Source organism: Pleuronectes platessa, chromosome 13 (assembly GCF_947347685.1).
Source record: "Pleuronectes platessa chromosome 13, fPlePla1.1, whole genome shotgun sequence".
Taxonomy (NCBI): domain Eukaryota; kingdom Metazoa; phylum Chordata; class Actinopteri; order Pleuronectiformes; family Pleuronectidae; genus Pleuronectes; species Pleuronectes platessa.
In genome coordinates, this window is record NC_070638.1 from 7,535,425 (window position 1) to 7,596,372 (window position 60,948).

Genomic DNA, 60,948 nt, shown 5'->3' on the forward strand with positions numbered 1-60,948 from the left:
TTTTAAACACCGCTCTGAAGCAGACTTTCCACATGGCCGGCTGGCACTTCCAGTAACCGGATGGCACACTTCCCTTATTTCCACCGAGAGAGAAAATTCGAAAGAGGGTGTGGACGATTTAAATAGACTTCTAATGCCACGCTGGCAGTACAAATAAAGAAAGAAGATTGATTTGTTGCTTTTATTCAGTTGTGGTGAACAAAATGAAACTTATGATCATGAAATTGATAGTGTTCCAGGCCTTGTGCACGTTTTGTGGCAAATTGTAAAATGTACGACTGCATTTTGACGCCTCAATACAACAGGTTTATATTTGACCCTTTTGGTACTTCTTTGTTAGTGAGGCATTTTAGGATATATTCATTTACTTACCAACAGTTAGGAAACAAGTAGCCCGTCCAAAGAATAAAAAGATTCATGAACCGAGGTATTTTGGACATTTTATAGTATTGTTTAATCTATATAGTTTGTTCAATCTACCCATTTGGCTACGTTTACTGTGCAGACGCAAGATTGCATTGCTTTGTGTGAGAAAAAGTTTTTCTATCCGAAGTTGACACATGAAAATGAACAGAAAGTATTTTAAGGGGTGTGTGTTTGGGATTCATCTGCAGTAGCTTCTGCAGTTTACCACTGGAACACCTGACTGAGCCTCTCCAGCACGGCAGGGGTCCATAAAAGAAAACCTCCTCTTTATCAAGCAAAGCTAACTAGATACAACACACACCCACTGCCACAAAGTAAAATAATTGGAGGCTTACAGATATAAAAATATGTCAACCCCCGTATAGTGTAATGAAGGCAAACCCCAGGGGGTTGCACGAGGTTGAAATCTCAGTCGGCTCAAGGGTTGGATCTCGGATTGGATTGTAAAAGAGAGCGTGAGAAGAAAATGATATCCTCTTGTTCACAGCAAAATTGTGCAACATGATATGGCCTCATGTTTAAAAAAATGTTTGGGGGGAGGTGTAAAATAAGTGGAAAATATATCAAAAGAATGAAACATAGCAGGTAAGTATCCATATACAGGTTATAACTGGTTTCTTTTCTCCAGGTTCCTTTTGGTTTCGTGATGGTAAACAACACCAAAACAAAGGTAGTCTGTGCTACACAGCAATTTCAGCCGTAACAATATATGTCCCTGTCAGTACTAATGTTCCCACATCCAGGAATATGCAGACGACAGGGCTGCAAGCCGGGGCTCGGGCCTGCAGCATCTCTCCCCCGTTGCCTTATAATGAGGCCTGACTCAAGCAGAAATTAACAACGATCTGGCTTACATTAACCCCCTGCAACTTCACGTGCTCCAGATAAAGATTCAATATTTTGACATGGGACTAAAGGGAGGGTGGTTATTTGATTCGGCCGGTTTGTCAAGTCCGTTCGTGAAAAATACACCAATTAGGCAGAATTGAATGGACGGCCATGAAAACTACACCCAATTACAGGAGAATAGACGGATGTCTCCAGGAAGGAAACCTTATTAGTGTAAAAACGAGTTAGTGTGTCCAAGGCGTCTATAGTTCCGTGTGAGCAACAGCCCTGGATTTCGAGGTATAACAGTCTGACAGCTAATTTTCAGATGTCACCCAACGTGGCGTTGCAGTTTTACGCCGGGCCAGAAGCAAACAAAGCTAAATATGACGCTTAAATGCATAATGAGAAGCATTTTGCCACTTGTGGCTTGTAAACTCTACTTTAAAGTTCACCCTCAGCTCCGCAGCCCAACAAGACGTGAAGCACGAGGCCTGTAAATCTCACGGCCAGAACACCACAGTGCGCTGGCATCACGATCAGCAGGCGTCCAGAAACCACTCGGTCTGAACCCGAACCAGCGCGAGACACAAAGTGATGGATGCTTCTAACATGAAATTAATTTCTAAATAACTTGAGACTTACGTAATAGCTCAAACTCAGTGCACCAGCAAGCAGCCATAAAAAAAAGGACTGTTATTGGTGGTGTTCCCTCACCTCAACCCACTGCCGAAGGGTTAATGACAAGATCATTCAGGAACCATAAAAATGGTTGTTAAGTTTACTTAACTACCATACTATTTTCCAGAGCCAAAATCTGAGCGTGAGTGTTTGTGAAATCTCCATTATACTGCAAATATTCATTTTGTAGGAAAAACTATCAAATCAACAGATGTTTCCAGCTGTTCCTATAATAATTTTTACATTTGTGTTTGTTTTCTTTTCTAAGTAACTGTGCTAAAATTGGAGTTTAGTTGTGTTGTAGTGAGTCCTTCTCAAAGCTAAAGATTTATACCCAATTATAAAACAAACAAATAAACAAACAAAATAACACAAACAACAAATAAATGATAGTACAAGAAGAAGTGGGATTAAAATCTTAAACTTTGATATACACAGTATATATCATACACATTTTAACACACACCGATTGTAAGGCACAATAAGATGCAGGATTGTTGGATATAATTACTCTCATATAGACGTATTTTATGCCATAATCTAAAATGCAAAAGGTAGAAGGTAGAAGGACAATGACAGGGACACAATGATTGTAATAAAATCCAGAATGCATATATGTATATAGTGTACTGATAGGTAAATCTTTTTTGGGCTCTGAATCATTCAAATGTAATCAAGTCATCAGAAGATTCGTTCTCTTAGCAGTTGATTGGACTTTGGATTCAAAGATTCCAACTGAAACATGGTTGAACGTTTGGTTCAGTTCGCTACAAGTTGTGATTTTACATTTTTGAGCTGAGAACTTAGTCAATATAAAGAAATCATTTCCAAACCAAAACCCATCATAACAAGGCCCATTACGCAGAGCAGGTTTATTTATGCATCAACTAAATATTTAGTTTAACGTTTTAGCTCAAGACTAATCCACAGTGCATTTGGTTTTTCTTCATATTGCAGGTTTCAGCTCACATTGTAAACAATGACTCAAGTCACTCACATTTGTTCTTTTACTGCTCGTTTCTATACACTACTCATGATGAGTTGTGTATTTGTTGCTGCTGTGACAATAAGTACTTTTTCCCCCGGTGCGGTCGGACTTGATACCCACTCTGAACCTTGTTTTTCAGCACTAAACTGAAATAAAATATTCACTTTGCCTCTTTAATTCTGAGCCTCACATGGTAACCTCTTCTTTCAGGCTGGATGCACACGGCTGATGGATTTGGCTCCAAAAAGGAACGCCCCCCCCCCCTCCCTCCCTCCCTCTCACATTCAAAAATGATACATCCTGGTTTTTCACTTTCTCCTCAACCGCCGAATAAGAAATGACTGGACGGTAACTTTGGCACACGATTAAGACGAGGAACTTTGTCGCGGTTTGTATCCCAGGCTTCCCTCAAACCCTCCGGTCCAACTGCATTTCTGTTTCGTAGACACATTCATCCGTCTGCGCTCGCTTGATCCCCGGCCCAAACCACAGCGATGACTCACGGGTAAATGAGCAAGGGGGTGGGGTGGGGGTGGGGGTGCAGAGAACGGACAGATTAAGTCTCAGAGAACAGTTTGTGGCGGGGAATCAGAGAGACCCGTTCTGAAGCAGACTGCTTGTGGGCGCTGGAAGCCCACTGGCAGTGCAGTTGCCTGGAATAACAAACAGAGACTGTCAGGATGACGAGCACGGACGGTGGTCCCCACTGTGAAGCCCTTTTATAGAAGATCCTTCTCCAGAGACGACTGGGAGGAGATTTCATTTCACTTTAATTCAGCAAAGGTTTAGGAAAGACGTCCAGGGTGTGTCCAGAGGGGACAGTTAACCAGTAGTGAACTAAAGTGAACAATATGAAACACTGCTTTCATTCAGAGATATCAGAGGGACAGATATTCCCCCGGTTATACAGTGTTTTGTAAAACCAGGGGAATTCCAGTTTCAGTTATTATTTAAGAGGATTTTTGTAATCTGGATATAACGCTTTATTCCTCTGCATCATGTGCTGTCAAGAAACGATTAACAACACATCAATTATCCTCAGTGTTTCACAGGGGGACATGTTCCTTTATCGCAAAGGACGTGGGCACCGCACTTCATTTTGTGTCAGTCACAGACACACTGCTGTGCTTTTTAATCCAGACGAGAGAACTGAAAACAAACGCACCAGCTTGTCTGTTAAAGTGACGCTCGACTCAGGATACTTGATTCAGGGAACAGCTCATCTACATGTTTTTAATAAAGCTGTATATCTGTGACCCGTCTCCGTGTCAGTCGGTAGGAACATTTGTTTTGACACCATGACTAACACATCAGTGGTTTTGGGGCTTTCATGTCGTTTGTTGGCAGAAATCGACACAGTGGTTTATTATGAGTCAATCCCACATAATTGCACAGGTGCCGTCCCTACTCACTACCACATCAAATATGTATTAACCTGCAGATGAAAATATTCCCTACAGAAAACGCACCAGATAGGCCTGTTATCATGTTTGAGTAATGTAATGGGAAAATCCACAGTTAGCAGCGATTTCAATAAATAGATAGAGTAATTCCAATTATCTCTGTCTGTGGCTCACATCTCTCGACAACAACTCACCAACTTCACACTTGGCGTGCGTGTTTTTAAGGGCACATTGGATTTGGACCTTTGATACGTTTGATATTAATAAACTTGCTCTGTGGCAGCAGCGGCAGGGACTCATCCACGTCGTCGATCAACAACAGCACGTTTGTGACAACGGCAAATGCAATCCTCCGGTTCTGGGTTAGTCGAGCTTCACGGCAACAAACTGTCAAAGCAAAATCAAAAAAGATTGCTGCCAAGTAGAAGCAAGTGATCTGCACCTTTATTTAATGGACTTTCTGCCAAGTTTTGTGGAGTTTTTGCGTATTCTTGTCCACAAACTAACAAACCAACAAACACACACACAGGGCGAAACCATAACGTCCTTGGCAGAGGTAACAAAACAAAAGAAGGAACAGACTTTGGTCTCATGTCTCAGACAGGATCGGAAACCAGACAGTCTAAAGAGACCAGTTCTTGGCTTTTAATTTCATGGCCGTAATGATTCTTTTTTTTGCAATAACAAGAATATAATAATAACAATAATTGCTCACTAATTATTGTTACTTCATATTGTGATTTGAGCTTACGCAATTACCACAAAACCCCAGTGTTGTTACTGTTACTCCACAAAGCAGAGATATATAATTGTTCCATTATTCATGAAAAAAAGTCAGGTTTGTCTTGAGATTAATGTGACGTTCATCGTTAACTTATATCAACAAGAACCTAATGAAAGAAATGATGACGGGATGAAACCAGCTCCTCTTTCTCTCTGTTGGGGTTCGAGTCCCATGTGTCCGCCCCCCCCCCCCCCCCCCCCCCACACACACATCGTATGAGGAGGCAGAAACTGATCGCACATGTTTTTTTATCTTCTTTTATTTGCTGGAAAACAATTAAATATTGAGAGCGCACTCTGAAACACTTCCAGGGAGTTAGAAGCACGTAGTAGGGGAGATGTTTTAGATAGATAGAGAGATGGATACTTTATTAATCCCTGTGGGAAATTCATTATATATGTTTCGAGCCTCCTCCAGATGGTTGGAGATGAACACACCGCTCTCAGCCAGTCCACTTCACCGGAGGCTTCACCTTCCTCAGCAGAAGAAGAGAAGGTTCTGAGATTTTCATGTAGAAAATAAAAAACAACAACACAGTAAACAAAGAAACCCGATTTGATTCGAGTTCACGTTCTTTTAACTCACCACCCATCAGAATTTAAGACTATTTTTATGTCGTCCCCCCCGGTAGAACAAATGAGAATAACAGAATGCACCAAGAACAATTTGATCTTTTATTCTCATCCATACACGTGGTTCCTCTTTGAGGTTACAGCCGTTTGTTGGGGAACAAACGCAACGTTTCAGCTGCTCAAACATCCCAGTGAAAGGGAACTGTCTGAACCTCTTACTAACGTGACTAACGAAAAGTAAATATGAAGCGATGACAAAGAAAAGACAAACATGACTCACAGCCTGTCGGAGGTTTCAGACTTAACAGTGTAACATCTGAGCTGAATCAAACATCTGCTTAAAACTCGATCTGTGTGTTTCTAGTTCTTTTTCTTATTTGCAAATTTAGGTTCAACCATTTTAGACCAAAAGTGGATAAATTATCATCATAAGTTGTATTATGAGCAAATGCTACTTTTTTCAGGTGTTACTTTATGCTAGTTACTAAACTTTTTATTGCCATGTATATTTAAATAAACTATGTTGAAAAAACAAAACACAAAATGTAACTTTAAAACTTTTACAGAGGAGAAAATTAGTAACACACAACTACCAGTATTGTTTTGCTGCCATAGCCTCCACAATAATACTAGTCAGTTGGGTAAGAACATAAAATTAAAAAGTTGGTGTGATCTCGAGAAAGAGCTTGAATCCGAAATGAAAAAGTTGTGGTGACAGCTGCAAAGTTAATTCTTTGCTTTTTTTCTATATGTACTTAAAATAAGATGATATGTTTAATGATCAATCAGGTATATTACTAAATACCATTAAATGTGTGATTAATCAAGCAAAACACACAATAATGTAGATTGAATATCTGAAAAACTGAACCGGGCGATAACACGATAATGATTGTCACAATAAAAGTGCTCATCGATGGCAATATGACAAAAGTATATTGATGTATTGCTTGTACATTGTGCAAAGGGAGGATATGCAACACATAACATCAGATCTGTTAAATAATGTCTTTCAACTTAAAAAAACAATGTGACATTAATTGTGATAATTATCAGTATTTACTAATGTATGTATGTATTAGTTTTCATTCCATTTATATTTTCTATATTTTGTTATATTTCCTTACAGTTAAGTAGTGCATGTTACTAACTAGATCTTACTGAAGCCTATTTTAGACTCTTGCTGCTGTAATATTGGAAATGTTCCCATTGTGGGACTTATAAAAGATCATGCCATCCAGTTGATCTTTTATCATCAAAATAAAATGTTTGGCTCTCATCCCACATTGTCAGACCTTGAATTTGAATAAGGAAAATAAATACCTTTAAAAAAGATGACATGTGAGTTTGAGTTTTGCTGAGTGTAGAACTGCATTGACCTGTTTCATGAACGTGTTGCTGCTGTTGTGTCTTCTCCCTAATCTGGAACAGTGTTTTACTGACGCTATACATTACAGTAAACTTCTGAGCCACAGTTCATGTTGCTCCCTCTGAGCTCTTCCTCATGCCTGTGAAATAAAAGCAGCATGTAGCCGGGGTTCAAGTGAGGTAGCTGTGAGTCGTTCGCAGTGGAGGAGGTAATACTCACGCATCTTGTTTTGTGTGTGTGTGTGTGTGTGTGTGTGTGTGTGTGTTTCTGCATCTCACCATCTGGCTGCCATCAGCTGCTCCAGTCCAGGTCCTGCTGACAGTCGGGACCAGCTGGCTGACTGGACAACAGTACAGTTGTAGCAGAGCAGACAGAGGCAGGTTCCTGCTGCGTCTGACCCTCAGTGGGAGAAAACACTGTTTTCCTGTTTCTTTGGATTCAGTCATTCTGTGCATTTGTGTAGTGTGGGAAAAAATGGCAAATTTTTTCTACAATATACTTATAAAAATATTTTTTTTTTGTCAACTGAGGATGATTCATTCTTACTTTTAAAATAATTGTAATTGGGGGCGCCCTTAGCTCGGTTGGTAGGGCGTCCCCCCCATGGGCCTCGGCCAGCAGCGGACCCGGGTTCGATTCCAGCCCGCGGTCGTTCTCTGCATGTCACTCCCCTCTCTGCCCCATTTCAACTCTGTCTCTAAAAACTATCAATAAAAGCATAAAAATGCCAAAAATAATCTTTAAAAAAAAAATAATTGTAATTATTTCTCTTACTATTTTACAAAATATGTATATTGTCTATATTTTTGTATGTGCAAAACTTCAATAAGCATAATAAGTTTAACTGAAAATAGACCATAAATAAACTATGTTATATGTGAGTGCACTTTTCTTAATTTTCTTAATTTCTTCAATCAGATGTTGGATTTAAAAGTTCATGTCATGAGATTTTATTTAGAAAATTAAGATTTAAATAAAAAAATTGTGAAATATTGTCTTGTTGATCATAAAAACCCTCTTTTGATTACCTGATGGGTTAGAGATTTATAAAAAATGTAAAAAAATAATATACAGATGACCGCACTGTAAATTTAAATTAGCTCCACTTGTACCTGCTAAATAATTACCATTCTTCTTATGTGATGTAGTTGTTTTTAATAATATCCGACTGTTTTTCCCTGTGAAAACATAAATCTTTGAAAATAAATCACATTGTACAATTCATTTAAAACACAACCAGCGGTGGGATTCAACAGGTACATTTACACTATTACTGCACTTAAGTAAATTGTTATATATCGGCCATAATGATGTAGTATAGTGTTGCAAATGGGGAATAGGCTACACTCAGGACGTACTTTCACTTTTCATAATTCAAGTGCTTTTAAAAGCAAGTACTTACTTATACTAAAGTAGAAGAATTAATTTGGTACTTCTGCTTGTCCATTTATTTGTAATTTTACTTAAGTAAATGTTTCTGTACTTCCTCCACCAATGGACACAACAGACAGAAAGTTACTGTGTCTTCACATGAGTCTTTTGACTTTTGCAGCTCTCAGGTCTGTGGCTACATTTCCAGACCTGGATGAGATAAGAGCAGAGTCAGTGAACGACAGTGAACTCAAACATCCTCATCAACCCATCAACTCAGCACGCCTGCCAGCGCCACAGCCTCCGTGGCCTCTCTGCTATCTGCCATGCTTCAATCCTCGTCACGCTGCACATCTGAATACGTTGGGCTGATCGCCTGCATGCGCAACTCACAGTCGAGTCGGCGCTTCATTGTTTTGGCCACCTTCCTCAGAATGGTCCCTCCAGGCGGGACTGGACTGGAGCGGAGCAGCAGAACAAAGCATGGCCTCTGGCCCCGGTGTTGTTCCACCACTTCCACTGCTAATCACAGCGTCCAAAACACAGAGGCTCGCATGTCTGCATCAGAAAACAATATTTGTGGAAAAATCTGTTTGTAATAATGAGGAGTAATCCAAACAGTGAGATCAGGATAATTTTAGAGAACTGAGTAAAACTCAATGTGGGATGGCGTTAACACATCATATGAAGCACATTTGGAGCTTTTCAGATCTATTTCTATTCTCCCTGGAACATTAGATCCAGCGTTGTTTGGATCCCGACCCGTTATTCGTGCTAAGAGCTGCTTTTAAATTCTTTTGGATTCTGTTTATGCGTTTACTTTCCTGTGTTGCTGTTCACTGACATCTTGAGCAATCAGAGCAGATTCTGTGGGCCACAAAATAATAAAATAAAAAAAACAGCCTGCTCATCACGGCTGCGAGGCAGACACGAAATCCACAGTCAGGATCTGCTGGGGAGAGAAATACCTCACGGGGGGGGGGGGGGGGGGGGGGGGGGGGGGAATCATACAAATCGAAGCTGTAGAACAGAAGCAAAAAAGACAGAAGACAAGGAGGAATGTGTCAAATCTCGCTGCTACCATGTGGCGTGGGGGTAAATTAACCCACAGTGGCGTTTTGTGAGCGTAGAGTTGGAATTTGTGTTACTGAAGTCTGGCAAAATGGTGGTGACATTTTGTGTGATGGTGTATTGTGTCTTTAGCGGCGAGCCTGGATGCCCCGGAGGTCTGAGGGTTGTGACTCATGCTCAAAGCCTTTGCGCCTGTGACATGGAGGAAAGGAAATAGGAGCCAGATGCCAACAGATATCCACAAACACATGGCTCAATGCGACAGACCCCGCTCTGTTGGTGTGTGTGTGTGTGGGGGGGGGGGGGGGTGTGTGTGTGTGTTCCCAGAAGTCTACTCAAAGGATTCAGGTGTGATTTTCCAGTGGTGATTTTTACGTCAACGTCTCGGCGATGTGTTTACAATACTCAAGAACCAAAACAAGATCTACAAAACCCCCACACACTTCCAGACACCAGCCGTGTACAGTACTAGGAATCATGGCTTTTAATTGTTTACTCTGCAGCCTGTCATTTGGTCTCGGGATGTATTATGTTTTTTCCAGTGTTTTGGAGGGAAGGAAAAATGTTTGAAATTTGAGAACTGGCGCAGATGTTGGTTTCCATCAGAAATATCTTAATCTACTGTGATGTACTGCTAGTAAATTATTGTTAAAACAAAACAATAACAAACAAAACAAGATCCACCAAACTGGAACTTTCACAATCTGCTTATAAAAGTTGATTCAAAGAATGAAGATGAAGATCTGGTCTTTATGAAGTGCAGCCTTTCCAGGGTTTTTACTAATTTCTCTGCATTTTGACTCAAAAGCTACTTTTAGACATTCACTAGTATGTGAGAACGCAAATGAGTGAGATACTTCCTCCACCCGGCTGACCCCTCGTAAAGGAAACATCCGCAACTCGCCTGGAGGAATCACCTTGAGCCAGTTGATGATGCTTCTAACATCTCAAACTTAGAAGATACCAGCTAAGATGTCGAGGGAGTTAGTAGTGATGAGGGCCGCCGCCGGTGATGTGATGTGATATCCACCGCAGAATGAATACGTTACATCCTGGCTCTACCTGCTGCACCATTTAAAATGTAAGTGTCTGAACCGATAACCACCTGCTGCGTTGTTCATTCATGAAATAACTTTATTTTAGATTTGTTGCATGTAAAGTTTCCATCTATCACTTTGTGGCTGGGTGATATATAATATGCTGAGGTCGGCCAAAAAACACAGCATCTGTCAAAATCCATTTTAGTTATTAATGAGTTATGGTAGGTGAACAAGACGGAACATAAAACTGTCAGTGATTAAACAAAGTTGACACGGCAGACGTTCATTCAGTTATTCTGTTTGTTTAAACTGGAGTGGCAAGAGTTGTAGCCTGAGCAGGGAGGAGGTCACACACTATGCGGTGTGGCTTCATGAACAGGATGCAGATGTGAGGAATGTAGAGTGGTTACCAGAACAAAATATGAAAATAAAGACAAATCATGCAAACCAACAATTCTGGAGGAAAGATAATGGGTTATTTGTCAGTGTGGTTGTGTGGTAGACGGGTGATGACACATTATGCAAAGATCTGATTGGGCGTGTGGAAAGGAGAACTGATTGTAGTTTGGGGAAAGTAAGGGGCGCCACACATGGAACTGTATAAATGAGTATATAAAGATATACGACTGTGGGTGGGGCTTCACGTAATAGAATATCAAAGACACTTCCGTACATCTGGAGAACATGGACAAGGAAGGAGAGATAATCAGAAATGTGCACGGTCCTTCAAATGATTCATCATTTGTTATCAATCAGAACAGGGAAGAAATTAATCGTGCTTGAAGAGGTAATTACCATTTGAAAATGGATGACGCATTATCACACCATGGGTGGGGAAAGTAATCCTGAATCCCAATGTGCATTTTGTGTACACGAACCTCATGACCTGTTTTATCTCTAAAAGGACATGACTTCTCCTGAGTGATGGTTCTCCAGAGCGCAGCACTGGATGGCATTTCCTCAAGGATTGATCTGAACCCGCTGTGCTTCAGTTGAGGATTAGTCACCTGGACACCTGGGACCTGACACGCATCTGTCAGCGGGCAGCAGGCCGTACAATGTGGGCATTATAAACAAAAGTCGAGAGTAAATGGCTCCAATTTGTGAGTCACTGACCCATCATGCTGCCGCTGCTTGTTCCCATAAAGCTTTTCAGCTCGACATGAACCCTGATGTAGCTCACGCTGTTTATGTTTTCCACCACATTCTTGTCTGTACTTGAGCACAGAGTGAAAAGGACGAGTGAAAGTAGGCGTTGGGTGTGACTGGTCAGTTCACACAGACTCAGCACAGTCATCGGCTTATTGTTTGAACCTGTCAGATTGAGCCCACTTGGCTTAATTGCATAATTGTCTGTCTCCCTTGAAAAAAACAACAAAGTCCATTCACTGCAGCAAGAGAACGTCTGCAGCTACACATTTTGTTGCTCTCATGCACATGGAGATACACGTGACACCATCTTTCTGGAGCTGCTTTCAGACATGCACTGAACTCTGGGTAATCTCCGTACATCCGGTTAAATTGTTGCGTGAGAGCCTTGTAAAAACTCGAGTCGATGTGAGAACACGGCAGAAGATTATCTGGGAGATTCACCAGCGAGTGAATGGGCGTATTCATTTCTCACATGCAGTGGACGGTTTCCACCACGTTCTTGTCAGTACTGGAGCCCTCAGTGAAGAGGACGAGTGGAAGGAGGCGTCCTGTGTGACTGGCCAGCACAGACGCAGAGCGCACAGTCATCAGCATATTGGTTGAGCTTGTCCGATTCAGCCAATTGGCCTTATTTCTTTTTTTCCTGCAGTTGATATCTAATCTCTTTAGATTGCAAACACTGAGAACAAAAGAAGAAAGCGTGAGTAGATCAATAACTAATAAATAAATAAATATAATGAATAATTAAAACAGTGTCTGGAGAGTTTTGCTTAGAGAAAATACATGAAACATGAGCCTTGTTTTAGGCTCTACTGGTTAATATAAATGATTTTCTCCACTTGTCCAACCATGGTGTTGACTATTTTGGCCCATTTCTTTTGCTTTTAAAAGATTTAATCCAGTGAGGGTGTCAAAGATAATTTGCCTCCCTAGAATCTGATCAGTGAGACGACTGCTGCTTCGGCTCGGCGGCTGTACACACAGCGCAGGACTAATGGAGCGAACCCGCCCCCATTTAATTGTTTCCATATTTCCAGATTGCCTTTAAATTGTACATTTGACCTCTCTGCCTCGCAAGCTCACGTGCCATTAAATACTAGGAAAGCTTAATGTTCCCTGGCACTAGAACACAGATAAAATAACACAGCCCCATTCTTTTAGTGCACGTGCTGCCAGAATATTACTGTGCTTGTGAATTTCAATGGGCAGGTCTGATCTTGGTGATTTATTGACTTTTCTGTGCTTCCAGCTGTGTTGTTTATGGAGTCCTTTGAGGATTTCTCATATACATATTGTTTCAGTATCGTTGGAACGGTATCAACATGGTTTTGGGCCTTAAACCCAGACAAAAAGCAAGTTTGCCAATTAGAATGAGTGAATTAAATGGACAGAGGGGGTGAATATTAGGAATAAACAGCACATCTAAAAAAAAATTATGCAGTAGTTTCTGGTAGCTGCTCCAGTAAACATTTCACTTAAATGATGTTTGCCTCAGGGTAGCTGCAGGCATTACGCTCAAGGCTGAAACCTAACTGTGGGCATTAAAGGGACATTAAGAGGCCCACATGGCCGCACACTTACTTGATCTCGTTGCAGACCAGCAGCTCTGGGCTTCACCCTCTGTGCTCGCATGAAACTTCAAAGACGAGGATGTCAGAGCACGAGCAGCACACATTCATAACAGGGAGCAGGACGAGCTGGAGCCACGCGGCTCCCGCAGCAGCTTGTTGTGCGTCTGAGAATGTTTTCCCTGTGTTTCCTTACAGCGCTGGTAGTTTGATGCGCTGACACATTGAAAACGGCTCCTTCTCGAGAAACAGATGGTGCCGAGCTGAAGCGGGAGGATTTCAACAGACAAGGCCCTCATGCAGCAGAAAGTGCAGCTGCAGCGAACTGCTGAGCGCAAAGACGCCCGATGACGTGATGACGATTAGGCCGCGATACATTCACCCTGCAAACCACAAGCAGAGGGCGGCTCGGTCGAGTGGGGCTCGTGCACATGCTGAAATAACAAGGCCTGTTCACTGGTTGTCACAGCACGAAATACACTAAGTCATTTGTGATTGAAAACAATCCAGTAAAAGCTGCACTGAACAGTAGATCTGGACCAACATTGACAGATTCTCCGAGCAGAAGTCTGGGTTTTTCAGACGTTCACGGGTTAACACCTGCCTTGTTAACATGTCAGTGTAACAGGACACCGGCTTATGACCTGATGTTGACATGCATTGCTGTATTCCCTGTTAAATCTTAATTAAAAGGCATGATATGACATGAGCACAAGTGCAACTGGGGCAGCGCTTGACAGACAAAATGTAACTCTATCCGTCAGAGAAAAGAAAAAGAATTGCAAAACAGTTTTTCCTGATTTGAAATATGAAAAGTTTTAATCGGCAGATGCATTATTTTAATCATTGCCTTATCTTTCTTTTAACCAATTGCAAATGTGATCACTGTGCACACTCCCCTATCCAAAATACTGCTCAGTAACTTGTTATCTATAGTTTGGTTTTACTCCCCTGCATTTTTTTAGGGCTTTTTTACATTTTTACATTTTTACAAATTTCCCAGGAAAAACCCATGTGCTCTTCAGATCTTTACTGGGTTTCTTTTAAATTGTTGCTGCCCTACACACTCATCATTTGTTATTTCCTGGCACTATTTTTAAAACAGAAGCCCACCTTACTGCAGTTCTTTGAAGACGAATATACTTTGATTACATTTAGTTACTGATTTTTTCTTTTTCTTCAGTGACTTGTGAAACATCTTTCCAGCCTTCTTGATCATTTTGATTCTGAATCACTGCTTTGAAATATTGGATGATTATTCAGACGTTGATGGTCACACCTGTTCTGCAGCCTTGTTCTGGTTCATGGTGAAGAACAAGAACAATCAACTTAATCTTCATCTCTGTGTTACTGGGGCGTGCCTTTTGTGACTGAGGAGTTAGTCACCAAAGGCAGAACACTAATTCGTCTTTATGGTTTTGATAAGGACAGGAACCAAACCTTGTTCTAATCTGTTCAGCTGCAGTAAACCTCCTTCCTAAGAAGCTCTGACACAAACTTTACTTAAGTTATTGCCACAGAAATGAAAGGAAATAATTGACCCGATGCAGTAAATCGTCTTTAACTACACTGGAAAAAAGTGCAGCTGCTGTGGTGAGAGTCGGTGCAAAGTGGCCCCTGCTTCTGCTCGAGTGTGCTCAATTAGACCAGAAACACACAACAGACCGGAGTGTCACCTTTTCCTAATAAGCTGACTGTGCGGGATGGTGACGGCAGCATCTGCATCTGATCGAACCATTTGCCAAAACATTTTGTTCAGTCGAGCCACTAATAGCTTATATTAGTCGCAAGTATTAATGTGCTGATCTCTGCTTTTAATGGCCATTGCTGTTGAATAATTAAGAGACTGGATTTTCCATGTGCATCGCTCTGAAAACAATAAGCTTCAGAGACGTGAGTCGACTCAGGTCCCGCTCATTGACGCAGCATAGAACCACGTGGCATAGAGCTGACCTCTGACAAAGTTGAGCCGGGGAGAAAATAACATTTGAGAAAAACGTTCACATAAAAAGGTGTTTGTGTAAGTGACATAATAAACCGTCACCCACAAACTAAAGTAGGAGTCAGCAGAGCACACACCTCTGCCAAGGCCCAACAGTCCCATTAAATTCAATCAAGCTGAACAAGCTGAACAAACTTTTACACACTCACATCAGTTCCATGAAAGTGAATGTATCATTAAAGGACCATGACTCATTACCTGGGAAATCAATGAAAATATATTTTGCAATGTAAAATAAAGTGTAAAAAAATCCTGACCAGGACCACATGTTTTTTGCTTTATAACCAACAAACAAACAAACAAACTGGGTGGAAACACAGCCCTTTCATTAGCAGAGGCAAAGACAATGTATTACCATGATGAATTATTCTGATTTCATTATTTTGAATGGGAGAACATCATTACAATCATTATCGTCCATGACCAGCCACAAAGTATCTGAATCTGAGGACGCAATGTTCCTGTTACTGTTGCAAACGGGTCCTGATTGAAAAAGAAAATTCACTTGTTTTAGATGAGGTGGTGTAAATGAAGTGTAGCGTTCAACCACCTCTCCTTGGAACAGCCTGACCTTGAAAACACCCTCCCTCCGCTCCAGGCTGTTGCTAAAAACCTGTCAAACTGATCTCTGCTCTGTACGACCACCACAACGCTGCGCTCACTCTCTAACCTGGAGAGAACAAATTGTAAAGGCGGATCTGATGCTGCACAATGTGATGTTATAATCTGATGTCAAACCACATGAGGGTGCTTCCGAACCCATTTGACACCCTGAGCATTCGAGTAAAATAACCTGCTTCTCCTCAACTCGAGTACAACACTTGTGTTTCATTTGACATTTAAATAACTCGCCGCTAAAAGTGGTTCAAAACAAAATCTACTTCAATCGCTGCCTCGAAAGCTCGAGTTTCATCATGTGCCCGAAGTGCATCAAAAGAAATGAGCAGCACATTATTACAGAAGGAAGCAGAGGAGCTAAAGTGCAATAATTCCTCAATATTGATGGATCTCTGTGAAGGTTAATAAGGCCCAGAGTCGATCTTATTCAACCTGAAATGAAGAACTGATGCTGTTGCACCCTCAGTAACACACAGCGTGGGTTCAGCGGGGAAGGACTCGAGCAGAGGGCACGAGACGCAGCGACGGGATCTCCTCTCTTCCTTTGAGGGGAGTGACATTAGGAACAAAGAGGCCAGTTATGTGAGCTGTTCTTTCTGGGACAGGCAGACTGACAGAGGCCAAATACTCCCGGCCCGCCAAATCAACCGCCCACGCAGGGTGGGGTCACTCTGGGATGACTCATTCACACACACACACACCCGCACACACAGGAAACAAGGAACACACACACAAATGCGCTTATACGCATAAACTGTTCATACACATTAAACTCTCTTCAAGACCTGAGACGGGCAAGGTGAAGAAGTGCAACCGCGCAGAACCGCGAGGAAACGTTTAATGGAAACGTCAAAGGAAATATCACGTTGATTTTCTCGGGTTTGTCTGCGGCGCAGGTGAAAGTGCTCCACGTGGGATTGCCTGTCTGGCCGTCTCTCGTCATTGATCGTGTGTGTGTGTGTGTGTGTGTGTGTGTGTAGGCGTGCTTTGTTTTCATTTGCCATCCAGGCACCGTGCCAGACCAAATAGCCTCAGACTTTTCTTTATCCGCTGGAGCCCTCCTCTGTGAGATAGCACTTTCCGCGGCTCCGTGGAAAAGGCTCTGTCAATGTTTCAACCTCCATTAAGTCACAGTAAATTACGCCGGCCAGACAAATAAACAGCGTTAACTGGGAGCGGAGCGGCTGCTGTGTCACTGCTGGTGGTCAGCCAAACTACCAGTGGCAGATTTCCGTGTCCTCTTCCCTGATACGTTTGTTTGAGTTCCTCGAGGCGTCACGGCCTCTGAGATGTGACGTGTGCGCTGCTGCCACTTGCCGAGCTGCTTACGTTAATTTGATAATAACCATAGGGCCGACTGTTCCCTAGCAACATAATATTTGGCCGCAAATAGAAACTAATGGACAAACATTGGCCATGCTCGGCCACCTTCCAGACCCCACCTCTGGGCTTCCACGGCCATTTTTATGAATGATTGCTTGTGAAACGCAGCAGCTATATGAACTGTGCCGTAACACGGGACTCAGTGAAAAGAAAATACTAAACAGTTGAGGAAGTGAGTTGTTTGTTTTCACACTGGAGCTACAAGGTCATCAGTCTGGAGTCGCTTTCATTTTTTGTATTAAATATTATGTTTTTGCTTTGATTTAACACTAATAAATAACATCCGGGCTTTACTGAAACGTCTAATTTGGTTTATTTCATATTACACATGAAGGAGGCTCAGATCACACAGTGAGAGATCAACACAATACAAATTTAAACCTTATGTATTTCTATATTTTGCAGATTAAATATGCAGGAGTCAGCATAATTAATCCTTTGAGTTATCGCTTATAAAACATTGAATCATCAGGAAATAAAATATTTACATTAAGGTGGTAAGCTTGGTACCACACAAATGAAAAGAGTTATCATTTGAGTTAATAACTTGTTAACTCTAAGTTGAACCAAGTTGAATAAACTTACTTCATGTATGTGTTGTCAGTTAAATTTTTTTTTTTTAATTGGTCCAACAATTTAGGTTTTCCAGTGTTGTTAACAATTTATTATTATAGTTATGCAGTTGCTCATTTTTTATGCAAAAGAAAATTATTCTACTTTCTTCTATCACAGATCTTAAGTATCCTTGTTGGTGTTAGACCTCATGAGGAAAAGGATATTCCCGGTTCCAGAGACGCCCGCTGGTAAAAAAACTTTTCAAAAACACCTCTGAGCCACAACATGGAACCTGGCGACATGTTCCTGTCAAATCACCTTACTCCTCACTGGAGTGACAACAAATCCTCGACAGGAAATAGTATGTATATTGTATTTTAGTCGTGTTTGCTAAATATGACAGTGCCCGGCTGTATCTTTTTAAACCTGAGATATATGTCAAACAATCTTCAGTCGAGGAACAACTGGCTCTTACAGGCCGAGAAGTAGAAGTTGGAAAATACAGAAAAAGAAAGCAGCGTCTCCTTAGTTTTGAAAGAGTTTCGGCGTTATCCTCGAAAAGGAAAACTTTTAGAGTACCTGGTATTCAGCCCTCTTTTTGAAAACGATTGTTAACTTTTGACGACGTTAATCCATAGCTGGGAAACTAAAATGTACAATGTGGCGCTGGGGAGTCGGATTCCCGCCAGGCCACACTTTGCTCTCGCAGCATTGTTAAGGCCTCCAATCGGCTGAGGGTCCCTTATATGTTCTGCTATAATAAAGCGAGATCAAATAAACGGCGGGGGGGGGGGGGGGGCAGAGGAACTGCTCCGGGATCGCACGTGTTTTGGTTAACGCCAAACAGATGTCGGTCGTACTGTATGATTACTGCATTATAGCATGGATTGTATACCCACTCAGACAGGAAAGAGATGGCAGCTGGTAGCCATCAGCGCGGAGCCACTGCAGGCCGCAGCCGGGCCTACTCAAACACACATCAACGTATGCACATGTTTCGCAAAAAAATATACAATATACATGCCCGTGCAGCCGGATGTGCAGGCGCACGGGAGCATGTGGAGGCACGAACACACGCACTCACAGACCTAATCCCTTTTATCTGGGTAATCTGCTGTTTAACGTCAGGACCCGCCGTTCGCCCACTGCCGCCCCCTTTTTAAAAAAGTACAGAGCTTTCGGCTGAATAACGTAAACATCCTGATGTGACCGCTGCCCCGCGTCCTAATTTTATTTTTCATAACAGAGCCCTGGTTATTTCAGGGCTCTGGGTGACCCTGAAACCAGAAGTTTCCTCACTCCTCCTCTGTTGTTATTTAAGGACAACTTGTGTTTCCCTCACTGCTCTCTCTCTCTCTCTCTCTCTCTCTCTCTCTCTCTCTCTCTCTCTCTCTCTCTCTCTCTCTGTCTCTCTCTCTCTCTCTCCCTCTCTCACTGGGTGTGGTTTTTTGCAAGAGGCAAACTTGGGTGAATGATGTGGACTCTCCCCACAGTCATAGCTTTTTGAATCAATCCACACCCTTCAGCTAAAAGAGGAGTTTGGAGGAGGTGGGGCGGAGGGAGCGCTCGGAGCACACTTTGAGCTCGGTCTTGAGCTCGGAGGCTTTTGGAGGCAGCATGTTCGTACGCTGTGACCTGAGCTGTCTCTCCGCTGCACTTTGTGACTTTTGGATCTCGTCAGTTAAAGCCTGCAGAGGCTTTTTTTTTTTTTATTGCTACCCACTTTCTTTCTTTTTTCTTTTTTCTTCTTCTCCTTTTTACAGCCTTCACTCTAAGTCGTGTGAGTATAAGAATAATTTCTGCTCGACTGGCATTTCAGAGGTGAGTGAAGTTTGCAGGTGGTGGCTGTTGTTCAGGTGAAAATGAAAGTTAAGGAAGTTTTAGGGAAGTGGGAACTTTATAAAATGGTCTTTTTGTTGACTTTATTTAGCGGAATAGTTTTCAAAGTTTACAGTAAAGCGAGAATGTTGTCCTTTTTACGTTTTCCAATTATGAATATTACATCCCTCGGTACATTTTCTTTAATTCTTAGTCTTTTTTATATTTAAAGATTTGTTCTTTGTTACACAGTTGCTGTTTCATAGGGGAACATGCACGTGAAATGACTTTAGGGGTTGAGGCTTGCATAACAGAAATTAAAACATGACGAAACAAAAGAAGTAACAAATGAGCATCAATAATTGTAAACATGAGTTTTTCACACTTCCAAACAGAATTCCTGATCAGAAAGTTTGTTTAAATTTGATAGAAACTCTGATGACGTGGAAGCGTGAACTCATTTCGAAGTTTGTAGATGAGAAAATAGTGATCAGTTCAGTGTTCTACGTGGCGGCCTCGAGAAAGTTCAACTCTCTCCATTTTAACGCTGGCAAATGTAATTTTTTTTAACTTTCCAATCAGTTTCAGACTCGTGATTACTTTGGGCTCAGTTACGATTCCCTTTTTTTGTTTCGTTTGCAAAAACTGGGAAAGTTTCCTTTGTCTGCCGTGCCGGGACCCGGGAGCATAATTAGCTTCTCCATTCATCGGTTCTCTGGCCTTCCTCCGCTCTCCTCGCCAATTAACAGATGTTATTTTTCAAAAAGTCGGATTCCCTTTCTTCAGGTTGAATCTCACGTTCAGTGTCAGTGGAGGCCGATCATGCCGCACCGCGACTTTAACTAGAGGGATATGTTCGTTCGGAGATTCGGTTAATTCAGAGAAAGAACACTTGCAACATGTGGCTTCTCTGCTCTCAGTCGTCCTCACTCTGTCTTCCTTCCTCTGCACGTTGAAAGTTGGCACAGATGTAGGAAGTGGCCAGTCTCTTTCACCTGACATCACTTTTCGTTCACACAAGCGCACACTCACACACTCACACACACACACACACACACACACACACACACGCACACAAACACACACACACACTCGCAGCCCCCCCAATTCACTGCCTGCCCATTTAGCTTTTCGAGTCTATCTGGGTTTCCTCAGTGAGCAGTAAAAATCAAGCAGATATTTTCCAGAAGACTGGAGACACACACACACACACACACACACACACACACACACACACACACACACACACACACATACACAAACACACAGCTCAGACTCTAAAAACACACCTGCCTCAGCCTATATGTCGGGGGGGGGGGGAGTGTGTGACAGTCCAGACTCGGTTTAACTTCTCTAACAAACTGAACAAAGGGCTCCTGGGAGCAGCAGCAGCGAGTCGCTGTGACAAATTACTGCTGACATGAAAAGTCGTTGTACTCAAACGTGTCTGCAGCTTTTCTTGACAGGATTTATTTTTGCAGGAACATCAAATTTCCTTTTTACATTTTCTCTCTTTTTTTTTTTTTTATTCCAACGGGGGGGGATTTCTGCTTCATCGTCACAGAGAGAGAAAATAAAAGCAAATACATTTTTAATAAACAAATTCATAGTGAATCAACTTCACTATAAGTTTGTCTGCAGCATACTGTTCATTAAAACTGCTTTACATCATCTTCAAATCTAATAAAATACAACACATGAGAGGAGGTGCACCGAGACATCGTCCAGGCCCGGCTCACTGCATTATATCAAGCCTGGTATTTAATGGCCACGGAGGAAACTGTGGCAATTCTCGTAAATCAGATACGTCATGAGGCTGCTCCACGAATTGTGTGGTTTGTAATTTATAAACAACAGCTTGAAAAACTATGTGAAATAGACTTTTAGACCAAAAACTAAAAAACCACCGTAGATTTACTGGATTGACACAAATGAATAATAAGCAAGAAATCCTTATACATTCATGTCAGCGCCCTCAGTGCTCAGTAATTTTTGATTTATATCTGTCATATCCTGTTAAATGTAATATAATGTAAAAAAAAAAAAAAAAAAAAACGTATTTTCAAAATAACGGGCAATGACAGCTTCCCTAACTTTTCAATTTCACATAAATAAAAAAGTAAAATCTACATCCTGGCATTAGGTAATTTGATTTAAGACATTTATGTCAGCAAGGTGCTGTGAGAACAAGTCCAGGAGAGAGAGGAGGAAGGCAGAGCGACACTGACACAGACTGGGAGAAGAGACGGAGAGACCAGCGGAGAGAGAGAAAGCTGAGAGTCAAAGATCTGAGGCAGAGCTTAAAAAAAAACAAAAAAAATGGATGAAAAAAAAGATGAAAGGGTGATTCCAGCCGTAGTGGAGTGTTGGAAGAGTGTGAGAGGATTTGTTCTCTTCAGTCTTGTTTACAGGAAGTTCTTTAAAACTTCCACAGATGGCTGCATTCACGGACTTTTTATTGCATTTTTCCAAGCCCCATAAACTCACTATACCTTCATTTACGTGTGGGAAAGTATGATTGCTGCTGCTGCTGCTGCTGCTGCTTGGCTCAAGGTTCGGTCTCATCTCAGGCTTTTGTCAGAGTGGATTGCACGTTCGCTGCAGGATGATTTCCGCAAGTCTGGATATGTATTCTGTGTGTGTGTGTGTGTGTGTCTGTGTGTATGTGTGTTTCTGCGCCTCCATGTACGTGTGTGTCTACCAATGGATTTTAGCTCTACTTCATGACAATACTTCTGAGTAGAACTGTATGATGATGTTTGTGTCCAATATGCCCATACTTTTAAATAATTTACAAAATCCTCCTCTGTTGTATTGCCATCATATCATCGGCAGCATTATGGTATGAATAACAATGTAATAACTGGGTTAAAGATAAAAACTGTTTTTGCGTCTTTACTTTTAAGTATTTTTTCAAGAATTATCATTAACCCTTGATTAATTGATTGACAGAAATGAATTGTCAGTCAGTCACCAGGGCAGCGTTGTGCCACAAATCTTGATTCCAAGTCGATTCTCAGTTTGAGTCACAAAATAGGGTCAAAGTTGAATCTGAGTGGAGGCCCCCCCCCACCCCCCCCCACCCCCCCATTACCTGAGTGTCAGTCCCATGACCCAGCAAATCACACATTTCAAGGTGTCATCATCTAACAGCACTACCATGAACCTTCTTGTTGTCTGGGGCACATACGTGTCGGCCCTTTCAGTATATTGAACAATGTTACAGTATTAATATAGTTATATTTTTTTATGCCAGATTATAAATTTAAGTCCTCATCTCGATCTTCCAAATGTCAGTGGTCAAGTTCGAGTCATCACAGCTCCTGGACTCAAACAGATTAAATCTGTCAATCATAGGTTCCATATTTGCTGTTTAAAGGGTCTGAAACCTGAGGATCTGCGGCTCCTCCTCCTTTAACGTCATTGTTAGCTCAATATTTTTGGGGTTCGGTCTGAACATAATAAAACATTTGAATTACCTCAACACCTTTTTTTTTTTTCAATTTCAATAAATCTGACTCAACATTTTAATCTGTATTTTTTTTCAATCAATATATTAAGTTGAAAATACAGATTAATAGTTAGTGAATATCAAAAAAAAAAATTATACAATGCTAGTATGAAAGCAGCCCGGCTCATTATTTCTGTAAATCTCCTCAGGAGCTTCATAGTTAAAGGTTTCTGCTTCCAAGCACCCAAAGCATTAATTTGGCGTTCCAGTCCGGGCTGTATCCAGGACCCGGAGTCCACAGAGGGCTCTTTAAAAAGCTGCAGAGGCATACATTACCCAGGGCCCCATGTTGAGAGGTAAATACAGTTAAGGACTCCTTCAGGGCTGTTTTGTCTCCACCTTCACCGGGTCTGTAAGAGATTTAGTGGGAAACAAATCACTTCAACAGAAGTGACTTGGCGGCAGCAGCCAAACCACAACCAAATTATTTTTGTTGATTTATTCCACAGGCGAATGTAAACCGTCCTATAGCTTGTAATTAGGTCTATTTTTAGGCTTCTCCACTTAGTTTTACACATATGTTGACAATTGAGGCTTCATATGTAAAAAAAAAGAAAAGAAGATATATGGAGGCTGAAAATGTTCCAAGTGCCAGCAGAGCTCTTTAACATTGATCTAAATCATCGTGGTGGAGTTGGAGGATAAACATCATGAAACGTTTTTTAAATTTTTGATTTAAACAACTCGCAATAAGCTCAGGGAGGAACAACTCAGATCAAAGAACCTTTCAGAGCAGTTGATTCTACTGGAACCCTCTGTGATTAGGACTCCAACCAGCTACATGTGCAAATAAAGAAGTGAGTCCCAAACCAAGGTCTGCTACTTTTACAGTTGCCAGGGGGTGTCATTGTGAATTAACTGTATTAACATAGGACTTGTCTTATTCACACTCAAAGTCATTGACGCCACAAGTCGCCTTCACAAAATCACACACCCATACGAACAGTTCCACATTTTTTACAATCACACACGTATTCATTCACTGTCAGCAAAGGCATCAGGCGCATTGCAGTGTTCTTGCCCATGGACACTTCAGAATGCAGACTGGAAATGCCGAGGATTGAACAAACAACCTTCCAGTTAGTGGACGACCCACTCTACCTAATTGCAAGAGTTACAATTAGAACATTACAAATATTATTGGGAGTAGAATGTAAACAAAATAGCATAGTGAATGGTTCAAACAGCAAAAAGCCGTTAATTGTAAATGAATGAATTAAAAGCTTGCTCAAAGTAACTGATTAACAGCTTAGATAAAATAGCTTAATGAAATATTGTAATACTCCTTAACAGTTATTGGGGAGAGGAAAAACTTTTAGACAAGTTCCACCCAAGAATTTATTTAAAAATGAATTAATCCAGGGAGATTCACAAAAGCCTTTCCTGTCAAGACTGAACCATTTGTGTAACTTGTCCGTCAGTCACAGATTCACACTCTCTCCTCTCAGGCTCCTGGAAGCAGCCACATTCATTTTTGGACAGTGAGAGAAACCAAGTCTATTTTTCTCTTTGACTTCATCGTCTGTGACATCCGTGACTCTTGGCTGTCTCACAGATTTCCCCTCTGCTTTAGTTCTGCAGTGAAGACGTCAGCAAATTCTATAAACGTGTTTTCAATTGCAATTAATTCATGTCATCCGCGAAAACACATCGACATTCAAAAACTCCTGCACAACACTTCTAAGGCCCGACTAACTTCAAAGGACTGACTAACTCAAACTTCCATTGACCCAACATTTATGTAAACTGAAATTGTTTCCTCACAAATATCTGATGTTGTGAATAGACAAAAGTCGAATTTATCGTGATTTTATATTGCTATTATATATTTACTTCATTCAATTGCCTCATCACCTGGTTTGAGTCGCGTCAGGCATATTTTCATTAGCAATGGTGGTGAATACAACAATTCCCATGAAGCCAGGCTGCTTCATGCCGTTAAACCAGGTCTTACCTGTTTTGATTGCGAGACCCCTTGAAGACCAAGTTACACATCGTATGTTTAAATTGCTAAATGTGATGAAAAAGAACATGTTTGCTCTTGTGGATGAGGAGGTTATCAATCAGAGCTGTGGAGGAGCAGCAGACACAGACAATGGAAACCACTGGTTTGACCAAAGGACCAGACCTTCCAGATCTAATTTGTTCTGAATTTTTGTTGGAAAAACTATTCTGTTGATTCTGTTGCTTCATTTCACTAAAAGGTCCTGGCTCCTACTTCAAATACTTTGCGCTGACTTTTCACAGGTCCTCAAATTTGGCATAGGAAAGGTAGCTACCGGCTATCTAAAGTAAGATCTCTCCGTCTCTGCAGATCGTCTATTAAGCCGTGTTCAATTTCTCACTGTCTGCTCTTACGTCACCTCAGTCTGTTCCCTCTTCCTGTGTCTGTGGCACCGAGCCAACTGTAACGGCACCTCAGGAAACCCTCTCCTCCTCTCTTAAAGCCTGGCCATAATGCACACACCGACGTGGACACTGTGGCGCCACCACTTGTGGCTCTGGATCGGAGCCACGTTAGGATGTTGACATGAGGTCAAGTTACAGATTCCTCATCCAAACCCTTGAACGTCACGAGCAAAGCGGAAAAACTGATCCGAGAATCCCGTCGCCTCAGTTTGTATAGTGCAGGTGATCTAAAGCCACGGGTCAAACTAGGATAAAACAACCATGTGCGCGCCCTGGCCAATCATGTGTGCCCTTGGACTGCTCCCAGAAAAAGCGTCTAGCCAAAATACAGCACAGCTGAGGCTGTTAAAATCATGGGGTAATCACGAGAGAAGGCCCGCGGCTCGTAGCACTCCACACAGCTGAGGAGGAGCAGATATTGTTTGGCCGTGAGTGAGGGCTCCGCTACATGAGGCCAATCTAGGTGCAGAGTGTCAGGTTAATGCATTCCCAGATTGAGGCGGCAGCTGCTGATGTTTGGAATGGATGCTTTAAGACCAGGTCATTCCAGTCATTCTCTTGTTTTTCAAACATTCCTCTCTCTCTCTGCCTGATAAAAGGGTGGTGAGTGAAAACAATTTTCTGCAAACATTCTGTCATTCTAAAGAACATGCCAGCACTTGTGGATATAGGGATTCAAGTTATTGTTTTCTACTGAGACAGCCCAGTAGACCGGCTTCCGGTGCTGCTGCACACCTCTCACTCTGGTGTTCACTCAGTAGGATGGAAAACCTTTAGGGCGTATAGAGACTGTTGGCGGCTGCTTTGGATTGCCTATTCTCAATCTAGTTTTTCTCCCCAGAAATGCTTGTAAACTTCATGAGCGGTTAGGGGCAATCAGAAGAGTCTACATAAGATGTTGATTCAGGCTATTAAGGCTATTTTTTAGAATTTCTGTTATATATTGAATTAAAAAAATCATTATCGTGTGTTGCGCCCATTCAGTCTTAGTTGTTGCATGAGTAACAAAGAACGGAAAATTGAGAGACAACGGAAACAAGCAGTGTGTGGAGGGCATTACTCATGTATGCTGTTATTGAGTGGCTCAGAGGGATGGTACCGCGTCCAGGCCACTGTTTGCTCATCGATCTGTCAAACAGCCAGAGCCCAAGAGCACAAGGAGCAAACACATTTCATTCTGGCTGAAATGTAAGACTTTGTTTTAATGCTGCCATGTGAGTGTGATTTTTAGAGACATGTGATCAACCCTTCGAGGTTAAAATCAGGGATGATTTGAAATGTTGTGCCCCCATTAGCTTCAAATAGCTTTTTGTCACTTTAGGTGTGTCCGAAACAAATCCTGCAGATGGAAGTAGGTGCTCTACAGTCCCTCATGTGCAGGTTGGTCACTCAAGCCACCATTAATGCAGTGCAGTGGTACTGCATTAGCGCACATCACTGTCCAAAAATACCTCTCCAGGTTGGCAGTTAGCAGTCAGAGAGAGTGCAAGGGAGATGGGGAGCATGGATAGAGACAAGCAAACAGCACCGGGGCTGTGGAGTTAGTGTGACTGGCTGTCAAAGCTGAGCCCAGAAACAGACCATAGCTCAGGGCTATTATCGTCAGGCAGCTGTGAAAGTTTGAGACTGTCAATAGAAACACCGCTCCACTAGAACTTATAGAACAAGACATTGACATTAAACCTTCAGTGAGAGGTTGTTTGGCCTCTTGGGGGCAGCAGAAACATGCTTGGAACATAATGCAGACATGTTAGCGCCAAAATTAACTTATCCAAAGAGTCATATCTGTGGCCACGTGACTAATGTTAAGTCCATGATTTGCTCTCCTTGCTGTGATCTGATGATATCTTGCGCTTTGGCAGCTAAATGCTCAACTGTGTAAGGTAGCTGCTAACTTCGTGTGTCTACAGTAACGTGGGATAGGTTTTTAGAGATGTATCGCTTAAAACGGCTGAGTGCTACATCTGGACATTATGCTAATGAGTGAAGCGAGATTGACTGGCACAGAGGAAAACCAAAACAATGAGCCGATAGATGCAGATCTTAAATATTTGTGGGCTTGTCATTATGAACAACTCCTTTGACAGAGTATCCTTGGATCCACTGTTTATTTAATAAATATAGATTTTAGCAACTTTAATAGTTGTTTGTTGATCTCTGACATTCGTTTTATGCGTGTCCTTTTCTGTGCAGAAGTGTCCTTTTAGTTGTATTTACCTCCTTTTTTATTTGGGTGTAGAGTTATTCATGTATGGGCGTGATCGCTGGCCACGGACATTAACTGGATTTTAAGAATAAGAACAAGAATAAGAATATTGACCATCTTATCCTTTTGCTGTAAAATAGTGTGTCTGTGTGTGTGTGTGTGTGTGTGTCGACTCTTTAGTAGACTCACATAGGTCACCTGGCACCACCCACCTTGCTCTCTGCATGCATTACAGTAAACTCTGTTTGAATGAGCCTTCTAGCGATTCTCAAAGTTCTGGTCTGCTTCAGCAGGAGAAGTCAACAGAGGATATCAGTGTCGAGGTGAAAGGGAGCCTGCTGGTGACTCTGGGCTGTTCGCTCATATTTCCTGTTCTATCAAACACTGTGTTGAGATAAATATGTGCGAGAAGCGGCCACGTGCAGCCCTTGACTCCTATTTCTGTGGATGTCATCTTACTTAGAATCAATTATTCCACAAAGACAGTCTGTTTTAAAAACCTGTTTCAAAGTACTAAGAACAGTTTGCCTCATCATTCGAGTGTCTTTCGAAACAAAAGAGGCCTTTCTGCCTAATTGACAGTGTTGCTGCCCAAAACCTCCCAAGCTCTTCTCGGCTACATCTCACTTTTTCTCTTTCTTTCTTCACTAGTTCATTTGAGAGCTGAGTAACAGGAAGCTCGTGGTGACAAACGCAGGAACACCACATGTAGCTTTACTCAGACAGACAAGTTACCAAGTGCGAAAATAAACACACTATTTACTCTTTATATAGTAAAAGCTGCCTTAAACACCTGAGACAAACACACTCCTTCAAATCCAAAGGATCATATCGAATACGTCCGTTCTTGTCCTTCAGTGGAAAATTACACTTCTCTGTCAAATTCCCGGTATAAGGTGAACCTGAACCTGAACTGATTTGACCTGTGGCTGTGCCTGGTTAGTATTTAAAAGTGTGTGTGTGTGTGTGTGTGTGTGTTTCCCATTATTACAGAGTGATGAGGGAGAAAATGCTGATGTGTGCTCAGACACACACCTGCAGGTTCTGCTCCTTCTCTCTCTGTTCTCACCTGCATTCACCTCAAAATGCATCTTTCTTTCCAAGTTATATATTTCCACTCTCAGTTCTCTCACTCCTCCTCTTCCTCCTCCTCCTCCTCCTCCTCTGTGTCTGCATCTTCCCAAACAGGATACCGACTGAGTGGTTGGTTTAGCTGGAGGGATTCCTGGCAGAGTGATTTGGTTGTGATGTAATGTAAATCACATTGCCAGGGATTTCCAACCAGCTACAGCTGAATCCCACGCTATAGTCTCCTACACATGACGACTGTTATGCAACGCAAGTCACTGCTAAAAAACTTTCTTTAATGTTAAATCAACTGATCTCCTTAGAACCACCTAAAATAACAAACCACCCTTGAGAAGAATTTATTTAATTAAAAGGTTCAGTGTGTAAGATTTAGGTGAAAGGGATCTACTTAAAGGAAATTTCATATAAAGTAATCCTAGTGATGTTTGAGGATGGAGTATCTAAATTGTGGATTTCTTTGCCTGCATGATTTTTTTTACAGCAGTCCAGGCTGGACAAACGTAACACCTTTTGAGTTTACCACAGTTTCTCTTTCATATTTTGAAGGGGAGGGTGAGGTGAGGGGTATTCAGCTGCAACATGTAACCTCACCACTAGATGTCACTAGATTCTACACACTGAACCTTTAATGTATTCATCATGTCCAGGTCGATGTCCCATGACATCAAGGAGGCAGGATGTATGACCTATGCTCCACCAGGTAGCCATCAGAATGCTTTTGGGGAGAATAATGTACATGAATAATTTATTAAATGTTGAACTAGTATTTTGTATAGTATCCATGTCTATTACTCAAAAGAGAATGTTCAACCAGAGAAGGTAAATCGGTGCCCTGGGGGTGCAGATACCTTCAGTATGTGTTGACCCACAGTTTTGTGGAGGTGCAGGACTTGGCTCGCTCCGTGAACAGTTCAGTGAAAGCCTGTGTTCACAGTGGCTAAGTTCCGCTCCTCACAAGCCTTTCCAGCTTTTCACGCCCATTGTTATGACAGCTGAAAGAAGTCAACATGGATACAAAAGGTCTCTATGATAATACGTGTTGCTACAACGCACTGCACAGCATTGTAAAATGATTATTTTCAAGGAGATGAACATAGTCAATGTTTTGTATCTTCCTACTTCCTTTCTCCGTTATAATGAGCGTGTTTTGCTACACAGTCCTATTGCTTGTATTGTGTTCATAGCACAATAGACGGAAAATATGTTGGACAGACGTTCGGGAATGCACTCACTTTCCTCTCTGACCTTCTCTTTATCTTTTCCTTGACATCAGATGGAGGAACAACAGTGATCTCGTGATGAAGTTGAAGATGAGGATCCCGAGAGAAAAAGGAACAGAGGGGTGAGAGAGGAGGGGGAGGTGGGAGGAGGCAGAGAGGGCTAACTCATACAGGAAGGAAGTAAAGGAAATGTCTCGATGGGAAAACAAGTAGCGATGTAATTGTGAACCCTGAGCTCATTTACTGTCTGGGTGGTCATGAAAGGAAATTGTATGTGTATCTACACGCAAACAAGCAGCCGGTCATGTGCTCGGGGAAAAAATGACTCTTGTGAACGGTGCGTGATCACATACTGTGAACATTGTTGTTTTTAAATGCTCCCAGACTGTACTGTTTGGGTGGAATCATACCGAGATTCCCAGTTATATATTAACAAGCAACAACTTTATTCAATCACTGGCCAAATAAAGAATACTATACAGCCCAATCTAACTCATCTTCAATACAAAGCGAAAGAAGTAGCTATTGGACATTGGAAAACATAAGTTTGGCAAAGTACTCAATTTATATTTATTATATAAAGCAAATCTGACCCCGTGTACCTCACACTGTGACCATTAAACATACTCCAACAAGGTCACTAGGATTATCACAGGGCATATAACCAATAACCCCAAATTTACCAATTTTTATTGAGTTGCCGATTGGCAGTGTAAAATATATAACAATACTATGATATGTGGCGTCATGAGAAAGAGTGAAATAAAAGTACAAGGAAGAGTTTATAATGACGAAGAAATACATTTAATAAAAGATGAAAACTGAAAAACTCAGAGCATCGGCGTCAAACGTCTTAATTTGGAAAGAAGAAACTTTTTAAGGTAGTGGAAGATCAGCCTATCACGTGATTGTTTCGTCCGCATGTTAATTCACGACACTTTGTTGCTAGCAGACAAAAATTATCAGTGTTTATTTCTCTTTTGAGTCTCGAGTAGGTAAAGTTGAGGGACATTTGTATTCAGTGTACGTGTTGTTTGCTTCCCCGTGTGGTGACTACAGGGTGGTGCAGGTGCCTGGGCTCAACCTCCTGTGCCTACTGAGCTGATTACAGTTAGATGTTCAACAAGCACTGGCTCAGTTCAGCAGGAACCGGAGTTAGGCCCTTTAGAAACAGCGGCGGGTTGGTGCTCAACCTGAAGTCACCCTGCTCCATTCATACTGTTGTGCGTTTTGTCCCACACTGAAGTTATCATTCTTTCTTTACTGCCCCGAAAAAGAAGTAACAGCCAGTGAGTAATGATTATTAATCAGAGCTGAGGAAGCACAGGGGTCAAATACATGTAGCCACACAACCTCTCAGAATTTGTACTTTAAAGCTCCTGATGGAGGAAATCTGCTTCTGTTGGTTTGGTATTACTGAAAGATCACAGGAGCAGAGTTTTTCCAGTTGCATTCTTCACATGCTACTGACCAACGGTACTGGAGCCGCATTTCCGTTTAAATGATTTACATAAGTCATTGAAGTTGTTCTTTTATTTGTGTTTGTAAGTGATTCGCCCTCCAGAGTTGAGGAGAGAGCTAACTGTTATATTTGTTTGTGGGGTGAAGTTGTTGTTCCAGTTTCAGCGTCAACGGATGATGGGGATCTGCTTTGTAAAGATAAAACTCGATGGCCTCAAGCCACTGCATCATGTGTTTGTACTTTGTGTAATTTTTTGCAATAAAATTCTCAGCACCAGTGAACCAGATGCTCCTTGGATTTATTTTTGGTGTGAAGGCTGCAAATCTGACACAATTCTCTCGGCTCTCATTGAGGTGAAGGACCAGGACAAAGGGGAAGAGGAGGTTCCAGGAGAAACCCACACTAATGGTGTTTTGCTTGTAGACTGCGAGAGACTCCTCCTCCTTCATAAAATCCTGAATTGCAGCGTAGTGCTTAGACAAAGATTCGAACGAGATGTATGATGCTTCTTCAGGTCTTTTTCTCTGGTGTGTTATATTGGTTTTTGTTTAAAAGCTCTGCAAAGTTACAAAGGCCACAGTAAAGCACAAGAGTATATTGAGGGATCGTGATGACATCATACTGCTCCACATTTTCATAACCCATGCTAACCGGCTAGTCTGGCACAACCCCCCCCCCCCCAATAAAGCCAGGGGTACGTTCTATCTCAAAAGCTCATGGGCAAAGTCAGTGACTAATATTACGTATAAATAGACAGGAGCTAAAAGCAAGCGTTTCAGACAGAGGCTGAAAAGAGGAGCTGCAGCGATGGACAGTTTGAGGAAAGTGATGCGTTTTCTGAATATTCCAGCATGTAAACCTTATTGAGTAATAACCCAAATCCTGAGTAAGACAGTTATACGTCTCCTTTAATCCACAAAAGAGAAGAGGGGACCAATGAATCAGGGGGCAAAGATGATCAAAGTGACATCAGAGAGATGTGTCATTTGAAAGCTGTGATTATGCTCCTGATGTTATATATTAGCTTTTCAACTCGTCATCCTCGCTCCTATTCTCGACAAAGACTCTCCATCCATGAGTCATGGACCCGCTTTTGTGGCCTAGTGCATCCACACCTTAAACGATCCCCACTGATGTACACACACACACACACACACACACACACACACACACAAACACATGCATCCACAGAAACTCCACTCTTATATAACATTTTCACAGGAAGCCTTAAACCCACTCCCACGAGCTGAAGCAGCACCGCACCGAGAGGACTCTGTTTTCACCCTGATCTTTTTAAATAACTTTAATACATTCATTAATACATTTCCATTTTTCCCATATGCAGTGAAACAGTAAAAACACCGCTGTAACATTACGCTGACGGAGAAGCCCAAGTTCGCGTGACAACACATCATCTTCTATTTCGGAGAGAAACCACAGCGTGTGTGCATGTGTGCACGTGCACAATCAATATGAAAATAAATCTTTGAAAAGTGCGTGTCAGCCTTGTTTGTGACAGCCTCGAACCCGAACCCAGCGCGAGCTCTCAAATTTAGATAATTAGAGTAGACTCACACACAACTCCTCACATGACACTTCACTGGTGCGATTCAGCTCCCATTTCCCATATGTGATTAAACTGGGCTTAAACTGTCAAATAGAAAACACGCTATGACTGTTTTCAAACTTAAATATAGATCAGGGATTGAAATATTTAATTACATGAGTTAATGCGTCTCATATGAAAGGAGGGTCACAGCTCGGCATTTATGCGACTGAAGAGATTTCAATGCAGCCAATTTGAAATGAATGACTTTCCAAAGGTGAAACATTTTCGCATTTCAAAAATCCTTTTGTGGGTGTTTTCTCTTAGTCAGCCAGAGATGAGATAAACAAAATGCCGTCTGAGGCCATTTAAGCCTCTTTAATTGGTTCCAGTGAGAAAACTACGCTTCACAAACCTCAGAGACGGATTATAGCTTCGCTCTCCGACCTGAGTTTCTATTTGTGCAGAGGGTTTTTTCCTTCAAAGCTCTGATAGCCTGGTGCAATGGCTTTGACCTTAGCATGTAATTCTGATATTTTAGAATTAGGAGCTCATTTTCATGGTCACGCTGATGGTTCTGAGATGGAAAATAATTATTTGATAACAGTGTGCACATAATTGCGACAGGCCGTGACTCCACCTGTTAGCAACGAATCAGCAAAGCAGAAGTAGAAGTCGAAATATATTTGAGCTTTTTTAACCTCAGGGAAAATCAAACTCAGCACTAAAGTGGGGGTGCAGTAAAATGGGAATGATGGTAATGGACTGGTTCATTACATATATTACAATAATAATCTAAACAGACCCAGTTTAAAGTTAGTCATCAAATACCCTAGGGAAATGTCCAGCAAAACCATTACAGGCAACAAAGAAAAGATGTAAATGTGCAACAGCGTGACTACTTCATAGTGCCCGAAGGAAAACGAGCTCAGTCACTACAAGAAAGTAATTAAATGACAATGCACGTTCCGCACGTGAGTCAAGGCCAACAAGTTCATGTTCCCAATACACTTTCTTTCCAAGATATTTCTGCAAATAATACAGCAACAGAAAGTGAAATACATACGTTTAAAAAAAGGGCTTTTTTTCCAGCTACGCCTGGATCCTAAAGGCCTGGAGACTAAAGATTATATATATATATATATTCCCATAAATTATGTAGGATCATTTAATAGGAATGATATCATCCCCACATCCCTGTGAAGTCAGAAAATGTTGTTAAATAACATAGTAATGCATTTAGATTAGCAACAACCAACATTGGAGCGATAACCTAAAGCTTATCCAAACTAACCTTATTATATCAAAGTCATGGCATTGACTGACAGGGTAGGGATCCCCCCTCCCCCCCCCCGATTATTTTAAGTTATAATGGATGAAAAAAAAAAAATTCCTATAAGTTCCAGCTCAAAAATGAGGTATGAACAAAGAGATTTGTGATGTTTAAATGCGAGTCACTGTGCAAGCCAGTTGGAGTTTAAAGAAAAACCAGTTGAATCCTCTGGTGCCATGTGAAAATCATCACTTTCATGAGGCTGAAATATAAAACTGGAGCTAGGAGAGCTGACTTGTATTATCTGAAGAAGCTGAGTGTGGAAACATGTTGCTGAAGCAGCTAAAAGGCAAATGATATACAGCCGAAAGTGGGAACAGCTCTAAAACTTAAAACTATGAAACTGAAATTCTTTGTTTTAATGTTATACAGATGAACTGTGTCCTGAGATAAGAGACGATGGCTAAACTGGCTGATTTATAGAAATGTTTATTAACGTGGAAACGTCCCTGTAACTTTTGAAATGAATAAATCAAACAGTCGAACAGTTTGAATTTCTTAACCGTAGAAATTTGCTGTGCCAAACAAAGCGTACCTGATTGGGCAACTGTGTCATCCACTATCTCTGTCTCCAACTTTACCTCATTGACTTTTATAGCTTTATCCGATTTGACAATATCCACAGTAATACTCTTCTCACGCTCACGGGTGCAGATTCCAACCGATAAAAATCTGCATGCAATTAAGCCAAAAAACAAATAAGCATGTATTTGAGATTGAGTTTTTATACAAGTTGCGACCGGCAGTTTGATTCTTATAACTCATCTAGACACAGTCTGGATTTAATCTGGATACAGATGCTCACAAAGCCGGGTCAGAGAGAGGGAAAACAGACAGCGAGAGAAAAAGACTGATTAGGGCAGAGATAGTAATCAGAGTGAGGAGCCATGCAATGAAATAATCTGTTTGTCGCCTCGGATTCTGAAACAGCGACACGTGAGATTCACACAGATGACTTCAACGCCTCTGCAATCAGCTTGACACATCGTGGCAGGCCAGCGGCGAACTGGCTGATGTCCCTGTCTGTCTTCAGCGGAAGGCATGAGGTTGATTACTGCCCTGCGCGGCGGCTCCATCACCAAAACCTGTGTGTTTGTGTTGATTGCTGAGGATGTGATGTCATTTGTTTTAATCTCATCTGCATTTTCTGGCCGTCTGAGACCAAGAGAGGCAAGATTCTCTCCGTCTTCTCGAGCTGCTTTCCTCTACCATGAAAGAAATAAAGTCCATTCTCACTTTGCAGGAAGCAAATCTGCACCGACCAGAAATCAACCAGGATTTTCAACTCTGTCTTCCCATGTCTCCTGCTCTTCATTATCTGTAAGATTGACGTGTCGGTCGTGCCAAGAGTGAGATGAGAAAATGTATACTGTTGTTTTAATTAAGAGATTATAATTATAAATGTATTTAAAGAGCTTGACCTTGCAGCACCTCTGTAGCTCAGTAATAAACATATTACAATAGAAATATAAAAATAATTAAAGCCCTCAAAAAGCCAATTCATTTGCCTTCATAATAATAATAATAATAATAATCCTTGCAGTTTCAATAGGGCCTCCCACTGTCAGTGCTCGGGCCCTAAAAATGAAGTGGTCCGATAGTTCCAGGCTGTTTTCAGTCTTTATGCTGAGCTAAGCTAACAATCCGAGGCTTCATATTCAGACATGAGCATGATATGAATCTTCTTATCTCACTCTTGCCAGGAGATATAATAAGCACATTGTTTTGAAAGTATTCCCTGAGGGCAGTGTTGTAACCGGTACTTTGCGTACGCAGTAAATCAGTGACATTGCGTCACCGTTTAAAATCAATATTTCATCCACAGTTACTCAGATATTCTCAAAGTGAGTGAAACATCCCTTCACACAGTCTGACAACATAACTACCTGCAGTTCGTTTCTGCCTGTGCACGACATAATTCTTGCATTTATCACACGCGCAGTCAGTGAAATCTAAAGTGACACTGAAACTCCTTTGATGCCTTTCATTCTTCATGATTCAGCTGTGGCAGTTTGAGTGAAGCAAGATTTCAAAAGTGAAGTTCTGGGGGTTCAAACGTGAATTTGTAATGTTTGTAATAAAGAAACCCCCCCCAAAGGCTGTGTGGGCAGGGAGAAGAAGCACTCCCCCATGAGGCAAGACGAGGAAACACAGGGAAGGTTTATCAATGGGTGATGGATAAATAGATAAACGTATAGATGTAGAGACAAGATAGATCCCTATTAGTTTGAAAATACACCGTCTTCCTCATTTTTCTCTTTTTCAACCAACAACCTGGATTTTCCCTTCTTCTTCTTTTCTCAGGTGTCCTCAGGTCTTCACCACTCCACTACGGCTCAGGCAGTGAAACAAGTGACTAGGGTTCCTACTTTAGTCCGCATTAGCGCCACCTTCTGGATGGGAGTCTAGAGCAGTAGATTGGAAGTAGACAACAACAAACTATTTATAAATTCTTAAATCGATCATTAGAAGATGGTATATATTATTTGATGTCTTTATTAATCTCTTTATTATTTCTCTTTTTGTTGTGATGTTTTGCTTTTGGTCTTTTAATCCTGTTATTAATCCCCTTCTTTGTTCATTATATTTGTTAAATTCTAAAAATACATAAGTCTCTGGTTGTTTGCAGTTTTCTCAGAGTCCAGTTGGTTGCTTGTCTATTTTATAAAGTGTATAATTTAATCCTGTTTGAACAATTCTCAGACGGGTAATGACTTTCTCTTTCTCTCTCCTCCTCTCACCAGTGCCTACATGTTTTTTGGATTTTGTACAAATGTCTTCCGGTGTCGTTTTAAATCCTATTAACCTTGCCATGTTTGGTGATTGTATTCGTTAATGTGGTTTTTACTTTTTGCTTTGCTTAGTGGTTCCTGTATGTCCTTTGTTGTTCATTATTGCCTTCCCCTAGGTGCACAACTGACGCAGCAGCGATTTTAACCACAGACTAATAATGGTGCTACTAAAAATAATAATAATTCAATCTGAAGAGAACAGTTCATTATGAGAGCCATTTGTGAATTAGTTAAGATGATTTTCTGTAGTGTTTGATTTGTTTAAATACCAATGCACATTCTGCACATGACTCTAGGTCAACAAATTCATGTTACCGATATAATTTCTTTTCGAAGATATTTCTGCAAATAAAATGGCTTTAGAAGGGGAAATACATATGTTTAAAAAAGAGCATTTTTCCTGCTATGCCAAGACACTAAAGCTTATTTGGATCCAATAAATTATTTAGGATCATATGATAGAAATTATTTCATCACCAAAATTTGAAGTCAGAACATTTTGTTAAATAATATAGTAATGCATTTAGATTATCAACAACCTGCCCTAAATATAAATAAACTGATTTATATATTTAAAATATCATTTTGATCCAGATCAAAAACTTTATTTTTATTCACAAAAGCCAAAAAGTACAAGCACATCTACCTGAAAATATATACATTTGGAAATTACATGCACCTCTATAAGACAGTTCATTAACATTACTTAGATATAACAATTTTCAATAAAGCTGCATAAAAATGTGCTATGTAATGATGGACATCTCCTCTTGCTCTCGACTCTCTGACATTGCATTCACAACATTTCCCAAGTATCTGCAGAAGGTTTGCCTCACGTCCTCTGGCTCCTCCTCCAGGTTGGAGTGAATAAGTGACAGTCTGCTCAGATGTGAGGCTGCATCAAAAAGAAAGAATGTTAGTGGAGAAATGGTAATAACTCACACAGCTCTGGTCTGAGAAGCCCGCAGCACAATTACCTAAAGGCAGACGTTCGTCTTCTACTCCGCTGCCGGGTTTGTGGTGAGCTATGAGCAGGCACTGATTGTCCAGCAAACCCTGAGAGGAGATGAACATCGAATACCAGGTCTCAATTTCTTTGAGGTGGCTCGGAACGTCAGGATTAAAAACTATCACCACTCCACTGGAGTCTTTCATGAGCGCAGGCCAGCAGGATTCAAATCTGGATATAGAATTAGAAAAAAGAGGACAAAGCTGTGTTTCAACTGATAGTACTTTAAGTAAAAAAAAATTGTATTATTCCACAGCGTTGCAGATGGGGTACTTAACATCATAGTTTTTACAACCTCACCTCAAGTCTTTAAACGGGTGTCTAGGATACATAATAAATTTAAAGTAGTAATATGTCTTCTTTCAAAAGCACAAGATGGGATTGTCTCAAATCTAAACTTGTCAGTGATGTTTTACTCACTTGAAATCTCCAGAGCAGTCCCAGAGCTCCACCTCACATGTCTTGTTGTCAACACTGCCTTCAGGTTGAGATTCAAATTCAAGTATCCTATGAGAACATTAACATGTTTGTGTTACATGAGCAAGTCGCACCATCAAGTCAAACAAGATGGTTTAAAGCTAATAATCTAATTTACAATGTTGAAAAGATTGCCTTAAAAACAGTCAATTATTTGTATATGCATATTTTTGCTGATTTATACAGATGGACAAAACTGTACCAGGTGTAAGGCGAGAAGGTGGGAACAGTTTGTACCTGACTCCCTGAGTAGGTCTGTATTCACCCCCCACATTTTCTGCTGTGTCCGAGAGAAAATTAGCAAGAACTGTTTTCCCACTCTGAAAGACATTGACAGGGCATTAGAGAGAGAAGAACAATCAATAATCATATTAGATGTGTGCTGGGAAAAAGGTCATCGAATAGTTTTACTTCAGTTAACACTTGATTGTGAGACGGCTGAACACCTCATAGCAAAGCAACACACAATTTTACTTAAGTACGGAAGTTTTCCCCAAATGTCAAAGCAATGAGGCGGAGCAGCATCTTTAAGTGTTAATAATACATCTAAATTTGTAATAAGAATTTTAGTGATGCAGCTGGTTGAGATTTAGCTAATTTAAACTACTATAGATCCTACAAGCTAGTATGTGTTGTAAAAGTACAAATTAAAATGTTTACATCGGAAGTGTAGTGGTAATATAGATTGAAGTCGAGAAGAGTCTAAATATTTAAATGCTAGCTTAAAACTGCTTTGCACATTTGATTAACGATAGATATTATTGTATTGCATCTATGTTTTACGTTGTATTCACTTTTATCTGTCTGTTAATATGACTGGTGTGTTTTTTGTTTGTCTTTTTTATTCTATGTATTTGCTTTCATTGTTATCACAGTTTGTCTTCTGGGCCCATCAGTCGGGAGTGAAGCACTTTGAGCTGCACTGACCTGTGCAACAGGTGCTATACAAATAAAGTTTAATTGATTAAAAGATAATGGAAAAGGATTCAAGAGAAGAACTGTTCAAATAAAGTGAAGCCAGGAACCACAGAAGACCTGATTCAAGCTTTAAGCTAACGCAACATTTGTGTAAACACACAACAAAGCCACACAGCGGTTCTACTCTTTAGTAAGCAACACAACAGATTACATCACGAAACCAGACACACAGCCACTCACCTCACTGGGACCAATAAAGAGTATCTTAGCTTTGAACATGTCCAGGAGCTTAGCATTAGCCGCCCAGCTAACTTTGAGTGCACGCGAGCTGTGCACGCCAAACAAGTGAAATCACAACCCGTCACTTTTAGCTGAGCTCTTAACCAAAACGATGCTGTTGCGTGTTTCTTGGAGAATGGCGCAGTTACATTATAAATACGTATAATCTTCGTAACTTGATGTCAACAGAGGATCGTCCTCCTCCTGGGGAAATCAACTTCCTCTTCGTTTCTATGGTTTCAACCAGCCTCTCGGTCTCTTCTCTGCCCATTGGCTGCTCGTGAGTGAAATCAAACTTACCCCCCGCCTACTTTGTGCCCAAGGAGCGAATCAGCGGAGCGCTCACACGGAAGTGACGCGACGTGGTGCTCGAGCTAACCAATCCGGTTCGAGCTCCTGAGAGAATACGGGATCTTCGGTCCGGAGCAGCGTTGTGTTGTTGTGTTCACAACCGACACAGCGCGAAGCTGCAAGTAGGTAATGTTTACATATTTACTGGTCTCGCTTTGTGATCGTTTACTGGGTTTTATCTCCAGTAATGGAAGTGCTGCTGATTGGCTGCTGTCTGTAGTGGAGCAGAAGCGTCATCAGCCACTCGAGCTCTTCCTGTCTGTCGCTAAGGACTCGGCTGAGTGAGCTGGCTTGACGACACCGTCCTTCATGATATCACGCTAACTAACGGGGCTAAAGGGATTTAGCTAAGTTTAAAAAGTCATAAAGGTTGAACTATTACTGTGTAAACTACAGTGTGTGTGTGTCTGTGTGATGTTGTGTCAGTGGTGAGATGTGTGACCCCAGAGGATGAACCTCAGTGTCCCCCCTGGATTCAGCTTCTCCACAGAGGGCCTAACTCTGGAGTTGTGATGATCCAGATTGCTCTAACTATCCTCGTTGTGAAAATGTATATTGTATCTATGTTGTTGTGTCAATAGTGGGATATATGTCCCCAGAGGATGAACCCCAAAGTCCCCCCCCTCCCCAATTGTTCCAGCTCCACCACAGAGGTCCTAACTCTCGGGTTGTTATCCACATCACTCTTCACAGTTCACCTCTGTGTGGAAACTAATGTCGCCTTCATGTCGTTGTGTCAGTAGTGAGAGGGATGTCTCCAGAGGATGAACCCCAAAGTCCCGCCCGTGTCTTCGGCTCTACCGCGGAGGACCTCACAGCGAGTTGTGCGGGGGGGCCAGACCGCTCTCAGGAGCTGGGGAGAAGAAGCGAGGCACGCAGCTGTCTCCAGATCAGACCTCCAGAGGACGACCTCAGCTGGTGAGGTCCTTCGATGCACGGACATTTAAATGACTAGATTCTAACCTGTCGGGCTAAACGTCCACTCCCCCGAAACCCTGATGCATTTTCTCATCTTCAAGTTTTTCATCTTCCTGTTTTAGTCGTGGAGCCTCTGCCAGGGGAACGAGCCCCTTCCTGAAAACACTGATGGACGCGGAAGCAGCTGCCAACGCTGCAGCCGTGCAACTTGTGTCTTTTAAAGATGCGATGGAGGATGAGTTTTCTGTACGTTTTACTGCAACTTGGCATCCAATGGGATAAAACATGGGGGACCTCCATGACGGGAAACCAGACGAATATCATGTTCATGACCCAATGCTGTAACTTCTGTTTTTATTTCTCTCTCCATTAAGGATTCAAGGAGGTCCGCCACGGACAAGCGGCGAGCTGCGAGGCAGAGAGGCCTCCTGCTGGAGAAGCTGGTGGATTTCAGAAGAGTAAATAAATCTGTTCGACAGAAACTGAAGCAGCTGCAGGAAGCAGAGGTTTGTTACAACTCCTTTGACGTTAAATATTTCTCAGGGCGGTGACTCATTTGTTGCTCTGTACAACTCTGGTTAGTTAAGTGCATGTCAGAAAATGAAATTTGCCCTAAAACATGTTTTTTATTTAATTTTTTCAACTTTTGTTGTTTGCAGGCTGATCGAATTGATGCCAACCAACATATTGAGATGTTAATGAAGAGGATAACACAGGCGGAAAGTGATAATGAGGTGTGTTTCATTATATTATGACTTTAAAAGAAAGAAGCTCGGTGCTTTGGTTGTAGTAGTTTATTCTGTGAAAACTGTTTCTCTGTCTACATGAGCTGTGCTGTGGTGTATGGAGGGATCAGTTGGTAAAAGCAGATCAAACTAGAAGTTACTTACACTCATAGATGTTAATCCTCTAAAGATGCATCAAGAGCCATAGATTTAATCTGCAGGGAAAAGTTCAAGAAAAGAATCCATCTCTTTGTTTGAATCTGCACAGCAGGTCTTTTCTTGGCCCACGTTCCACCAAGTTCCATGAATTTGTGTAAACATAACTTCCTCTATAGTAGTAATTAATGTCAATGGCTGGTTTACCAAACAGCCACATTGGTTGATGTTACAGCTGAAAGTCTATTGTAGAAATTGATCGCACATTTTTGTGGTTTTCTCCCTGAAGCGTTTAAACCGAGATCTGACTGAGACAGAACGAAGATTTGTGGAGTTGATGGATCTGCGGAGACAAGAGCAGGTGGGTGCAGAGGAGTATCAAGACGTCCATTCAGACTGATGAAATAACTCCATTTGAAAATCATCTGTCCACGCTGTTGTTCTCAGGAGAACGTGAAGGCCGCCGCTCACGTGACAAAGTCTGTGGAGGCGACTCAGGCTCACCTGCAGGAGCAGCTACGCACGAAGGAAGCTGAGAACAAGCGTCTGGCTGCACAGCTGCGGGTATGAGCAGCTCGGTGCTTTATCAGCCAAAGTTTCCCCAGACAAATGGGTTATAGGAACATGTGTGACAGTATACATCTGTCTTCTAGACTCTGGAAAGAACCCGGACTGAGCAGAAGATGGAGATAAAGGATCTGAGAGGGTCCGTCGCCGCTTTGAATGAGAAGTCAGCACAGGACAAAGAATCTCTAAAGAAAGCCACGCGAGCACAGAAACTGAGAGCCCAGAGATTTGAAGCTGCTGTAGAGAAATGTTATGCACAGCTGAAGGAAAAGGTGTGAATTCAAAGATATCCATTTGTTTAATTTGTCTTTCCAATCCATGGTCCTATGGTTCAACGTCAATGTTCTTTTTGGTTGTTGCACTGAAGGATGCTCAGCTGGTCGATGCCCGTCTGGACAGAGACTCCAGGAGACGGCAGAAGGAGCAGCAGACGGAAGAGAAAGACAAGCTCCAGGCTCATGTAGAGTTATTAGAGAGGTTTGTTTTTCCCTCTTGTTACACACTCCTCCTCTTGTAGCACGCAGTGGAAATCAATATGTGCCAACTAACAGCTCTCACCGATGACTGTTGAATGTGCGTCACCGTTTAAAGTCAAATCACGGAGTTGACAGCGAGGCTGCAGCAGGAGAGGGATGAGCTGACCGCGGCTCATGACACTGTGATGCAACGTGTTGAAAAACTCTGCGCTGAAAACGGAGACCTCCACGTCAATAATGCAGCACTTGAGGTACAAAGAAAACACTCAGTGAATAAATATGTGGTTCAGAATTGTTGCTAAACAGACATTTGGCACAAGCATTAAAGTCAGTTGTCAAATAGTCAAACTTTAATGTTGTTTGATTCTCGCTGGATCCGTCGCCATATTCAACATATTCCTCTCTGCCTCTGACTCTCACCTGTGTCACTAAAGGGATTTTGGTGTTTGTGTGATCACAGGCATCAGTTGCTCGGTTGGAGCAGCAGCTGAATGATTGTGAGTCGGCTCTGGTGGAGGAGAAGCTCGAGTCGCAGGAGAGGAAACATCAAGCTGAACAGTTTCAATGTCAGGTGATCATTCGCTTAGTTTTCATATTTTTTAGGAACTCTTTAATTTGTCTTTTCTTTATTTATATTGAGCAACTTTAAAGGATTGAACATCTTCTCACACACGTTTTAAAGCAAAGTAGTAATTAAATCATTTTTAATAAGATGAAAAAGTTTCATGCTTATTATGGTTAAATAATAAGGCATATCAATGACGGTTTCATTTTATAATGAATGCAGGAATTGACAAGTGTTTTTAGGTCTCTTTGATCGACAGTTGCTCCTTTTAAGAAAAACATTCGGCCACCTGGCCAGTGAACACAAAGCCAAACTCTTTGTTTTACACCAACAAGCGATTTTGCCTTTTCCCAAACAACAAACTAATCTATTTATCATCGTTTCTCAGGACAGAAATTACTTTTATTTGTACCACTGGTTTATATATTTTTTTTTTTTCTAGGTCGCAGCACTTCAAGTTGAGCTCGATGAAATGAGGATAAAATATAAATATATTTTAAGAGAGACGGAGAAGACGAGGGATGGGAAAGACACAGAAGTTGAGAAGGTAAGTCTCTTCTGCCTCTACACGTGTTCCCCTATATTATCTGAAATGTTTACACTCTTCTACTATGCACTAATCCTAATGGCTACCAGATGGTTCATTTAACAATATGGATTATTTTAAGGAGATTATTTCCTCTGAATTTATTTACAGACTCTGCATTTCATATATGAAGAATGCAGCACGAGTTTGTGTGGGCGAAACGGGAAAATGTCAGAATACGTCGGAATATTCAGGCGGGGGGGGGGGGGGGGTCCGGCTAGAGCAGCAGAAATCTGCGGAGCCCGACACAGGCCTTATCACCACAAGCTCTCGAATCTCTCTGTCTTTCGGTCTTGGTCAGTGTCTCCAGACATCCTCCCGCTGTATTCTCACATGGTCTCACTCTGTCATTTTCCAGATAGGGGTAGGGTAGGAAAAGTTCAGAAAAAATTCCCAGAGAAAGTGACTCAGACGTTTTCAGTCTCACATACGGCCTGCTCCAGACAAATTTCAGGAAATGCTCAGTGCATGTATGAGAGCAGCTTGGGCTTAATTTGCATGAATAACACATTATATGCATCTGTGAGTAGTCAGGGTTTTTTTTACTGTGAGAGGTTTGATTTGCCATTTTTATTTTGTCTACTCCCAACGCTCCAATCCCTTCCACCACCCCCCTCCTCCGGGGCCCCAGGTGAGGCAGCGGCTCCAGGCCCGTGTGGACGAGCTGAAGCACTACCCTGAGTTACTGAGCGCAGCCGAGCAGAGTCTGTTTGAGAGCCGGGAGAAGCTGCGAAGCTCAGAGGGGAAGTGCTCAGAGCAGTCAGAGTCCGTTAGCCACCTGCAGGTTAAGGTGTGCAACGCGAGCCGTGGTGGTCCCACAGTGAAAACCCCAGTCACCTCTCCTACATCCGACCACTAGGCAGTAGTACAACCCCCCCCCCCCCCCCTGTGTCTGTCGGTGCATCTTGTTCTCTGGTCGTGCTGTGACTTTTGATGATCGGGACGAATGAAAAAACATCTCTGATTGCACTGGAAACATTTAGTTGTGCGGCCATTTGTAACTACAGGCTCGTTTGTGTTTCTTCATTCTCCATCATCAGCCGTGTTGAACTGGTATTTTTAAAAAGTGTGTTTGCAAGTTTGTGTTTGTGTTTGAACCGTCACTTTACCCAGTTTTGCATGTGATTTATTTTCTTCTTCTTCTTGTAACCAATGCAAATGATACCAAAATAGCAACTCTGAATTTTGCATCTACAGGTGGGGAGTCAGACTAAATTGCTGAGATCATCGGTGGAGATGAAAGAGTCCATTCATGAGGCCAACGTCAAACTACAAGAGAGAATCTATTCTGTTCAAACGTAAGACAAACCTTTATGTCCAACGGATTAAAATATAGAAAATTGCTTCAGCATTATCTTTATTAAAGTGTTATATTCCGTGTGTGTGTGTGTGTGTGTGTGTGTGTGCAGGCAGATGGAGAGGCTGCAGCAGGAGAACCAGGAGCTCGTACGGAGGCTGGCAGATCAGGAGGAGGCTCTGAGCTACAGCAGCCGGCAGCTGGATCAGCGCTCGTCGGCGAGTCAGGCCCTCAGCCGGCAGCTGGAGGCGGCCTTATCAGACGTTCAACAGCAGGTGCAGCTCACACACAGACTCACTGGCACCATGTATTATTAAGAGAGCTGACAGAGCATCCAGTGCTTTATTATTGGTGTCTGTCGGGATCGTGTGTGTCTACCAGATTGTTTCAGAACGTCGTCAGCTGACCAGGTGGTTTTTATCATTGTCAACGTGGCAGGTGCAGCAGAGCAGTCATTACATTACTTTGTTGAAGAGCATCGACAACAATGCAAATATTCGATCGGATTTAAGTGTTTCACAGAATCTTACCTTGGTTTTAAAAACTTTAAAGAAAAATCCTGATTAATCTGAAACCGTATAACCAAGCCTGATTCCCTTTATCCGATAATTGAAAGTTTTGTCACATTTCCAGGTCCAAAAAGTCAAAGACCAGAGTGTTTCCAGAGAGGGGAGTCTTCAGACTCAAGTCCTGCAGCTGGAAGCAGAGAAGAGCAGAAGAGATGAAGAGCTGAGGCTTCTTCGCCAGAAAAAACTGACTGTGAGTTTTCCTCCTTTCTTATCAAATATAACACAATTGAATGTCGTGGTGTGATCTGATCGATTGTTGTGTATTTTCTCTCTCGGACTGTTTAGGCAGAGCGACAGTTTGAGGTGCGTCTGAAGGACCTGCAGCTCAGCCTCGACCAATCAGAGAGCCACAAACAAAGCATTCAGAACTACGTCGACTTCCTGAAAAACTCCTATAAGACCATGTTTGATGAGGGACTGCAGACTTCTACTTTTACATCCTCATATTTTCTAAAATAATTCAGGGCTCATATTTTGACATTGTATTCTTTGTATTTATTTACGGGTTAACTTTAATATTTTATTTTTGAGGTTTTATTACCTCAAATAAGTAAAAACTACTGAATCAATTTCCATGAAACTTGGATCTCAGGTAAGAGGCAATTAAATCTTGGTGTGGATCCGAATCAGAGGGCGAACCAGGAAGGTTTCCATTGATTTCTCAGGGAACACTTAATTGATGTTGAAGACAAAAAAGTCAGACATGTTCAGGTGATTGAATAAAATCTGGATCTAGTGATCGTAAATGTTGGAGGAATGCACACTACTATGTGCCCTTCTAGTTTTTATCGCTTTTAGAGGAAGTAAAAAGTTATTTATTTTATTGCTCCGGCTTTTCTTTAGATAACTACTTCTTGATTTAACTGATGATCTGTGGCTGTTTTTTTTTGTTTTTTGTTTTTATCTCCCCTGATAAATCTGCTGTTATGACAGTTTTATTTTATCTCATGTCCCAAGATACTCCAGAGGATTGTCACTTGTGTTCCAGGGTTCATACAGTTGTGAAAATCCTGGAAAAGTCATGGAATTTTATAATGTGTTTTTCCAATCCTGGAAAAGTCCCGGAAAAAAATTAAATCCCAGAAGTATTGGAAAAGTCATTGAAATTTGTTGTATTCATATTTCATGTCATTAATTTATGCTGACTTTTAAATAATTCATATGCTTTTAAAGAAATACTCTCAAAATATAAGCATCCATACTTGGTTTTGTGTAATTTAAGGTATACTGTATGCCTTGGAATTCTCATTGTTATTTTAAATACTACATTTTGTCACTTTTTGCGTATACACCGAGATTTCACAAAATGTTTTCGGTCATGGAAATTTGGTTTAAAGTCATGGAGAAGTCATGGAAATCCATTGGTCAAAATGTGTTTGAACCCTGGTGTATGCAAATCTTGGGCTTTGAGTTCTCGGTGCTACTATACTGTTTCTATTCCTCTACGATACGGAGCCAGTTGCACTAATGAAGTTAAAGAAGTAGCCAGAGCTTTACACTTGTCTCCGATTGTCTAAATGTTTCTTACTGACTTGTGTAAACCACATTCCTTTGTGGGCAGTTACCTACTTGTTACAGCACAAGGTCGGATGAGTGTGCATTGATCACAGATCTTTGGTTTGTTGTCAGAGCCTCAAGAAGTCGGTTTCGACAGAAAGGGAATTTGCCAAACATTTTGACTTTTGAAGAATTGCTAAAGTAATTTATCTCACAAAGCGTTTCGAGGTTTTAGAACTTGGTTACCTTTTGGGTTTTGGCTCTTAGTGAGATAAAAACAAGTCATTTTTTGTTACTGGATGATTTCCTCAATTTCCACCACCTGAGATTTCATCGATAACATCAAATAAATAAATATATCAGGTGTTTCCAGCCGGTAGAGGCAATGTGCCACTAGGTGGAACTGTTTAGTTAATCATCTTTTCTCCCCTGTAAGAATCTTCTTTACATTCACACAAAGTTCAGTGTCTGTTACATTATGTCTATTCTAGTGCAACTGGCTCCCAATAAGATAGCCTTGGATTTTTGAAGCCAGTCATCGGTTAACCAATACAATTTGTGCTATGAAAACAAATGTGTAGCTGCATATGCCCCAACCAAGTTCACATGTGGTAGAATAAAGCACATTTAACATGGTGCTTGAATGTGAATACTCTTCCAGCTTTACTCCCTTTGAAAATGGTGTATTTGATCTCCCTGATATTGAGCCATGACACGGAAAAAGTTCTTTTTACCACCTCCCTGCTTGAGCATCATCTTGTATCCGTAGCAGCAATAATAATAATAAGAACGGTGTGATGTGTATTGAACACGCTATGTTCTTGTTTTTCATTTGCACCGAGATTAATTAGTTAGGAAATCTATTATTTAACCGTCAGAGGTGAAGCTTGTGCCTTCAGGGCCTCAAAGTTAATCACTGAGGTTCAACACTGGAGTATTTCCAACCCTCTGATGCTGGTTTGCGTCCGTGCTTTTGCAATAGAAGTTGTTCTATTACTGAGGCTCAGGGGCACAGAATCTGCTGCAGCACGATTTTTGCCTAAAGGCCAAACTGGATCTTGTCGTTGCTTGATCTGTGGTCCCACACTGTGTCTATGGAAATAAACCACTAGCTCCAGACCGCTGTGAGGCCCTGCTGTGTCTCTGCAGCGGACGATTTCCCCCGGGTGAGCAGTGCTCCTCTCAAGTTCTCAAAGACAAAGCTCTTTTGTGTTCTCCGTCAAGGGATGGAACCATTTCATCTGCGTGTGCGTCAGTACCCCCCCCCCCCCCCCCCCCCCCCCCTTCGCCCTTGTTCCCAGTCTTCTGGTTTTTGCCCGTTTACGCAACTTGTTGATCATACATTGGGAATTTGCTTTCTCTGCCTTTTTTTTTATTGGAAAATAAACTTACATCTGACATCTGGCAGTTTGGTTGGTCTCCGCATGAACGACACACCCTGAAGCTCATTTGCTCATTAGTATCAAATAAATCAGATGACCCATTCATCTTTGGTGTTTTTTTACACAGAACTAATTATCAGAAACAAACAGAGGCTTCACTGTTGTATGAGTTAAAATTATTTCCTGAACTACAAATACAGTATCACATTTAGATACCTGCTGTATACAATAAATAACTCCTGGATATTTGTAAATACTTTTTTACTTTTAAACTGCCTTTTAACTTGTATAACAATTCCATTTATTTCTGATGATTATATGGCTATTTTATGAAGCACTTTGTAATTTGAATTTTGCAAAGTGCTCTCTCTATAAATAAAGATTATTATTATTATTAGAATGAGCAATTAATGTGTGAAAGACATCTAATTTCAGATTTAGGACCATGCATGCAGGATTATCCATTTCACACATATTAAACATATAGAAGAGTTCACATTATTTTCTGCCATAACTTCCTTCACCAAACAAAATGCTGCGGCTCGCTCACAGCATCTGTCCGACAGCAGGGAAACCACTCTGAGGTTTACGTAACAGTCATTGGCTGAACTCTTCAGTGACATGAAGACATGTAGGTCTCTGCAGAAGTGGGTCAGATATATGCAGCTGACACAGTACAACTCATTTCCTAATGACAACTGTAACAAAAGACCAACTAAGTTCTAAGAACTTCCAGTTCCAGCTGAACTACATTTTTACTTTTCTCTATATTGTAAAATAATGGACTGTGTTGGGCTTCCTTGTGTTTATTTGTGAAAAACTGAGTCATGAAAGTTATTCAGTCTTTTACATATAATACAGTTTTCCTGATCTTAGGTCTTATTTCAACATTTTCAACACACAAGCAAATGCGGAGACAATTATGCTAAACTAATATTACTGTACTGCACTGTGATTAAATATAGGAATGCATTATTAGGTAAACTATGACAAATCAAAATGTCATAAATAAAATGAAAAAGTTCAGTTTATCAACATAAAACAAAGATAACATTATGTTATTTAAAAGCTGCCATAGTATTTACATCATTTCACGCAACATGTTGAATGTCCTGAAAGAAAAGAATAAGAAGACTATAAATAGAACGCTTCACAAGGAAGCAAATTGAAAGGCTCCAGTGTTATGAAGCAGAATGATGAACTACATCGTTCACTAAATTCATCTGTCAGTCAATACTTAAAGCAACACTATGTCACTTTGACTGAGCAACAGCGCCCTCTGTAGACACACGTGGGGTGCTTCTATTGGGCACCATATCTGAGCGAGTAACTGGGGAAAAATGAAGCTCTGACTGAAACAGAAACACAACTGAACGATGAATATTACCCATAATCCCTGGTTCCCTGAACCAGAAGAGTTGCTGCTGTGACAATTACACCAAACTCTGTTTAAAGTTTCTTCGCTGAATAATGGAGTTTTCTAATGACTTTTAAAATGATCCAAAGTTTGGCATAACTTTTTTGAATTGCTGGGTCTAATTTGGTCAAATTACATCACACTCACTCACCAAAGCTACAGAGCTAGAACAGATGTGCAGGGTGTGGAGTGGGAATGGAAGCGGCACCATTATCCCTGCTCCAAATCAGTGAATCGTCCAACTAGTTTAGAGGCTGCTGGGTAAAAAAGTTGCATAGTGTTGCTCTAAAGTTATATCATTGAAAAGTCTGCGGCGGGCAGGTGTCTTTTCGTCTCTCCTGGCGGAGCAGTTACACCTGCAAGACTGGATCATCATCACCATCCTGCTGAAGGATTCTCCATTTTGGCATCTGAAGCTCACGGGTATCGTCAGAGTCCGATGCGGCCGGCAGCATCTCAGCCCCTGTGAGCACGACCCGCAGTATCTGGGCTGGAACTTTTTCAGGCTATGGCAACCTGCGTGGGACAGTTTAACACGGCGGCCGGACTTTCCCACGTGGTTGCACTTCTGACCTTTCTGTTAGAAGAAAGGCAGAAGATTCAGTTTTTCCCCAAAAGAATGCTAGCTGTGCCGTAGCATGAAATAATCAAGCTGTGTCCAAGATATAAAAAATAAGGGATATTAAATATTTGAGGTGTACCTTCAATCTGCGCGGGCGAACTTTACAGATGCGAGTCTCTTCCATGAGTTTGCACTGAGGATTGTTGTTGGTCAGCCTGGTGGACACTCCGGTGCCACTGGATTTGGAGCAGGCGGACCAGGCTGTGGTGTGAGACACACACTTGAATCCTCTGGCAGAGATGTGGCTCACTGGGTGACTCCTGAACGCTGCTCAGTAGAAAATGCCAACACATATAAGATTACACAACACACAATTTGAGGAAATTGTAAAAGGCAATCACAAAATGTCATCTTTATGTATCCTAATATGTCATTTTAACACGCACTTGGCTGCTTCTTAAAGCCTTCATCAATCACTCACCAGCTGTAAGCCCAGATTCTCCTCTCCACACAGGCGCCGGCTCATACTGGTTGGTTAAGTCGTTTTCAGACGTTCTGTATTTGCTGTCCGTCCTTCTGTGCTTCTTCCTCAGAGAAATCTCTGGCTTTGCCTCCTCGGGGCAGACGAGCTGTTCACAGCACCGTCCCGGCACCTTGACCCTGTTTGGTTTGGCACAACCCAGTTTGGGCAGTGTGAGCTCACGAGGGCACAGAGAGACACATCCGACAGCGCCGTCCATGCAAGTGCACTGGTGTTTGCAGTTCAGACGGAAGATCTCTCCATTCTGGTAAATCTTGTTGTTGTACTCGCAAGTTCTTCCATCTGATTTAGCTGTTTTACAGAAACACGAGCGGAGAGTCTTGAAATAATACATTTAAATTGAGTGAATTTGATTGAAAGAAACATTGACAAAAGAGAACAGACCTCGACAGATGCCTTTAGCAGAATCATATCCACCTCCAAAGTTGCACTCCAGTCCCTTGGTGTGGTCGCACGGCTGCGAGGTGCTGCAGTCTTCAAAAAGCTGCCGAACACAAGCCCGACAGCATCCACAACCGTCCAGCATGAGACTGACTCCGGCTGCACGTGTGGGGACTTCAAGGGGACAATGACATTCCTTTGGGCACGAGGCCGACACCTGAGGTGAGAGTCAAACATTTCCAATCAAGAGTTTTGCCCCTGAAAGCGACCATCAGCCCAAAACACATCAGATGAATGAACAGGGATTATTTCCTTACCAGTGTCATGCAGAGGATCTCTACAAAGGTTTTCCACATCATCAGAAGTTGAAGTTGTCTCTCTCACGAGTGAAAAACCTTTCTGTCTATTATAGCACCAGACCTGACGGAGAGTTGAAGAGTGCTCATCACCTTTTATACGCTCGGAAGAAGTGTCCTGAAACATATGATCGGAATGCTTCTCCCAGCGTCCTCCCATAAGCCCAAAAGATGCCGCCCCTCCTCCTCCTCCTCCTCCTCCTCCTCTCATTCAGTGAGCCAAGAACCACCCTGTTTGATTTCCACTCTGCCCGGGGTCTCCCTCCAATCCACCCATTTTCATATCTGTTCTATTATCCAAAAGGAAGCTCTTCCTACAATGAACCAAATATATAGAACTTGAATTGAAGAAATAAATATAAATCCTTTTACGTAGAATATTATCATCGATATACATCTTTACCCTTTGGTTATTTTTTTGACAAAAAATCTTGATATTACAATATAATAAAGGAAAAAATTGGCAGCATAAACACTAATATAGAATTGTGAGTTTTATTAATTCAGTCTGTTTCTGAAGCTGTTTTTCTGTTGGGTTCTTTTGAATAGAAACAATGTGTTTGTCTTTCTTGTCTTTCTTGTCTTCCATGCTTTTTTTATATGAATGATATTTTAACCTTGATGGGACTTTTCCTGGTTAGATTAAGTCAGCAGGAATAAAATAATGACTTCTGGAGGTACAGTAGTACTAACTGGTTTTGTTAAGGCCAAAAAAAGAGAAAAGAAAAAGTGAGAATAACATTAAAACCTGAAATATTTCATCATCAGCCTCTCTACACGTCGGAGCAGCCCCACACAGGACTCAACATCGGGGCACCACAAGTTCTGATATAAACATTGAAGAGAAGCTACATATTTCTTTGACCAACTGAATTTCTATCTCAGACGAAACCGTGTTCAGCCTCTTGTCTTGGCCGAGCGTTTCCAACTTTGCGTGCATGCAAATTCCCAGAATCCTTGAGGAGGTGCGTGGATCAGGGTTTGCTCGGATTCAATATTGAATGTCTCAGTATCCTTTGTTTGTTCTGAATGAGAAACATGCACACACAGAAACAAGAAAGCAAAAAGAAAACTTGAGCGACGCCTGCAGCAACATTCCTCTCAGGATCAACATTGCAGGTCTCTTTGAAACAGCTGCCAGGATAAGAAAGCATCTCCTTTTATCCACATCAAAGAACAATGAAAACTATCAGGGAAAGAAAAGAAAAAAGTTTCCTTTCATTACAACCTGTGTGAACAAGAGGCCGACCATGGAACACTGGCACATGCCCCTTCTTATCCAACTGAGGTTCCAGAGCCAGTTTGAGTCGGAGCCAGCTCGGGCAGATGAGGAGCGAACATGCGTGAGCTCGGTGCATCCACTGACTCCTGGAAAATCGCTGACTGTTGTGTTGTGGCACTGGAAACTTTTCCATCCTGTGATTTAAAGAATTTGCAGAACTGTAGATGACAGAACGTGCAGCTGGAGGACCAGGAAAGGATTTCATGTTAGGCACTCAACTCCCACAGAGCAGCATGTGAATGTTTCTTCAAATTATATTGATATTAATGTTAATATAAGGATTAAAAGGGTTTGCTTTTGCATAGCAGAAGTTTACCAAACTAGGATTTTAAGGTGAGCTATTGGGCGCTAACGGGTGATTAGCAGGAGCTAGCAGGTTAGCTAGCCGGCATCCACATGCAGGCACTTCACAAAAATGAAATGCCAGTGTCAGATTCTATAGGTTTGAGCTTTCAGAAAAAACTTGGACCCGTGATGTGATCCAATGAATGAATTTCTGATATGGCAAGTAAGGTAGCTGTGTGCTAAGTTTAGCATAGAAACTAGAAGCTAGCAAACAGCAAGATCTGTCTGGTGATTTTATGATCTGGAAAGTTGGACTAGTAAAAAAGAAAAATTGGCAAAAAGGAAAATCATAAATCTTTGTAAAAACATGATTCCACAGGCTCAGCAAACCTAAAATGCTAGCCAGCATGGAGCATGCTGTCGGCTAGCTCTATTCAGTCAAAGGTGGCTTGGCTTTGTATTTATATAGCGCTTTTCTAGTCTTGATGACCACTCAAAGCGCTTTACAGTACAGTTTTACATTCAGCCATTCACACACACATTCATACAGTGCATCTATTCACAGCACTTTGTTATTCTATGGGGGGCCATTCGGGGTTCAGCATCTTGCCCAAGGACACTTCGGCATGCAGATGGGTCAGACTGGGGATCGAGCTGCCGACCTTCAGGTTGGAGGACGACCACTCTACCCCTCAGCCACAGCCGCCCCGGGCGTCTTTCTGCACTGGCTTTTTAAAGTTGAACTGTTTTGATGGACTAAAGATTTAGGCCAGGGGGAGACAGTATGTTCGCTAATTTTATAAATTAAAAAAAAATGTCATCAAAATTAAACCCACATAGATTAAATATGCCCACAGATGCAAATCTACACTGAAGGCATCTTACTGGGAGGTTTTAAATGCTGCATCTTGCAAGTAATTGTTCCTGTTTGATGTTTTGCCAAGAAACAGTTACATCATTTAGGCCAAAAACCACAACAATTGTTTCTAGTTTGTAGATTAAACCATGATACAGCTTTGAGTTGAAGAAGTGGTGGCTAATAGTGGTATAAACCATATAACTATTGGAAGAAAACAAATGCATAATGTATCAAATAAGAATGAAGCATTAACGAATTAAAAGACCACATTTGCCGTGTTTCTTTCGTCTTGCTGCCAGGTTCCTGTGGTCATCCATTGCAACTGTAAAGCTGGATTTACTTATAAGAGACGTTATGCAACATCATATTACCCATCCTGGAGATTATCCTATCAGGAAGACAAGGCCTTTGTTGTCTTTGTTATCCCCTTACACTCGATACTGTGAGCCATCCTACTGTAATTATATTAGTCCACATGTAGTTGTAGTTAATTGCCCTTGGAAATGAGGACGACATTCAATGTGATGTGGAGACGATGGGTGGGCAGACGGTCGAGATGATGACCAGTCGGAGAAAAGAAAAAAAACATGTCAACAGGTAATTTTGTGATTATGTAAAGATTCATGCTAAAATACAAATGCAAAAGAGAGAGAGAGACAAACTAGGGGATTCAAATGATTAATCCGAGCCTCCGCTCTGTTGCTCAGTGTAAAACCACAGTGGCTCTGAGAGAAGCTTGTTCTGGTTGTTATGTAGGAGCAGGTCATTCTCTGTAGCACAGACGGGGAAGTCTGTATGGGGCCGTCCAGATATGATTACAAATCCAGTTCATTACGTCATTTCTATAAATGATTCCCTTTGTCCGTCTTCCGTTCCCTTCAGAACCCACTCCCGAGTCAGAACATTGTGTTGGTGGGAAAATCTCGGCTGATTCAACATTATTTCCAGACTTCTGCTCTCTGCTGGTCGACTCGAATGAAGTGAATTACCATGAAGCCTTTCCTGGATATTGTTAGTTTCTGCGGACGCTTTGTAGCCATTATCCAAAATGTTTCTCTGGTGTAGAGAGGCTGATGTACGCACGGCCTGACCTTTGAACACCTGACATTTAAAGGGCATCGTTTCTGTTGTAATTCTCCCCCAGAAATCGCTGGGATGCATCGGCAGTCACGTAGATATCGGAGCCTGTATTTCCCCCTCTCTTTCAAACCATTATCATTACGCAGAAATAAACCCTCGAGGGCAAAACAGACGGACGTGGGTCTGATTCAAAGTAAGTAAGGATAGCTCTCTGCTCGGAGATGGTGTTTTCCGGATGCAGAGTGCATATTACATCGCAGAACATGACAAAACAGGCCAGACAACTGTCCTCAGGGAGCAACTGTCCTCAAACAGAACCGGGTTTATCATGATCAGAGGGAAGAGTTGAAATAGGACAATTTACTGGATTGTGACTTGTGCTCTGATATTGTTTACAGAAACAACAAACTGTGTGACAGCTGCTTTCCTTCTGATATCTAATGCCAGCACACGCCATGAACTAGAAAAGCCCATTAGGCTGATAATGATGTGTTAGCTGAGCCATAGCAATGCAGAGATCATTTAAAACAGCACTAGAACATACTTATAAAACATGCCCATGTTGATAAAATATTGTAAATTACTCTTTAAAACCACCAACTGCGACTTGTAGTCGCAGTTGGTGGTTACTATTTTGCAGATTTAGATTGTACAAACCAAGTGTTTTTAACATCTCTCTGTTGTGCTTTGGTTCTTATCCATTGTGTTTTGGCTATAATTGTGTTGCTTGTGAACTTGTTTACTAGTATGTTTACCAGGGTTCCCTAGAACTCCATACAGCATGTGAAATGAACTGTATAGTAGGTTCAGCATCGCCACCTAGTGGAGCCAATCAGAATACCACTTCACCTGCATAAGAAATAGACACTTGAGATCAGGGAACAGTCTTTAATTGGTATTCTTTACCAGGTATTCAACTCTTTTTATTTTATTTTATCTTGTGTATTGTACTATGATGATTTTTGTATTGGTCATGTAATATTTTAAGTAAAGTAATTTGAACTCTATTGCTGCGATACAGTTATACAATATATGATATCAACTGTGTGTGAGGAGTCCCAGCAGTGCCATCTAGTGGAGCTCATCAGAATATCACTTCACCAGGACATGGAACATGTGAAATCAGCGACCACCGTCTCTACTTGTCCACTACTTTTTATTCTTTGTTCACACTATTTATATTTTATTTATGAGGGCTTCTTCTCTGTGTGATCTAATGTTGTTTTAACAATTTGTCATCTTCTATCTTAAATAAAGTTATTTGAATTCCCCTCCTTTTGATAAATGCACGTGTTTTGTCTTGTCCAACAGCGCCACCCAGTGGAGCTTATCAGAACAGCACTCCACCTGTACCAGAAACACTTTAAAGCACTTGAAATCACCGAGCACGAGTCCAGACGATGAAAGTTGTGTACCAGTGTCCCGTAGTGTTAACAGTGTTTTTTTTTACCCTTTAAAACACTGTCTTTAAATAAAGAGAAACTGTTTCTACTTCTCCTCTCGCGCTGACGTACAAAAAAAGAAGAAAAAAAAACTTCCGGACACAATCAGGAAGTCCGGGGACTTTATTATTTCCTGTGGCTTCTAGAAACAGAAAACCTGAATGGACAGTGGACTCGACTTCTTTAAACGACACCGAATCATGAACCACACCGATTAACGAGCGTCATTAGTTCATCGATGTGTTTCGGGCTCGTTATTTGCGGCTGATAAACGCGTCCACGTCGTCGTTCGATACCCGGAACACCTGGATTTGCAGTTTGCGTGACAGAGGGATGGACGTTCCTCAGATCACTGAAGATGAGATGGCAGAGATCAAAAAAGACGTGAGTAGGAAGAGTCGGTGCGTGCCTGTGCGTGTGTGTGTGTGTGTATGTATGTATGTATGTATGTATGTGTGTGGATGATGAGGTTTTATCAGTGTATGATCGCACTTGTCTCAACCTCGGCCTGTGTAAAGAGGAAATGAACCACCATATTGTGTGTGTGTGTGTGTGTGTGTGTGTGTGTGTGTGTGTGTGTGTGTGTGTGTGTGTGTGTGTGTGTGTGTGTGTGTGTGTGTGTGTGTGTGTGTGTGTGTGTGTGTGTGTGTGTGTGTGTGTGTGTGTGTGTGTGCGTGCGTACATGAAAGAAGAACTAGACCCCACACTGTTTTAAACCGACACAATTGAATGCTCTTTTCACGTTTTGGTTCGTAATATTTTAAACCAATTTTATCAAACATAAGTTGCGGTTCGGTGCCTTGCTTAAGGACACTCCAGCCTGCGGACAGGAGGAGCTGGGGCTTGAACCAAGAACCTTATGGTTTCTGGACCCCTCCCCCCCAATTCTACTGCATCTTCTGATTGTCAGTCACATCCAATCATTTTAGAAATACAGCACAAGATGGTGAATATCCCTTTTACGTTTACCAGTAGATGGAAGCAGGTGTCAGTGGCCACCAGTGGATGTTAGGGACATAACTTCAATCGTGTACCTTCAAGTGTTGTTGGCCTAGGAGTCGACGATACAGGCCGAACTTGAGGGCACGCTGAGGCTAAAGGTGAATCAGACTAACTACTGGATTGTATGGAAGGACTATCAAAGCCATGTGGCCCGCTCAGTAGATCAGACATCATTACCTCTGTCTTTTTAAACCTGTATATACATATATTTTAATGCCGGGTAGAGATGTGAATACTACACAACTCCCTGTACAAAGCGCAGACAAATGGCTCAACAGGCTCATCTCCCAGTTTGTGTATCTGAAACAACCCAGCATTTCTCTGTGGTTTGGTCCCCTGCTCGCTTTGTTCTCCTTCTCCTCCTCCTGCTGTGGATCTGCTAGGTGCTGACCAGACTGCGGCACTACCTCTGTGAAAAGATCCGGGCCGAGCGCCACGTCGACTACCTGCGCTCTCGTAGGATCCTGACACGGGATGATGCAGAGGAAATCAGCTGCAGGACCACGCAAACCAAGAGGACGGCCATGTTGTTGGACCACCTGGCCGACAACCCCCGGGGCCTGGACGCCTTGATTGATTCCATTCGGGAGTTGCGCTCACAAAACTTTATCGTCACCAGGATCACGGACGAGGTGCAAAAGGCCAAAAACGAGAAGATGGAGTCTCTCAGGGGTGAGTTAGCCACATCATGGTGATATCTGTTTAGTATTTAAAATCTATTCCATATTCTTGATGGGTTGATTTCAAATTTCCTCCCCATCTCTCCTCTCTTTATACGTCACGCCACAGCAGGTGCTTCCAGTTCTGACAGCCAACTTTGCACTCCAAGCTCGACCAGCGACCCCACGGCAACATTTTCAAACAACTCCACCATGCTCTTCCACCCAGACGGAGAACGAAGCACTACCTCCTCAGACGTAGTCGGCTCACTCACCCTGCCGTCGATACAGAGATGTGGAGACTTGTCCTCTGTGGCTGTTGCTAACATGGACGTAGCGTCCTCCACTACCTCCTCCAGCCTCCCGAGGCCGGGAGACCCCGGAGCTCCCCCGCTGCCTGATGAGGGGATCGTGGAGTCCCCCTCCAACATAGACGTCGGGGGGTCGGGGTGCACCAGCAGTGGCGGGGACCCGAACTTCCAGCCACTGCGCTCGCGCTCGCTGACTCCAACGTCAAACCCCAAAATGTTTTAACCTCACACCTCAATTAGACAGTTCACATGGGACCAACTGACACAGACCACAATTACTCAACTCAACTCGTACACAAACACATCCTTTTGGTTTTCGCTCTTGCTTGTGATTAGGGACTTTTGTGAGAAATGGCTGCCCATGGAATATTTAACATGTTAGCACTAAAGTGATCAGTTTTTTGGATAGAAATTACAGACATTTTGTCTCTGGGGACGGGGTCGTGTTGCCAATTTGTATCCTTAGTATTGGGATGAGGCCAAAATAATAGCTTAGTTTTATACATATACAGTACTTTCTACTTCAATCTTTTTATGAGACCTAAGAAGTTAAATGTGCAAGAACTGTTCCTAAGTAAATACAGTTTAAATTGGAAGACAAATATTTATGTATTGAGAATGAGTACATGCATTTAATGCAAGCTTTCAGTAATTCTTGGTTTTCTATTTTCATTTAAGGCAAAAGTAGAGGTACTATGATCCGTGTTTGAATACACCATGTTTTAAAAAAAAAAAACTCTGTTAATAGAACCTTGAGAGTATCCAAAGGTAAAGAAGCAGATCTACAATTAGAATGAGGAGTGAGTCAGTGCAAGTTTGAATACCACACTGCATTTTTAACTCTTTTGCATAGAACTGCAACCAGTGAATTATTAAAGTATTCCTTCAAAGAAAAGTAATCAATGAAAATTCATGCTCACCATAACAGGACCTTTATTTCTTTTTATCATGGTATTGAAAGTGGTGTAATAATATTTATTCTTGCTTTGTTTCCAAGTTTCAAAAAAACTAAAACACATCAAATACGCAGTATCAGGCAATGCAGGTCTGAATTTATTATTAAACGTCCTATAATATATTTCTCATTGCAAGTTAGATAGTGTGCTGTAGCTTTTTCACAAGTTTAGGGTAAAAACTTTGGTATGTGAAGACCCAAAATAAAACCGTAACCAAAATGTATTGCGGTTCAGTTCCCACCCGGACTCATCCATCTCCCATTCAAGATGTGATTTCTTTCTGAACTCTATATTGTGAAGAATCAGCTGCTAGTTTTTGTAGTGAGAGAAAATATGTCACATTCACTGGATTGACTACTTGAGCATGTACCATACGTCTTGTCTTATATGATCTTATACCAGAGCCGTGCAGCTCAAAGGTTTTTCTACTTGTTTCTATGCAGCATTAAGTTGAGAAAAGTCGTTTCGAATTTGTTTCACTACAGAAAATATGATTAAATACACACGGTGTACTGCTTTTTACTTTGTTCAATTGTCTTGTACAATGTATCTCATACTAAAGATTTTCTGTATGAATTCTACTTCTCTTTTGTTCTTTGTTGGTGGCTGTGTAGTATTGTAGTGTTGTGCAATAGTCCTTAAAAAGTGATACCATCGTATGGTGTGCCTTTAGGCATTCAATAAATTTGGTTATCCAAATAAAATATAAAACATTAATATTTAAAATATTAATATTAGATCATAACTTTAGTTGGTTAAAGTTCTCGCAGGGCACCACCCTTCAAAGAAGGGAAAAGATACCCAATTTATTGATTAAGATCAGTGTCATTCAGATCTAGTTCGATT

At 41.6% G+C, this 60,948-nt stretch overlaps 4 protein-coding genes and 1 long non-coding RNA gene across 7 annotated transcripts; 3 read left to right on the forward strand and 2 right to left on the reverse strand.

The window, feature by feature from the left end:
- Nucleotides 1–19,331: 19,331 nt before the first annotated feature.
- LOC128455319 (uncharacterized) lies at nt 19,332–31,807 on the forward strand. The gene is made up of 2 exons (XR_008341698.1): nt 19,332–19,632; nt 30,118–31,807. It is a non-coding gene; the product is annotated as an uncharacterized LOC128455319 (long non-coding RNA).
- A 5,970-nt stretch (nt 31,808–37,777) lies between these two features.
- On the reverse strand, nt 37,778–40,118 carry ift22 (intraflagellar transport 22 homolog (Chlamydomonas)). Its single transcript, XM_053438181.1, has 5 exons — nt 39,842–40,118; nt 38,921–39,003; nt 38,627–38,713; nt 38,175–38,377; nt 37,778–38,092 (listed from the first exon to the last, which is right to left on the reverse strand). The coding sequence occupies exons 1-5, from the start codon at nt 39,878–39,880 to the stop codon at nt 37,944–37,946; spliced, it is 561 nt and encodes a 186-aa protein (XP_053294156.1). The 5' UTR covers nt 39,881–40,118; the 3' UTR covers nt 37,778–37,943.
- A 153-nt stretch (nt 40,119–40,271) lies between these two features.
- LOC128454476 (outer dense fiber protein 2) lies at nt 40,272–48,225 on the forward strand. Of its 2 annotated transcripts, none has more exons than XM_053437887.1 (17): nt 40,272–40,353; nt 40,972–41,149; nt 41,272–41,395; nt 41,524–41,655; nt 41,809–41,883; nt 42,320–42,391; nt 42,478–42,594; nt 42,684–42,869; nt 42,965–43,074; nt 43,189–43,324; nt 43,534–43,644; nt 44,081–44,185; nt 44,856–45,014; nt 45,422–45,522; nt 45,634–45,796; nt 46,155–46,280; nt 46,376–48,225. In XM_053437887.1, the coding sequence occupies exons 2-17, from the start codon at nt 40,983–40,985 to the stop codon at nt 46,547–46,549; spliced, it is 2,058 nt and encodes a 685-aa protein (XP_053293862.1). In that variant the 5' UTR covers nt 40,272–40,353; nt 40,972–40,982; the 3' UTR covers nt 46,550–48,225. The 2 variants fall into 2 exon arrangements, with proteins under 2 accessions (XP_053293862.1, XP_053293861.1); XM_053437886.1 differs by having other exon boundaries at nt 40,273–40,357.
- Nucleotides 48,226–49,821: 1,596 nt separating this feature from the next.
- Nucleotides 49,822–52,334, reverse strand: LOC128454849 (CCN family member 1). Its single transcript, XM_053438416.1, has 5 exons — nt 52,188–52,334; nt 51,874–52,087; nt 51,430–51,780; nt 51,088–51,275; nt 49,822–50,963 (listed from the first exon to the last, which is right to left on the reverse strand). The coding sequence occupies exons 1-5, from the start codon at nt 52,227–52,229 to the stop codon at nt 50,634–50,636; spliced, it is 1,125 nt and encodes a 374-aa protein (XP_053294391.1). The 5' UTR covers nt 52,230–52,334; the 3' UTR covers nt 49,822–50,633.
- A 4,806-nt stretch (nt 52,335–57,140) lies between these two features.
- bcl10 (BCL10 immune signaling adaptor) lies at nt 57,141–60,683 on the forward strand. 2 transcript variants are annotated; one of them, XM_053438610.1, is made up of 3 exons: nt 57,141–57,558; nt 58,560–58,848; nt 58,969–60,683. In XM_053438610.1, exons 1-3 carry the CDS (start codon nt 57,508–57,510, stop codon nt 59,367–59,369), a joined length of 741 nt encoding a protein of 246 aa, XP_053294585.1. In that variant the 5' UTR covers nt 57,141–57,507; the 3' UTR covers nt 59,370–60,683. The 2 variants fall into 2 exon arrangements, with proteins under 2 accessions (XP_053294585.1, XP_053294584.1); XM_053438609.1 differs by having other exon boundaries at nt 57,143–57,558; nt 58,966–60,683.
- The last annotated feature ends 265 nt before the right edge of the window (nt 60,684–60,948 follow it).

Coding starts and splice junctions, on each gene's coding strand:
- LOC128454849 (XM_053438416.1), bottom strand. CDS start 52,229: ATGATGTGGAAAACCTTTGTAGAGATCCTCTGCATGACACTG. Junction 52,088..52,187: donor AGATCCTCTGCATGACACTG/GTAAGGAAATAA, acceptor CTCTCACCTCAG/GTGTCGGCCTCGTGCCCAAA. Junction 51,276..51,429: donor AGAATCTGGGCTTACAGCTG/GTGAGTGATTGA, acceptor TCTACTGAGCAG/CGTTCAGGAGTCACCCAGTG.
- bcl10 (XM_053438609.1), top strand. CDS start 57,508: ATGGACGTTCCTCAGATCACTGAAGATGAGATGGCAGAGATCAAAAAA. Junction 57,559..58,559: donor TGGCAGAGATCAAAAAAGAC/GTGAGTAGGAAG, acceptor TGGATCTGCTAG/GTGCTGACCAGACTGCGGCA. Junction 58,849..58,965: donor GAAGATGGAGTCTCTCAGGG/GTGAGTTAGCCA, acceptor GTCACGCCACAG/CAGGTGCTTCCAGTTCTGAC.
- ift22 (XM_053438181.1), bottom strand. CDS start 39,880: ATGTTCAAAGCTAAGATACTCTTTATTGGTCCCAGTGAG. Junction 39,004..39,841: donor TCTTTATTGGTCCCAGTGAG/GTGAGTGGCTGT, acceptor AATGTCTTTCAG/AGTGGGAAAACAGTTCTTGC. Junction 38,093..38,174: donor AGACGAACGTCTGCCTTTAG/GTAATTGTGCTG, acceptor TTTTTGATGCAG/CCTCACATCTGAGCAGACTG.
- LOC128454476 (XM_053437887.1), top strand. CDS start 40,983: ATGTCTCCAGAGGATGAACCCCAAAGTCCCGCCCGTGTCTTCGGCTCT. Junction 41,656..41,808: donor AGCAGCTGCAGGAAGCAGAG/GTTTGTTACAAC, acceptor TGTTGTTTGCAG/GCTGATCGAATTGATGCCAA. Junction 42,595..42,683: donor GTCTGGCTGCACAGCTGCGG/GTATGAGCAGCT, acceptor TCTGTCTTCTAG/ACTCTGGAAAGAACCCGGAC.